At 45.2% G+C, this 71,887-nt stretch overlaps 3 protein-coding genes across 7 annotated transcripts; 2 read left to right on the top strand and 1 right to left on the bottom strand.

Moving 5' to 3' along the window:
• Nucleotides 1-17,801: 17,801 nt before the first annotated feature.
• LOC109743977 (uncharacterized) lies at nt 17,802-47,847 on the top strand. 5 transcript variants are annotated; one of them, XM_073508523.1, is made up of 27 exons: nt 17,802-18,071; nt 18,153-18,268; nt 18,396-18,531; nt 30,977-31,075; nt 31,163-31,231; nt 31,314-31,448; nt 31,548-31,616; nt 32,818-32,873; nt 33,022-33,181; nt 34,298-34,462; nt 35,899-35,983; nt 36,057-36,260; nt 36,424-36,515; nt 36,598-36,640; nt 37,663-37,820; nt 41,121-41,231; nt 41,561-41,629; nt 41,733-41,876; nt 41,974-42,048; nt 42,130-42,306; nt 42,398-42,483; nt 43,430-43,484; nt 45,372-45,497; nt 45,582-45,695; nt 47,129-47,265; nt 47,380-47,479; nt 47,558-47,847. In XM_073508523.1, the coding sequence occupies exons 1-26, from the start codon at nt 17,916-17,918 to the stop codon at nt 47,459-47,461; spliced, it is 2,919 nt and encodes a 972-aa protein (XP_073364624.1). In that variant the 5' UTR covers nt 17,802-17,915; the 3' UTR covers nt 47,462-47,479; nt 47,558-47,847. The 5 variants fall into 5 exon arrangements, 3 of the variants coding, with proteins under 3 accessions (XP_073364624.1, XP_020158660.3, XP_073364623.1); XR_012202631.1 differs by having other exon boundaries at nt 17,803-18,071; nt 47,184-47,265; XR_012202630.1 differs by having other exon boundaries at nt 17,803-18,071; nt 47,184-47,248.
• Nucleotides 47,848-49,568: 1,721 nt separating this feature from the next.
• Nucleotides 49,569-50,964, top strand: LOC109743982 (fasciclin-like arabinogalactan protein 14). The gene has a single exon (XM_020303076.3). The coding sequence runs from the start codon at nt 49,833-49,835 to the stop codon at nt 50,706-50,708; it is 876 nt and encodes a 291-aa protein (XP_020158665.1). The 5' UTR covers nt 49,569-49,832; the 3' UTR covers nt 50,709-50,964.
• A 198-nt stretch (nt 50,965-51,162) lies between these two features.
• LOC109743981 (triacylglycerol lipase 2-like) lies at nt 51,163-53,394 on the bottom strand. Its single transcript, XM_020303075.3, has 9 exons — nt 53,239-53,394; nt 52,930-53,049; nt 52,684-52,824; nt 52,466-52,579; nt 52,235-52,381; nt 52,114-52,154; nt 51,934-52,013; nt 51,752-51,847; nt 51,163-51,612 (listed from the first exon to the last, which is right to left on the bottom strand). Exons 1-9 carry the CDS (start codon nt 53,392-53,394, stop codon nt 51,287-51,289), a joined length of 1,221 nt encoding a protein of 406 aa, XP_020158664.1. The 3' UTR covers nt 51,163-51,286.
• Between the last annotated feature and the right edge of the window lie 18,493 nt (nt 53,395-71,887).

Consider the following 71,887-nt stretch of genomic DNA (forward strand, 5'->3'; position numbering starts at 1 on the left):
TTTCTTCCTGAATGGAGAAGGGACACATGCTTCTCCTTCGCCTTTGTCTTCGGGCGAAGAAATGTTGATTTCTCCGGACGCGGTATCTAATTTACCTCCGGAATGAAGGTCATCCCGGGTCTTCCCACTCTCCACCTTACTCTCCTCTACCGGCGCCTAGTACGGTGCCGGTGCCAGCATCCTTGTTAACACGGGGTCCGCTGAGTCTTCGGGAAGAGGGGCCGGACACCTAATCCATTCCGCTTTCTTTATCCAGCCCTGGAGAAAGATGGTTTGCTTAGTGTCTTACCACAGGATACCTGATTAGGAGGTGTTTGGCGGACGGATACTTACCATGGTGTCCGGATGGTTATAGTCAAGGCCGATGTCTTCCGTAGTATCTGGCCACTGTTTCCGTTTCCTGAAAAATAATTTCCACATCCCTTTGTGCGTAGTGCCGAAGAAGTGTTGAAGTGTCCGCGGCCCTTCGGGATTAAACTCCCACAGGCGGAGAGGTCGCCTTTGGCATGGCAAGGTCCGACGAACCAGCATTACCTGAATAATGTTGTCAAGATCGATATCCTTCTCAATGAGGCTTCGGATGCGACTCTGCAGAGTCCGCACTTCATCAACTGATCCCCAGTCCAACCCCTTATTAATCCATGATGCAAGCTGAATTGGTGGGCTGGATCGGAACGCAGGCGTAGTTGCCCACTTGGAACCACGGGGCTCGGTGATATAGAACCACTCCCGCTGCCATAAGTCGGAAGATTCTGTGAAGGATCCTTTTAGCCAACTAGCGCTGGTAAGCTTGCTCACTGAGGCACCACCGCACTCCGCCTGCTCCCCCTCTATCACTTGCGGCTTCACATTGAAGGTCTTGAGCCACAAGCCGAAGTGCGGAGGAGTTCAGAGGAAGGCTTCGCCCGTGACGATAAACGCTGAGATAAGAAGAACAGAGCTTGGAGCGAGATCATGAAAATCTAGTCCATAATAGAACATGAGCCCCGGACGAAGGGATTAAGGGCGAACCCTAATCCTCAAGGAAGTGGGAAACGAACACGACCCTCTCGCCGGATCTGGGGGTAGGGATAACCTGCCCCTCCGTGGGAAGCCGATGGAGGATTTCTGCGGTCAGATATCTTGCCGACCGAAGCCTCGCAATATCCTCCTCTGTGACAGAAGAAGCTACCCACCGGCCTTGACGGCTGGAACCGGACATGACTGAGGCTTGCGGCGATTAAAACCTGGGTGTTGGAACTCGAGATAGTAAGGGCTGAGGAAGAAGCAAGCGTGGAGAAGAAAGACGGGTCTGTACCCCTTTATAAAGGCCGTGAATATCGAACACCTCCTCCCAAGCCTTAAAACTTGCCTATTCCCAAGGAGTTGTACCCTAAAGGCGGTTGGGTTACCCACGTCTGTGCCGATAAAGAATCACTTAATAAGGGGACACGATCTCTCCTTGGATAAGACGTGCCAATGACAACCGCGTCTCAGAACGTGGAGCGGCAGACGAAAATGGTTCAAAATTATGACCAGGCAGGCGTGGTGTCATGTTACCAAAAGTTGTCAGCGGATTGGACTCGTGGAATATTATATTCTCTCTACGGTGGTGTGTGGTGTGTGTGTGTTACAGGTCCGTACACGTTCAATACGTCCGAAGACTATCTTGGAGTTCGGAAGGAGGAACCCGCCTTGCAATGCCGAAGACTGACCTACGCGCCGGATACCTTGTCATTGAAGCCAGGTTCAGGGGCTACTGAGGGAGTCCTGGACTAAGGGGTCCTCGGGCGTCCGGCCTATTAGCCATGGGCTGGACTGACGGGCTGTGAAGATACGAAGACCGAAGACTGCACCCGTGTCCGGATGGGACTCTCCTTAGCGTGGAAGGCAAGCTTGGCGACCAAATATGTAGATTCCCTTCCTTGTAACCGACCTTGTGTAACCCTAGATCCACCCAGTGTCTATATAAACCGGAGGACTTAGTCCGGAGGCATATACTCATTACCATAGTCATACACGCTAGACTTCTAGGGTTTAGCCATTACGATCTCGTGGTAGATCAACTCTTGTAATACTCATATTCATCAAGATCAATCAAGCAGGAACTAGGGTATTACCTCCATAGAGAGGGCCCGAACCTGGGTAAACATTGTGTCCCCTGTCTCCTGTTACCATCGACCTTAGACGCATAGTTCGGGACCCCCTACCCGAGATCCACCGGTTTTAACACCGACAGCGCCCCCCTCCACCATTTACACCCCCGATCATATTTTCGTAGTGCTTAGGCGAAGCCTTGTGAAGATCACTTCACCATCATCGTCACCACGCCGTCGTGCTGCCGGAACTCATCTACTACCTCGCTGTCTTGCTGGATCAAGAAGGCGTAGGACGTCACCGAGCTGAAAGTGTGCAGAACACGGAGGTGTCGTACGTTCGGTACTTGATCGGTTGGAGCGCGAAGAAGTTCGACTACATCAACCGCGTTGTAAAAACGCTTCCGCTTACGGTCTACGAGGGTACGTAGACACACTATCCCCCTCTCGTTGTTATGCATCTCCATGGATAGATCATTGCGTGTGCGTAGATTTTTTTTTTGTTTTCCATGCAACATTTTCCTACAGTGGCATCATGAGTCAGGTCTATGAGTAGATGATATGCATGAGTAGAACACAAAGAGTTGTGGGCGTTGATAGTCATACTGCTTACCACCAACGTCTTATTTTGATTCGGCGGTATTGTGGGATGAAGCGGCCCGGACCAACCTTACATGTCCACGCACATGAGACCAGTTCCACCGACAGACATGCTACTAGTTTTGCATAAAGGTGGCTGGCGGGTGTCTGTTTCTCCTACTTTAGGTGAATCGAATTTGACTGTGGCTGGTCCTTGAAGAAGGTTAAAACAACAAACTTGACGAAACACTGTTGTGGTTTTATGCATAGTTAAGAACGATTCTTGCTAGAAGCCCGTAGCAGCCACGTAAAACTTGCAACAACAAAGTAGAGAACGTCTAACTTGTTTTTGCAGGGCATGTTGTGATGTGATATGGTCAAGACATGATGTGATAAATGTTATTGTATGAGATGATTATGTTTTGTAAGTTATCGGCAACCGGCAGGAGCCTTATGGTTGTCTCTTTATTGTATGAAATGCAAACGCCATGTAATTGCTTTACTATGCGTTAGCGATAGTTGTAGAAGCAATAGTTGGTGAGTCGACCACGACGCTACGATGGAGATCAAGGTGTCGAGCCGGTGACGATGGAGATCATGATGATGCTTTGGAGATGGACATCAAAAGCACGGGATGATGATGGCCATATCATGTCACATATTTTAATTGCATGTGATGTTTATCTTTTATGCATCTTATTTTTCTTAGTACGGCGGTAGCACTATAAGATGATCCCTGCACTAAATTTGAAGGTAAAAATGTTCTCCCTGAGTATGCACCATTGCTACAGTTCGTCGTGTTGAGACACAACGTGATGATCGGGTGTGATAGACTCTATGTTCACATACAATGGGTGTAAGACAGTTTTGCACATGCAGAATACTTAGGTTAAACTTTACGAGCCTAGCATGTACATACATGGTCTCGGAACACTGGATACCGAAAGGTCGAACGTGAGTCATATAGTAGATATGATCAACATAGAGATGTTCACCACTGATGACTACCCCATCTCACGTGATGATCAGACATGGGTTAGTTGATTTGGATCATGTATCACTTAGACAACTTGAGGGATGTTGATTTAAGTGGGAGTTCATTAGTAATTTGATTAATTGAACTTAATTTATCATGAACTTAGTCCTCATAGTATTTCCAAATCTATGTTGTAGATCAATAGCTCACGATGTAGTTCCCCTATTTTTTGATATGTTCTTAGAGAAAAATAAGTTGAAAGAAGATAGTAGCAATGATGCGGACTGGTTTCGTGATTTGAGGATTATCCTCATTGCTGCACAGAAGAATTATGTCCTTGATGCACCGCTAGGTGACAGACCTATTGCAGGAGAAGATGCAGACGTTATGAACGTTTGACAAGCTCGGTATGATGATTACTTGATAGTTTAGTGCGCCATGCTTTACGGCTTAGAACCGGGACTTCAAAAATATTTTGAACGCCATAGAGCATATGAGATGTTCCAAGAGCTGAAATTGGTATTTTAGACTCATGCCCGTGTTAAGAGGTATGAGACCTCTGACAAGTACTTTTCCTACAAGATGGAGGAGAATAGCTCAGCCGGTGAGCATGTGCTCAGAATGCTTGGTTACTACAATCACTTGAATCAAGTGGGAGTTAATATTCTAGATAAAGATAGTGATTGACAGAGTTCTCTAGTCACTATCACCAAGCTACTAGAACTTTGTGATGAACTATAATATGCAAGGGATGACGAAAAACGATTCCCGAGCTCTTCGCGATGCTGAAATCGGCGAAGGTAGAAATCAAGAAAGAGCATCAAGTGTTGATGGTTAACAAGACCACTAGTTTCAAGAAAAAGGACAAAGGGAAAGAAATGGAACTTCAAGAAGAATGGCAAGCAAGTTTCCACTCCCGTGAAGAAGCCCAAACCTGGACCCAAGCCTAAAACTGAGTGCTTCTACTGTAAAGGAAATGGTCACCGGAAGCGGAACTGCCCAAAACATTTGGCGGATAAGAAGGATGGCAAAGTGAACAAAGGTATATTTGATATACAGGTTATTGATGTGTACCTTACTAGTGTTCATAGTAGCCCCTGGGTATTTGATACTGGTTCAATTGCTAAGATTTGTAACTCAAAACAGGAGTTGCAAAATGAACAGAGACTACTTAAGGGCGAGGTGACGATGTGTGTTGGAAGTGATTCCAAGGTTGATAAGATCACCATCGCATACTCCCTCTACCTTCGGGATTAGTGTTGAACCTAAATAAATGTTATTTGGTGTTTGCGTTGAGCATGAAAATGATTGGATCATGTTTATTGCAATACGATTATTCATTTAAGTCAGAGAATAATTGTTGTTTTGTTTACATGAATAAAACCTTCTATGGTCATACACCCAATGTAGATGGTTTATTGAATCTCGATCGTAGTGATACACATATTCATAATATTGATGCCAAAAGATGCAAAGTTGACAATGACAGTGCAACACATTTGTGGCACTGCTGTTTAGGTAATATTGGTGTAAAGCGCGGGAAGAAACTCCATGCAGATGGACTTTTGGAGTCACTTGATTATGAATCATTTGATACTTGCGAACCATGCCTGATGGGCAAGATAACTAGAACTCCGTTCTCCAGAACAATGGAGCGAGCTAATGACTTTGGAAATAATACATACCGATGTATGTGGTCCGATGAGTATTGAAGCACGCGGCGGGTATCGTTATTTTCTTACCTTCACAAATGATTTGAGCAGATATGGGTATATCTACTTGATGAAACACAAGTGTGAAACATTTGAAAAGTTCAAGGAATTTCAGAGTGAAGTGGAGAATCATTGTAACAAGAAAAATAAAGTTTCTACGATCTGATCGCGGAGGCAAACGTTTAAGTTATGAGTTTGGCCTTCATTTAAAACAATGTGGAATTGTTTCACAACTCACGCCACCTGGAACACCACATCGTAATGGTGTGTCCGAACGTCGTAACCATACTTTATTAGATATGGTGCGTTCTATGATGTCTCTTACCGATTTACCACTATTTTGGGGTTATGCATTAGAGACAGACACTTGATAAAACTTTCAATGAGTACATACCTTGACAATATTTTGAAGGAGTTCAAAATGGATCAATCAAAGAAGTAGTGCTTGCCTGTATTGCAAGGTGTAAAGTTGAGTAAGACTCAAAGCCTGACCACGGCAGAAGATATATATAGAGAGAATGAAAGTCACTCCCTATGCCTCTGCCATAGGTTCTATAAAGTATGCTATGTTGTGTACAAGACCTGTTGTGTGACTTGCCATGAGTTTGGCAAGGGGGTATAATAGTGATCCAGGTGTGGACACTGGACAACAGTCAAAATTATCCTTAGTTACTTAAGAGGACTAAGGAAATATTTCTTGATTATGGAGGTGATAAAGAGTTCGTCGTAAAGGGTTACGTCGATGCAAGCTTTGGCACTAATTCAGATGACTCAGAGTCTCAATCTGGATACGTATTGAAAGTGGGAGCAATTAGCTAGAGTAGCTTCGTGCAGAGCATTGTAGACAAAGAAAATTGCAAAATACATACACATCTGAATGTGGCAGACCCATTGACTAAACCTCTCTCACAAGCAAAACATGATCACACCTTAGTACTTTTTGGGTGTTAATCACATGGCAATGTGAACTAGATTATTTACTCTAGTAAACTCTTTGGGTGTTAGTCACATGGCGATGTGAACTATGGGTGTTAGTCTCATGATGATGTGAACCAGATTATTGACTCTAGTACAAGTGGGAGACTGAAGGAAATATGCCCTAGAGGCAATAATAAAGTTGTTATTTTATATTTCCTTATTCATGATAAAGGTTTATTATTCATGCTAGAATTGTATTGATCGGAAACTTAAATACATGTGTGAATACATAAACAAATACGGTGTCCCTAGTATGCCTCTACTAGACTAGCTCGTTGGTCGAAGATGGTTAATTTTTCCTAACCATAGACATGTGTTGTCATTTGATAACGGGATCACATCATTAGGAGAATGATGTGACAGACAAGACCCACTCGTTAGCTTAGCATAATGATCGTTCAGTTTATTGCTATTTCTTTCTTCATGTCAAATACATATTCCTTCAACTATGAGATTATGAAACTCCCGGATACCGGAGGAATAACTTGTGTGCCATCAAACGTCACAACATAACTGGGTGATCATAATGATGCTCTACAGGTATCTCCGAAGGTGTTTGTTGAGTTGGCATAGATCAATATAAGGATTTGTCACTCCGAGTTTCGGAGAGGTATCTCTCGGCCCTCTCGGTAATACACATCATAAGCTTGCAAGCAAACAACTAAGGAGTTGGTCACAAGGTGATGTATTACGGAACGAGTAAAGAGACTTGCCGGTAATGAGATTGAACCAGGTATGAAGATACCGACGATCGAATCTCGGGCAAGTAACATACCGATAGACAAAGGGAATTACGTATGTTGTCATAACGGTTTGACCGATAAAGATCTTCGTAGAATATGTAGGAGCCAATATGGGCATCCAGGTTCCGCTATTGGTTATTGACCGGAGAGGTGTCTCGGTCATGTCTACATAGTTCTCGAACCCGTAGGGTCCGCACGCTTAACGTTTGTTGACGATATAATGTTATATGATTTGGTGACCTAATGTTGTTTCGAGTCCCAGATGACATCACGGGCATGACGAGGAGTCCCGAAATGGTCGAGAGGTAAATATTGATATATAGGACGATGGTATTTGGACACCGGAAGTGTTTCGGAGGGTACCGGGTACTTATCGGGTCACCAGAAAGGAGTTTCGGGCACCCCCGGCAAAGATATGGGCCTTATGGGCCAAGTGAGGGAACACACTAGACCATAAGGGGCCGGTGCGCCCCTAAAGAGGTCAGCCCTATGAGGAGGTGAAGGAAAGAGGGGATGGAAAGGAAAGTGTGGAGTAGGACTCCCCTTCCTTCCCTCTCCCCCACTTTCCTTCCCCCTTGTTTATATATGGCAAGGGGGCGGCTTGGGAGGGACCCCAAGTAGGATCCCTCCTACTTGGACGCCTCTTTTGGCTGCTCCTTCCTCCCTCCCACCTATATATATATATGTGGGAGGGTGCGCCGAGCACACAACAGAAAATTGCCTAGCCATGTGCGGCGCCCCCCCCCCCACCGTTTACACCCCCGGTCATATTCTCGTAGTGCTTAGGCGAAGCCTTGCGAAGATCACTTCACCATCACCGTCACCACGCCATCGTGCTGCCGGAACTCATCTACTACCTCGCCGTCTTGCTGGATCAAGAAGACGGAGGATGTCACCGAGGTGAACGTGTGCAGAACACGGAGGTGTCGTACATTCGTTACTTGATCGGTTGGAGCGCGAAGAAGTTCGACTACATCAACCGCGTTGTTAAAATGCTTTCGCTTATGGTCTACGAGGGTACGTAGACACACTCTCCGCCTCTCGTTGCTATGCATCTCCATGGATAGATCATTGAGTGTGCGTAGATTTTGTTTTGTTTTCCATGCAACGTTTCCCAACAGCCGCACCCCCGCACCCCGACCGGGTGCGGTCATATTGAACCTGGTAGGAAACACGGCTGGCCACAACCCTGCCGGGTGCAGCCATATCCAACTTGGCAACTAAGAAACTTGAGCATTGCATATAAAATAGAACATAGCAAGATATAGGTTACACAAAAGCACCATCCATGAACCGACCCAAAAAAATATGGACATTTATAATGCCTCAGTTTTGATGGAAACTTAACCAAAAGAGCTATAGATAGTTATATAACAATAATGGTCTAGTACAAATAAGTTCAGTTACATGCCACATGCCAATCCTATCAGGACCAACCCCAGATAGCTCAGCAGTACACCATATAAATTTCAAGATAGAAAGGTATGAAGGCGGTGACAGATAAAAGGAACTCCATGGCCATTGATATATCTCAAAGAAAGCAATAACACATAATATGATCCCCATTTAGAAAGTTGAGAGGAAAGTGCAAAAGACTTCATGCGAGTCATTTTACAGAAGAATTTGCACTGAGGTTCAAATAGCTGTCGGTGGAGGACGTCATGGTAGCTCAATGTATAATACAACATGAGAGGGTCATCTGTGTATAGGCAAATGATTCCCAACATCAATCGGCATGGAGATCCTTCCATCAGTAATCAAGTCAACAGTGAGATGCATGTGGAAAAAGCATCCAAGTATAGATGTTCACTCTGCTGAATAAAAAAACATATGCTCAGGTATTTTTATGTGAAGTGCAGTATTTCAAAGTATCAAGAGATTGAAACTGATCTCAAAAGCTGAAACAGGTCATATGAACAAAACAAAACAAAACAAAACAAACCATTGTCTTCTATGAAAGCCGAGTGCAAAATGAATAATATGATAAAGACATGGGACTTCAAATTTCACAAAAGTGTGGATGATTATGTCATGGTACGCAATAACTACGCACACACCTACAACCTGATAATAATTAGATGATATACCCTCTTCTTTATGCATGAAAAGGCCTTTTGCTGAACCTGGGCATCACCCTAGTACATGTAGCAAGGGATTTGCTATCTCTTCAATGCATAGAAACTAAAAAAACTATTTCTAGACAAACAAAGGAATAGTTTATTTGTACCTCTTATAATTAGTAAGCATGGTACCATCAGAAGGACAAAAAAATGTACAACAAAGGGGAAGTGTCAAGTGATTCAAGGTGGAATCTACAAATCTCACTCTCATGATGACTAATATAGGTTTGGGCCATTACTTTAACAGAACCATTTCACTTCTCAAGCTCATCGTCTCCTACAGTCGAATGTCAAGATGTCCGTCTCCCTATTTGGTATTGGAGTTACAGGGAGTGCCTAGTTTTTATGTATCTAGCTTATTTCACTTTTCTTCAAGTTCTAGCTCACAACTAAGTAATCTAATGCAGAAAGTTGATTAGTGTGTTATCTCTGCTCATAGGATTTTGATAACCAGACTTTTACATAATGCTACTTTTTTGGAATACTGCATGAGATGATTCTTTTGAAGATGCAGGGCACACGAAGCACCTGTGCCTTGTCATGGTGCTCAAAAACTACCGATGGTGCTGTAATCTGCAACACCTCACTACTAACCTTGGAAACAATGCCTCTATTCCTCTACCTAGGAAAAAAAATCTTCCTAATTAAAATCCCAATCCAGATAAGAAAATAATATCGTTCTGGATTTGGGACGAAGGCAGGGTTCTTGGATCCAGGAGAACAAGAGGCAGACGAACCACATGTGTTCATTTAGCTGATGAGAAGATGAGATAAAGGGAGTAGTACCTACTAGGCAGAAGTGCGGCGGCCATCTGGACGATGGCTCGCTTAGGGACGGCGGTTCCACTAGCTGTGCCGCCAAGTCATGGTGGTATCCACCGCTCAAGTTCAAGGTCGGGGTAGGGGGGCAAGCTCGTTGCCATGGCGCTGGTCCGGGTCGCTAAGAAGTGCAAAGGAAAAAGTTAAAACCCTTGAAATTTATGCACTGAAAATTAATATACATACATACAACAGGGAGCTAAAGTCCAAAAAAGTGATCAAAAAAGATGTATCAAAAACTGCATAGTTGAACAGTTTCTGAAATCTCTAGTAGTTGATTTGTTTGGCCATATGAAAATACATGTTAGTATGAAAGCTGTGTTAGATGATATCCGCTGTAGATTAAAAAGGAGACGTGCTTAGTTGAAGCATCAGCCTAATATTTAAAGACCCTTTTTCATCTAGATAAACCTGCAAGTATACATCAGACCAAAGAGAATTGGGAAGATTCTAAAAAAAGTAAGATCTACCAAGCAACTTTGTGGAGATGAGATTAAACATTCACTTGCAGTAGTATTCCCAGAACTATTGTGCCTGCAAGTATATATCCGCCTATTAATCCATCTCTTGTGAATAAATGGAATTTTACGCTTAACACTGTCACAACACGCACAAAGTAGAGATGTATTCCGGCAAACACACTTCACTTTCATCCTACAGTCAGCACCGAAAAATAATTCCAACTGAAACTCACATCGGGAGGAGGCGCCCGGCGCTGGACAACGGGGTTTGGGTTGCCGGATCTCGGGACCGGTGGAAGGAGAGGCCCGGCCTGGCCGCCGCGGCCGATGGCAGTGAGTTGGGATCGTACCTGGGGGGCCGCCGGTGGTGCACGAGCGTGATGTGTGTTAGAATAAATCCGAGGCCACCGTCGATCATCCGAGGATCAAGCAATCACACGAGGCATGACACCGAGATTTGTTAACGAGGTTCACCGATATGGCTACATCCCCGGGGTCTGACTATGGACGCTCCTCCCCATGACACCGTTACAATACCGCACCCGGTCGCCCTGGACACCGGCACATGCCGCCGGCTTTCCCTGCGTTCCGGTGCTATTATGTTGGCATAGGTTACATCGTGTGTCTAGCCCCGCTATATATGAGAGGCCTAGGATACAAGTGTCCTACTAGGACACGACTCCATATCCTATCTAAACACAATACAACTACAAGTCCAACTGTAACCTAACTCGTACACTATATTCGTCACAACTCTAACAAACTCCACCTTGGCGAATATTCTCCATCACCTTGAATTCCTCAATGCGTCAAACTTCCATGTACATTGGACTTGAGCTTATCCCATGAGTACCGTTGCTACTCCAAAGACTCCATATGACTCCACCTGCAACTTGTAGTCCCTTCTTTTCTTGACCACAGTCATCACTCGAGCAAAATTAAGTTCCTTATTTCTCTAGTTTGTGCTCCCAACTTCCAGAGTATCAGTCCAACGCCATCACACACTGATCACTGACCTGCGTGAAAGTGAGCAACTCACATATTGGGTGTCACACATAAGAGTTACCTGAACTCAACATCACCGCTCTTCCTTGACCGTCTGTCTGAAACTTGAAAGAATTTCACTGTTGCTTGTAATCATCCCAAGTCAAATTCGCAGTTATCTCACCACATGTATGACCACCAGAGCCCTGGCCCGTCTCCATGCCCCGTGCATACCGCACGCCTCGCCGCTATTACCGCGTCGAGCCTCTGTTGTCCCGGTCGAGTCTTAAGGGTTGCGAACCCACACCACTCAACCCCCACTGCAGAGTACCACCGATCATCACCGACCGACGACGAGTTTCACACTTCCATCAGACCACTGGGCTCCAGTCCGAACTGCATGTCACTCGTTTTTCCCGCTGAATAGGCTTCGATTCTCTAGATCCTTACACCGTAGCCCCTCAATCCAGCTCCACCTTCAACATGACTCCATGGTAGATGATCAGTCCACCGTCGCGCCCCGTCGACTTCAAGCTCTCATGTGCGCACCGTCTTGAATCAACCCCGCGCCATAGTCTTGTCGAAGCCGCCAAGCCCTTGGGCCTGCGCCACGTGTTTCGAAGCCCAAAAGTTGGTCACCATCAGCATCACGCTCCTATGTCGCTGTCGCCGATCCCACCACCGTCTTCTGTTCCAACCGACATCCAAGTCGATCCGTCAGACTATCTAGTCCAACCCAGCCGATCTCGTTCGACTGTACGACACGCTCGAGGCTCGCAAATCATCTTCCGCAAATTTCCATCCATCCCATGATAATTCCATCTTAGCTGGCTTGACATCTTGCAACAACGCCTTCAAGCATCCCTGTTGTGCCAACAAATTTTTCACCCTTGTCTGCCATAACCCAAAGCTTTCAGTTCACTTGAACTTCTCCACCTCAAACCCGATACCCGTTGATGTCATGGTTCTTCGTATAGTTGACCCTGCGAAAAATTATCCGAACTTTCCACGCGATGCCCCAAGTACAGAATTTGTGTACTACTAGTAACAAATCAACCAGTTGACTGTACGTGAATTTGCTCTTGCCTTGGCCACTCCTGATGCTAGCTTGCTTTGCCTAAAGCTTTCCAATGTACTGCAGTATCACGTTGGATTTTTTCCGCTAGATGTGATCTGCCTCTCGTCGTGCCCACTTGAGGACTCGGTCCTCTTTTTTTTCACAAAACAAATCTCGCGTTATCCTTGGCAGCCCTGTCCGTCTTCGCGTCACGCTGGTCCTGGAACCCAGTGCACACTTAGGCAACCACGCCTTGGCCTGGCCCTTGTTGCGTCCGTACACGTCCGCACAAACCGACTGCTCCACGCCTAGGCCTAGCGGCCCATTGTCGCTGCCTGTTCGGTCCGGCTCGGCCAGAGCCACGCGCCTGCCCTAGTACAGCCGCTCCGAGACGCAAGACTCCTGCCGCCGCACGCGGGTTGCTTTTTTCGATCTCGTCGAGAGCGCACCCGACGACCTCCGCGGAACATCACTTCCGCACATCGTCTTTGTACCGAAACTTGACGATGATCCATCCTTCGGATCAACAATCCGCGACCTCCTCGAACCTTGCTCATAATATCACTTGTTAGAATAAATCTGAGGCCACCGTCGATCATCCGAGGATCAAACAATCACACGAGGCACGACACCGAGATTTGTTAATGAGGTTCACCGATATGCCTACATCCTCGGGGCCTGACTATGGGCGCTCCTCCCCATGACACCGTTACAATACCGCACCCGGTCGCCCTGGACACCGGTGATGCGGAGCATCCTATGAACATCACCATGTCAAGAGTCCATTCGGCGAGTGACACGTGCGACATCTACTTCACATACGCAAAGGTGAATCATCTTCTTTACACATGCTCACTTGACCCCTTCGAGGATGGTATGCTACTTGACACTCCACTCGTGTGCATGCATAGGTATTGTCGGAACACTACGGACGAGGAGGAGGAGTGCAAGCGCCAAGGTACAACTACACCATCCGCGAGGGAGGCCTGGAAGCGACGACGGAAGAAGACGGAGCTGCTGAAGCTACAGCGGTCGGACATCCGGGCCAAAGGCCGGACATCCGACGCCTGTGCAGCCGCCAAGGAGCTGCACCAACAGACGGCCAACAGCATCAGCGGCCGGACATCCGGCGCCAGCCCCGGACATCCGGCGCCTCGCCAAAGCCCGGACATCCGGCCCTTCCCCCGGAAATCCGGCATCGACGACAGAAGACATCCAGAAGTTTTACCCTCCAGCCCGGACATCTGGCCCCCAGCCCGGACATCCGGCCCCTCCTGAAGCCCCGGACATCCGGCCACCCCTGTCTGCGCACAGTAAGGGCCGAGGCCCGTGTACCCCTTCGACCCCCTAGACTATATATACTCTTTCTCCTCCATCTTTCTAGGGTTAGCAAAGGATTAGCTCATTTAGCAAAGGATTAGCTCATTTAGCAAAGTATACTCTTTCTCCTCCATCTTTCTAGCTTTGCTCATCCATATCGGATCTACTCCACGAGAGAGACTGCGGCCCCTCTACGGAGAAGATCCACCTTGGATTCAAGATCCCTCACGGGAAGATCCCCTCGTGGATTCAAGACCTCCTCACGGAGAAGAACCGGTTACCGTTTGTATCGTCCGTTGTTGACTTTGGATCTTGTATCTCACCTTTGTGTTCATCGATCTAGCGCATGTGTGATCTATTCTTGTTGGTTGAGTGATTTCTCTCGTGTTTCCCTCGTGTTTCCCCTCGTGTTCATCGCGTTCTTCGTAGGGATCCGCTCCTTTCGTGAAAGATCGGCCATCTAGGGTTCCACCCTACATCAACCGGCACATGCCGCCGGCTTTTCCTGCGTGCCGGTGCTATTATGTTGGCATAGGTTACATCGTGTGTCTAGCCCCGCTATATATGAGAGGCCTAGGATACAAGTGTCCTACTAGGACACGACTCCATATCCTATCTAAACACAATACAACTACAAGTCCAACTGTAACCTAACTCATACACTATATTCGACACAACTCTAACAATGTGGATGGCAGCGAGTTTGGAACCAAGACTTCTTCTTCTCACTGCAATAATTAGAAGCACATCGTGCCTAGTCCACTTTATGTACAACCAGCTGAAAGTGCAATCATGCCCTTACATCATGTTTTGATGTTGATGACAATATACATGTAGGGGACTAACAATGTTCATCAAGTGAATCTCAGGTGTTAGTCCCCGGTTCATCAAAAGTGTGTGGATCGTGAGCAGACGAAGTGGATTGTACTCAAGGAAGACGTGTCAAAATGAATACACATTTGTTTTCTTGAGTATAGGATCCCGCACTATTAAGAGGGGATCGATAGGGTTAGTAAAAGACTTGCTCTTGCCACAAATCTCCTTCCCAAAATTCATTAAGATCTATCACTATACTCTCTGGCTCATTCTGCCTATGGCCATGTCGGATGTCCGGGCCTCCTGCCGGATGTCCGGCCTGCACGCCGGATATCCGGACCTTGCTATCCAGAGAACAACATATGGAGGTGCTTTCTTCCGGATGTCCGGGCTGCCTGCCGGATGTCCGGGCCACCTGCCGGATATCCGGCCCGCATGCCGGATATCCGGGCCCTGCTATCCAGAATACAATATATAATGGTGTTTCCTTTCGGATGTCCGGCCCTCCATGCCGGATGTTCGGGCTCTCCATACACCCCGGATTTCTGGGCCTCCATGCCGGACGTCCGGCCCGAGCTATCCAGAGAGCGTCTTCAGTTGTGTGGGCCAGCCGGATGTTCGACCACCTTGCCGGATGTCCGGGTCTTCCAGTATCGTCGGATGTCCGGGTTGTGCCCCGGATGTCCGGGCCCTCTGCTCTATTCTCTGCTTTCTGCTTCTGTTCACATATGCTACACTAGGCCGGATGTCCGGCCCCGTGTCCCGGATGTCCGGCCTATCCTGTCACTTACACTACAACGGCCATATTTTCTCACACACTATATATAGCCCTCTTCCCCCACGGGAGAGGGTTGACCATTCACTTTGAACAAACCCTAGAACATATTTCACCCTCTCTCTCACTCTTCCACACCAAATCTTAGATCCCTAAGGGATTTGAGAGCATTTGAGAGAAGTTGTCCGACCAAGTGATAGATCCACTCCTTCCCCTTCTTTGCACCAAAGGAATTCATGATTTGAGCAAGTCTTGAGCTTTTCCCCATCGTTCTTGTTACTCTTGGAGGTTGGAGACTCCTAGGCGGTGGGAGTCTTTCGGAGAGGAATCGACCATTGTGGTTACCCCCATAAAAGTTTGTGAGGGTTTGGAGACCACCCCAAGGTCTACCACTAGTGGTTGAGAAACGCCTACGCGGTGTTGTCTCAAAGGGAGAATAGGGTGAGCCTTCGTGGCGTTGGTGTGCCTTTGTGGTAACATCCAGCTCTCTAACGGCGACGTAGCTTCCCTTAAAGGAAGTGAACATCGGCATACATCCTTGTCTCCCAGAGTTGCGGTTATTCCTAACCCTAACTCTCTACTTGTGGTTATTTGTCTCTTAGCACTTACTTATATCATATTGTGCTTGCTTACTCACATATTCGTGTTACTTGTTTATCTTGCTTCGCTCTTAGCATCATACTTGCAATTGTTAGGCTCACTTTCATATTTCGCATTATTGCCTAAAATTGCTTAGTAATAATTAAAATTTGTAATTGTACCTATTCACCCCCTCTAGGTCCATCTCGATCCTTTCACCACCGTCCCTAATCTTCAGCTCCAACGCTCTACTTTCATCTCTTCATTAACCTGAACTGCTCCCCCATAACTACACATGAAGCAACCTGCCAAATATAGAGATTGCTCCCCCCAATTTTACTCAAAAAAGTTGATGATGCAACCGTGGTCCAAACATCCAGTACTCCGGTCCACTTCTAGTCTACTTCGAGAACATTGGCATGCCTCTGGCCAGGATGTACTACTACAATATACTGCTACCAATGAAGAGTGTCTGTTCGTGGTGGTACCAGGAGGATGTGCAATGGGCTTCTTTGATGACGTGGGAGGGTGAAAGGATAGCTGCGAGGACCAGGAGTCGCCCGTAGTTTCTCAAGGATGGGAGTGACCTATCTGCATCAAACTGCTGTTGTAGTATTGGTAAATGGCCCATGCCGTCATATACCTAGCACTCTAACATAAGAGGACCAAAAATGGAGCCGGGGGGGGGGGGGGGTCCCAAGCAGGCCATGCCGTGGGCGCGGAGCAAGCAGGTCGTACCGTCATGCCCGCCGAGCAGAAGCACTCGGAGGCCGAGGTCGGACGACGGCGCCGACGGATCTGCAAGCGCCATGGCCGTCGTCTGACGTGCTCGCCTCCCCCTTCTCTTTTCCTTCCCTTCTGTTTATGGGAGGGAGAGGAAGTTGCGGGCGCCGTGGTGCGAGGAAGACGAGGAGAGAGGTCAGCACTCGGAGGCCGAGGTCGGATGACGGCGCCTGCAAATATGCGAGCGCCATGGCCGCCGTTTGGTGCGCTCATCCTCTCTCTTCTCTTTCCTTCCCTTCTGTTGACGGGAGGGAGGAGGTTGCGGGCGCCGTGGTGCGAGGAAGACGAGGAGAGAGGTCCGCTGTGGCGAGGTTTGAGAGGCGTCGGTGGCGATGATGTGGGTGGGGCGGCGAGGTCGGGGAGAGGGCTAGGCGAGCGAAGGTGTGTGTGGGGCGGCGAGGTCGGGGGGAGGGCTGGACGAGGGGAGGCGGCGCGCCTGCAGCCCCCACGTCGCCTAGCGACCGGAGGAGCGACGAGGGAGCACCGCATCGAGCGCCTCTAGGGTAAGTGCGGCTCGGATGCGGGGGGACGGGAGAAGGGGGCGCGACCGCGCAAGGGGAGGAAGCGGCTAGGTTTTCAGTCGCTAGTGCTTCGTTTTTATAGGGGTACGCGAAATGTCCAACATACCCTCGGCGGACATCCAGTTTTACAGGCGGTGGCACAAATACTTCTACACTAAGTAACATACATACCACGCTCGCAGGCACAGCGGCTGACCAGCGTGGCCCACCAGGGATGGACCCACACGTCAGCGAGGCAACAAAGTAATTCTGGAGTAAGAAAAGGCAGTAAGAAAAATCGAATGGAAGCTACTATTCATTGTAGCAGTGTCGCCTCTTGATCCGACGGCCGATATCATCTGAGGGCGTGATCGGACGGTCAAGAATGCATCAAAACACCGATCCAACGGCCAGGAGCGCCGAGCGGTGAGGAGGCTGGGTGGCTCATGCTATGCTTGTTTCTGGTAGGAGCAGATGATTGTTTTTCTTTTTAAAGAAGCTCCAACACCCTTTCTCCCTCTCTCTCAACAAAAATAAAAAAGAAAACAAAAAACTCGAGCTATCTGAAAAAAGAACTCAAGGAGGGAGAAGCATTTTTCTCCCCCTTCTTTCCTTCGTCCGCACTCCACCTCGTCGCCATGGATGCAGACCTCCTGCAGCGCTGCCTCGAGGCCGGCGGCCGCGACTTCCTGCTCCACCATCCTTCGTCCCCTCCCTCCCCCACATCCGCCTCTGCCGCCGCCGCCGCCTCCTCCTCCTCTTCTTCCATCCTCCAGTCCCTCCCCCTCCATGTGGTAAACCCTCTCCCCCTTCGCCCCCCTCTCTGTTCTCCTCCATTACTCCCCCCTTAATTCCACCCGCTGCGTTTGATGCAGTCATTCGACCGCGGCTACTACCTCCTCGTGAAGGCGATCCAGGAGCTGCGGGAGCGCAAGGATGGCCTTGTCGTCACCGTCGGCATCGGCGGGCCTACCGGCTCCGGCAAGACCAGGTAGATTAGAACCATATTCTCCCCCACCCCTGCGACCGTGTCGCGATGGCTGTTCGATGCTATCTATTTCGTTTGGTAAGGAGCTGATTGGTTGTTCATTTGGGGCTGGTGGTGCCGTGCTGCGCAGCTTGGCGGAGAAGGTGGCATCGGTGCTGGGGTGCGTCGTGATTGTGTCCATGGAGAACTACCGCACGGGGGCAGGGGCTGACGAGGGGAGCGACATCGACTCCATCGACTTCGACGCCCTCGCGTGCAACCTCCAGGTCCGTGTCCGCTTCTCTCGGAGCCGTTCAACATGCGGATGGGATTGGATGCGTGCAGCTTGTTTGCTTTAATGACGGGTCAGAGTGCAGCCAGAAATGGTGGGCGTGGATTCCCTGCTTGATCGTATTCTGAAGGCGTGTGTACTGTGTACTGGTTGTTGCTGTTGAAGGAGAATACCAGTACTAGTACAATTTATGCCTTCATGGGTGGCTGCATACGGGTAAAGCGGAGTTGTTTCCAGAAAGAGGAGTGCCCAGTTTCTAGTGTTAGTGACACTTTCTGTTATAGTCCTCTATGCAAGCAAATAATAGAACAGAGTCCAAAGACGCATATGCTCCGTGAAATTTGGCCGAACCACGAACTTCCGTATTGTGATTATTATTTGAAAATAGTAACCGTCCCATGCTAATTATCTTTTAGTCACCTCAGGAGTAAGGTCCAAGCCTAACTGTATGACTTATGATTCACATGTCCGACCTAACTGTATGACTTAGGATGCACATGCCCGAGAAGTCGACGGAAGATATGATCATGCCTAGCGGTCTTATACTATGTATGTAGTTGAATTAGAGAAGTTGCCATATAAATTTGGCAAGCAGAATATATGGGGGTAGCTAACATGGGAAAAGGGTTTAATACTTTAATTTGTATCTTTGTTGCACTATTGCTTTCCACCGCAACCCTCATACATCTGGATGCTGCAGAATATTTATACTCATACCAGCAGGGGTTATTAGAATGTTTGATTGTTTATGTATTTATTGTCTTGGCTCTGGAAGTAAGCACATGTTAGAAAAGAACCAAAATCTGTCTTAGGACTGTTTTCCGGCAAATGGTTCGGAGTGCTTCTTTCTGACTCTTGATTGTCTCTCAGAAGGAATCAGAATCATGTCAGCAGTGACCAAAATGCTACCAAAATATTAATAGAGGCAGAAAAATATATTTGATGGAACTGGATAATGCTTTTATCAGATAAATATGTTAATAATCTATCTCATGAGAGCAAGCATGATCACCTGCATCAATTATTATTTCAATGTTGTGCCTCCTAGGTATGCGATTTGACAGATATTTTTATTTTGACCTTGAAGACTGCAGGGCTTACACCCCACAGCATTTTATTAAAAAACAGAGCACAAATACAATGGTTCCTCAAGATGAGGAAAAGGAAAAACAGAAAGGAAAACTAGAGAAAGCTATACAAGGGGGGCGAAGAGACTATACCTAAGAATTACAAAACTAGAAACAAAAGACCTCCTCAAGGAGGTAGGAAATCAATCCACTTAAGCAAGGCATCTCTATGCTTCTTTTTGATTCTGTGGGAGAGGAGCGTTATATCATGAATGAAACCATTCCTCCATGCCCTGAAAGAAGGCCGAATATGCCTGAAAGCTCTGTCATTCCTCACTTTCCAAATATTCCACCAAGCAAGGAAGACCACTTCTACAAAAAAAGGCTTGCTGAAATCCTTTCTGGCATGCAAAGCCATTTCCACCATGTCATTGCAATCCTTCCAAACGATCTGCAGATAATTCCACACACGGACACTGAAATTGCACTGGAAAAAGAGGTGGTTTCTGTCCTCAAGTGCCCCAGTCGGACAGAGAACGCATTCAGGCCCATCATTAATCCTCCAATGCCTGCGTTGAATCATGTTCTTGGTGTTAACCCTGTCCATTATGACCAGCCAGGCAAACATTTTGATTGACATGGTGCAGCAGCTCTTCCAGACCCACCCCAAAATGGGATTTGCCACCACTGGCTGGTACACAAAGTCATAGAACTTCTTTGCAGTATAGTCTGACTTTTTACCATGTCTCCACACCCAGGAATCAGGGCAGCCACTGTCCAACTGGAATGTTCCCATCAATGAAGAAAGTTGTTGGAGCTCTTGGAAGGCTAGCTCAGACAGAGGCAAGGAGACCCTATTTCTCCTCTGTGAACATTAACAGAAGTAACTGCCCTAAATTTATCCATGAGTTTGCAGACATCTCTCCACCAAAAAGAACCACGTAGTGTTGTATCATGGGGGACTCTTTGGAAATAGTAAGAATCCCAAACCAAATGAACCATGGCACATCCAGTCTATTATAGAATTTATTAAGATGCTTTAGAAAAAGAGCTTCATTCTGCAAACCAAGGTTTAGGATTCCAAGACCACCCTTGGACTCGGGTCTGCAAACAAGTGGCCAGACAGCCAGGGAATGGCCCTTCTCCTGACCATATTTCCTCCATAAACATTGTCTCTGAATTCTTTCCAACTGCTTGAGAATACCCTGAGGAATTGACAAGCTGCAAAGGAAGTAGATAGGCAGGGAAGAAATTACTGAGTTTACCAATTGCAATCTACTCCCTTGAGGCAAAAACCATGAACTAGCTGTCAATCTTCTCTCCATGCAGTCCACCAGGGGGAGAAGGTCGTTAATTTTAGGTCTGGTAGTCCCCACTGGCAAGCCCAGATATGTAAAAGGCATTGTGCCTAATTGACAGCCAAAGAGGGCAGCTAAACATGTGGCATCAGATGCATTCACATTGATAGGATACATGGAAGATTTATGAAAGTTGATCTGGAGACCAGTTGCCTTTGAGAAAGAGCAGAGCACTGATTTCAGTGCCTCTAACTGGCACCTTTCAGCATTTAAAAAGAGCAATGTATCATCAGCATACTGTACTACAGGGAAATCTGGGTCATGAGTTAGCAATGGCAGACTTAACAAACCCTGCTGCAGTAGATCATTAATCATTGTTTGCAAGAGATCTGCAGCAATAACAAAAAGGAAAGGAGAAATAGGGTCTCCTTGCTTTACTCCACACTTGCATTTGAAATGGTTGCCAGGTACACCATTAAGCAGTACAGAGGAAGTTCCAGAAGACAACAACTGTTTAATCCATGTAATCCATGTATTGTCAAAACCTTTTGCCAAAAGGATCCTCAAAATTGCCTCATGCTGGATAGAATCAAAAGCCTTTTCAAAATCTAGCTTAAGCAGAAGAATGGGCTTTTTAGACTGATTGCACTGGTGGATGTACTCAAATGTCCAAGCAAGACAATCCTGTATTGTTCTTGATTTTATGAAACCATACTGGTTCTTATGCACACATTTGGTGATCTCCTCTTGAAATCTGTTTGCAGCTAGCTTGGTGAGAAATTTTAGACCAACACTAGTGAGTGATTTTGGTCTAAAGTCCCCCACACTCTCCGGAGTCTGCTTCTTTGGGACCAGTGTAATGAAAGCATCATTGAGATTTTCCAACTGAGCAGTTCCAGCATGAAACTCATGTACCAGCCTACTAAAATCAGCAGAGATGATGTGCCAACACTTCTTTAGGAAGAGTCCATTGAAACCATCAGGCCCAAGAGCCTTATCAATGGACATCTCCTTAATTACCTGTTCAATTTCCTTCAGTTCAAAAGGTTTGGTGAGCACTTCCAAGCCCTGTACTCTTGGGATTAAAGACAAGATATCCTCCTGTAAAGATATTGGCAAAACAGTACCCATTCTGCCCTTAAAGGAAATCAAGAACTCCTTGGCCATTTCCTCATGATCTGATGCAACAGAGCCATCAGACAACAACAGGCTAGCAATAGAATTCTTTCTATATCTCTCAGTTGCCATGGCCTGAAAAAACTTGGAATTTTCCTCTCCCACTTTGATATACCTGATGGTACATCTCTTCCTCCAATATAAATATTGCAGGTGTAAAAGGTGTTCATGGTGAAGTTTTTGTAACTTTTCTGAAGTTGGCCTCAGGTCTGGAGAGAGGTCTCATGTCCTCAAGATTATCCAACCAAAGAATCACCCAGTTGCACTTCTCAATCAACCCCTTGATATGGGATAAACCTTTTTGCCATTTCTTTAAAGCAACCGCAAGGCCTTTAATTTATCAACAATGATTGCTGAAATATGGGCCTTGTGAGAGGGCCTAGCCCAAACCTCCTGCACACAATCCAGGAAACCTGGCTGATGAACCCAATAGTTTTCAAACCTGAAAATATGTGCCTTTGGTATGGAAGTGCTGATATAAATTAAACATGGAACATGATCAGACACCGTTTTCGCAAGAGGAGTCACTTGTGTCCTAGGGTAGATGCTGATCCAACTAGCAGAAGTAAAAACCCAGTCAAGTTATTCCAGAAGAGGCATGTCTTGCATATTTGACCAGGTAAATTTTCTTCCCTTTAAGGGAAGTTCCAAAAGACCCAAGTGACCTATGATTTCATTGAAAATAAACATATCATTGACATCTCCACCAGGGAGATTCCTATTCTCAAGAGGTCGAATAAAGTTGAAATCCCCCATCAAAATCCATTTCTGTTCTGGTTCAATATCCAAATTATAAATCCAGTTAACAAACTCATCCCTCAATTCACCCTGACAAGGGCCATAAACATTCACTAGAAACCATTGCTCATTATTATGTACTGAGGTGAAGTGTATGACAATAGCATAGGGTTTCACATCCACCAGAGTACCATGAAACATGTCTGAGCGCCAAGCAGTTAAAAGCCCACCAGAAGCACCTCTCGAGGGGGACTCAACAATCAAAGCCAGAAGGACAGATGCTTCTAATATTTGCACGGGAGCAAATAGAAAGCTTTGTTTCTTGAAGACAAACCACAGCACATTGACTCTCAGTCACTTTTTCTCTGATAGAACGCTGTCTAGCATCAGAATTCAGACCTCGAACATTCCAACAGAAGATTTTCCAGTTACGCGTTGTCACACGATTCATTAACAACCGAATAAGAGTAATGTAAAAGAAGCATGACACACAATGTAATCCAACCCAAAAGATAACAAAGTTCAGTATCGCAGTCTGCAACATCCATAACAAGACCCAAAGCGACAATAAAAGTAGCAAATATAAGAGGCTCTCCAGGCCTAAACAAAGTAGCTAGCAGATTCATTTAAGCCGAAGATGAAGAAGAATCCTCCTTTGGATCAACCATAAGCTTGTCCGTCGATAGGAGGGAGGGATCAATCTCCAGCTCTGCTCCCCCAGCCTGCAAAACATGGATTGGAGTGTGTGGGGGAGCATTAGGCTGCTTGTCTTGGCCAGGGAGACCTGCAGAAATGGGCTGGGCCTCGTCATCCATGGGCTTGGAGCGAGGGCGTTTCTTCGTGGGCTGAAGAGAGAGCTGCTCAAAAACAACATGTTTGAAACCATCCAGTTTTGCCGCGCTTCTAGTGCAACGTCTGAGTGGCGTGTCCACAATAGGTGCCGGTACCTTCTTCCTTCCTCTCTGCTTTCTCTCCGCTGTTTGCTTCTGCACAGAAAAAACTACTGGTGAGGAGGAAATATCAGCAGGGACAGAATCAGCAGAATCAACAGACATGATCTCTTCAGGAGCCGGATCAGAATCCACAGGCAACTCCTCAAACAATGCCCTTGCCACTGGGCGCTTGACCACCACAGACTTTCTAGCAGGAGCAATAATGGGCAAAGATGCCACTCTTCCTGGATTCATCAAAAGCTATTGACCAGGAGCGCTTGGAGTAGATGATTGAGCCCATTAGCTTGAAGAAAATTGACCTTGGCACCTCTTTAACAGAAAAGTCAAACATCAGGTTCTGAAAAGACCTCTTCCAAATCATCTCCGGAGGGAGAGGAGGTCCTGCCACAATATGTGCCATGCCAATAAAAATCTCGTGGTGCTGAACGACAGGTGGCTGATAAGGCACAATTGCCAGCGGGTTCTCCATTAAGACAGGTTGCTGCAGAGGTTGAAGTTGTTGGTCAGGCAGAGGAGGAACATCTTGCTGCTGCAAATCATTACCCTGATCTTGCTGTTCCACAGAAACCGATCCATCCGGTTGATCAATCACAATGGAGACCTGATCTTGCTCTGGAGCTGCAGGCTGCGGGGGCTGCTCCACCTCGGCATCATCTCCCCACAAGGCATTGCCCCAACCTTTGAGCTACATCATTCACAGGCGGAGGAGATTGAACAACAGGTGCATCATTCCATCCCAACATTGGGTATGGAGGCAGAATGAAAGGCAGATTATCCGGAACCAGATTGCCAGGCAACGGATGAGGATTCCCATCCAAGGGCATTGGGTCCTCATTGTTCGGCATTTGATCAGCAAAGTCTGCACCCAAAACATAACATGCAGCAGTCCACGATACTTGAGCACCACCCCATTCCGCATGGTCTCCAAAAACCACATCTCGTGGAACCAGAGGCGTATCTGGAAAGCTAGCTTAAACCAAAGTTCTGACAAGATAAGGATCTTCACTGTCCCAAGAGATAAACTTCCCAAAAGTGCCTACAGCTTGTGAGATGAACTCTGGAGTGCGGTAATCTAGGGGAATACCAATGAACATTAACCAGCCCTTACGAAAACCATGCGTCCCCTTGAAATTTTCCCCCTCATCATGCTTCATAAATCTAACAAATCGATCGTTGCCCAGCGGGAAAGGAGCATGCTGAATCAAGGTATATCTGACTGACGGATCCCTAACTTGGAACAGACCGACCCCACGAAACCACGGCTGAGCAGAGCGAACCAAAATACCTCTATCCTGCAAGAACTGCACAACTTCCTCACGCACCGGACCGAGTGGCCCCTCCGGGGCGGGCATCACCTCAGCGACCATGTAGTCCTCATGGCGACGGGGCGGGTGAGCTGCAGGCGTGAAGAAGGTGCGAGGAAGGCGACGGTCACCGCCGTTGATGATGTGGTGACCAGCAGGCACAAAGCGCTGAGGATCGAGCTCGTAGTTCACCATGGATGAGCTAGGAGCTTGTCTGGGGTTTTCTTTGGGTTGAGGAGAGGGAAGATGCAATGTGGGCGGCGGCGATGGGACTGGACAGTCTATCCCAATAACTCCGGCTCCCTTCCCATGACAAGCAGAGGATTCCAAGAAAATCGTATTTTGTTGCACAGAAATTGGCTTCCAAACCAATCCATTGGAGCGCGCGAAATCATTACAGTCCTGCCTAGAGTGACTCGGACGGGAGCAAGCCGCACAGACCACTCGCATTCCACAAGCAGCTTGGAGAAATCCAAGCCAAGGGTAGATCCACCAGATGAACCCATAGATGATGGGTATTGGCTTGATCCAGAGAAGACGCCGGAGAAGATCGCCAGAAGGGATCCACAGATTAGTGGATGAGAAGGGAGATCGCCGGGGAGGAGGTCAGGGCCGTGGTGGGTGGTGGGAGGGCCATCGCTCGCCGAGGAGTTTTCCTCGATTTGACAGATATTGTGAAATGGACTAGTAAAAGATATTAGCTTATGGCACGAAGACATGTATACATGAGCTACCTACCATCCTTAAGTTCCGTGCATATGTTCCTACTTGATTATGTAACTTGATCAACATGGCCACTGGCACAAAGCATATCTCACCTGTTGAGCATGCTCTTGGTATTGACTGGGCTCGGTCTTGTTCTTATGCATTTGTGTATGGGCTGCGTGATCTTGTTTTTCCTCTATACTTTTCATTTTGTGGTGTTTTACATACAAAATGTAGTGCATGATCTTTGTGGAGCACGCATTTGCATGATTAGAATATAGCTCAAATAATCCGGGGACCCAACAATCCAAATTTGCATTGGTTCTGATCTGCTTATTTGCAAATATATAATAAACCAAATTTCATTTCATTGGGTGAAATTTCAAAACATGCCTTTTGTGAATGAGTTTGCAATTCTGATCTTAAAAGATCAATCTCTCTGGTGTACCATTACTTATTAATTGAGCATCTAGCAGCCGATTGATTTGGTCTTGTTGGGCCATGCTTTACCAGCTGGAATACACAAATTGGAATTTCTGCTTTGTCCATGTTTCCAATGTTAGAGTTATAATATAAGTCATGTATACCCCTTTGTATTTATCCCGTAGTATAAGGGGTTTCCTGCATATGTACCACACCTGTACATGTATATATATCGGCCTATGGCCTCATGGGAATATAAGTTGCTTATTCCTAACATGGTATTAGAGCTTTAGGTCTCTTTTTCGCACGTGCAACTCGTGCTCGATCCCGTCCCTGCCGCCGCCGCGATTTTTCGTCGCCTCCGCCGGTCGCCTGGTGCCTCTCCAGCCCGTCCCCGCCGGCCGCCAGGCGCTCCCCCACGCTAGGCGCCGCTCCCGCCGCCCGCTGGGTGCCGCCGATCCCGCCTGGCGCTGCTTCTCCCGCTCGATCTCCAGGCGCCCGCTGGTCCTGCTCGGCGCCGAACTCCCGCTCGCCGTGCTCCCGCCTCGCTCGGCCCTTGCTCCCGCCTCGCTCGGCCTGCTCCCGCCCCGCCGATCTCCAGGGGCCCAGCCCGTCCCGCTTGGCGCAGCTCCCAGCTGCCCCTGATCGACGCAGCCAGCCGCTGGTTTCGTCCGGTTTCGATCTGCTGCTTTCGATCTTTGCAAAAAAAAAAGTCTGCTGCATCGGGCTTTGTTGCTGTTCCTCGCTGTCCGGTGATCTTCGATGGTACCAACTACACCGAGTTCGCTGGCTTCATGCGCATTCACATGCGTGGCATCCGTCTCTGGGGTGTTCTTTCTGGCGAGGTCTGCTGTCCGCCACGTCCGGTTCCTCCGGTGGCCCCTACTCCGCCGACTCCATTGGTTCTTCCTCCGGATGCTAATCAGGCCGCCAAGGATGCGGCTAAGGTTGCTGATGAGGCTGCTGATCGTGCCTATGATGAGAGGGCTTTGGCTTATGAGGAGGCTCTTCAGACGTATCATGGTGCTTTGTCTGTTTACACCCAGTGGCTTGATGATGATGCTGGTGCTGCAGCTGTTCTCACTGCTAGTGTTCTGCCTCAGTTTGCTTCTGAGTTTCTGGGTTTTCCTACTGTCTTCCAGATGTGGACCTGTCTTCGTCAGCGCTATGAGCCCTCTGGTGATGCCTTATACCTTTCTGTGGTTCGTCAGGAGCATGCTCTTCAGCAGGGTGACTCTACTGTTGACGACTTTTATGCACAGAGTTCTGCTATCTGGCGCCAGCTTGATTCTCTCCGCAGTGCTGGTTGTCGTACTTGCCCCTGCTGCCAGGCTGTCCAGGCCGATTTGGAGTTTCATCGCGTCTACGAGTTCTTGTCTCGGCTCCGTAAGGAGTTTGAGCCCCGGCGTGCTCAGTTGCTTGCTCGTGGCCGTATTTCTCTCATGGAGGCGCTTTCAGAGATTCGTGCTGAGGAGACTCGCCTACGTGGTGCTGGTTTGCTGGAGGTTCCCTCTGTGCTCGCTACTCGGGTTTCTTCCACTCCACCTGCTGCACCGCCCCATTCTCGCTCGAGTGCTCCGCCGCTCTTGCCCACTCCTTCTGGAGGCTCAGGTCGCCCCCGTTCACATTGTGACTACTGCAAGAATGATGGTCATATTGAGTCCCAGTGCTACACCAAGCGGAAACACCTGCGCAAGGCGCGATCATCAGGGACTGCGTCATCTCCCTCGCCAGCTTCAGCCATTGCTTTGACCGAGCAGGATATTCTGAGACTTAAGAGTCTGCTCGCGGCTTCAGGTTCTTCCTCGACGGGTACTGCTGGTTCTGTGACTGATGCTTCCCGCACTGAGCACCCGCCCTCTACACAGTCAGGTACATCCCCATGGGTTCTGGATTCTGGAGCTTCTTTTCATATGTCTTCTCATTCTTCCGCTTTGTCTTCTCTTCGCTCGCTGGATTCTCCTGTTCATGTCCTTACTGCTGATGGTACTCCACTTTCTGTTGCCAGTAGAGGCCATCTTTCTACTCCTTCTTATTCTGTTCCTGATGTTGCTCATGTTCCTCGACTTACCATGAATCTGTTTTCTGCCGGTCAACTTACTGATTCTGGTTGTCGTGTCATCCTTGATGTTGACTCTTGTTCTGTCCAGGATCGTCGCACGCACACTCTGGTTGGGGCTGGCCCTCGCCGCCGTGATTCTCAGGGTCTTTGGGAGTTGGACTGGCTTCATGTTCCTTCCGCTGCCACCACCATCGCCAGTTCCTCCGCTGCTGTCGCTTCTTTGGTTCCTTCCAGCAGTGGCATCATCAACTTGGTCATCTGTGTGGTTCTCGATTATCGTCTTTAGTTCGTCGAGGCCTTCTGGGGTCTGTCTCAGGAGATGTCTCTTTAGAGTGTCAGGGTTGTCGTCTTGGCAAGCAGATTCAGCTACCATATTCTCATAGTGAGTCAGTGTCTCAGCGTCCTTTCGATTTAGTCCATTCTGATGTATGGGGTCCGGCTCCTTTCACTTCGAAAGGTGGTCATAAATACTATATTATTTTCATTGATGATTTTTCTCGTTACACATGGCTTTATTTCATGACTTCACGTAGTGAGGTGTTGTCTATTTATAAGCGTTTTGCTGCCATGGTTCATACTCAGTTCTCTTCACCCATTCGTGTTTTTCGTGCTGACTCCGCTGGTGAGTATATCTCTAAGATGTTGAGTGGTGTCCTTGCTGAGCAGGGTACTCTTGCCCAGTTCTCTTGTCCTGGTGCTCATGCTCAGAATGGTGTGTCTGAGCGCAAGCATCGTCACCTTCTTGAGACGGCTCGTGCTATGATGATCGCCGCCTCTCTTCCGCCTCATTTTTGGGCCGAGGCTATCTCCACTTCTGTCTATCTCATCAACCTTCAGCCATCTGCTGCTTTGCAGGGTGGTGTTCCTTTTGAGCGTCTGTTTGATCGCTCTCCCGATTATTCGATGCTTCGCTTGTTTGGTTGTGTTTGCTATGTTCTTCTTGCCCCTCGCGAACGCACCAAACTAACCGCTCAGTCTGTTGAGTGTGTCTTCTTAGGCTACAGTGATGAGCATAAGGGCTATCGTTGTTGGGATCCTGTCGGTCGTCGGATGCGTATCTCTCGAGATGTGACTTTTGATGAGTCTCGTCCTTTTTACCCACGCCCATCTTCCTCGGTCTTTTCCGTGGAGGATATCTCTTTTCTCACTTTTCCTGACTCCCCTATCACTCCCGTCGCGCCTGGTCTATATCTCAGCTTGATGTTAAGAATGCCTTTCTTAATGGTGAGCTGCGTGAGGAGGTGTACATGCAGCCACCACCTGGGTATTCTGTTCCTGATGGCATGGTGTGTCGTCTTCGTCGCTCTCTCTATGGCCTTAAGCAAGCCCCTCGCGCCTGGTTTGAGCGTTTTGCTTCTGTGGTCACTACTGCTGGTTTTTCAGCAAGTGTTCACGATCCCGCATTGTTTATTCACCTTTCTCCTCGTGGCCGGACTCTTCTTCTTCTCTATGTTGATGATATGGTCATCACTGGGGATGATCCCGAGTATATTGCCTTTGTAAAGGCCCGTCTTAGTGAGCAGTTTCTTATGTCTGATCTTGGACCTCTTCGCTATTTTCTTGGGATTGAAGTCTCTTCTACCTCTGATGGCTTTTTTATATCCCAGGAAAAGTATATCCAGGATCTTCTTGCTCGTGCTGCACTTTCTGACGAGCGCACTGTTGAGACTCCTATGGAGCTCAATGTTCACCTTCGTGCTACTGATGGTGATCCTCTCCCTGACCCGACGCGTTATCGTCATCTCGTTGGCAGTCTTGTCTATCTAGCTGTCACTCGTCCGGACATCTCTTATCCGGTTCATATCCTGAGTCAGTTTGTTTCTGCTCCCACATCGGTTCATTATAGTCATCTCCTTCGTGTTCTCCGATATCTTCGGGGTACGATCTCTCACCGTCTCTTCTTTCCTAGCTCCAGTTCTTTACAGCTTCAGGCCTATGCGGATGCTACGTGGGCTAGTGATCCTTCTGATCGCCGTTCGCTTTCTGCTTACTGTGTTTTTCTTGGCGGTTCTCTCATTGCCTGGAAGACGAAGAAACAGATTGCAGTTTCCCGTTCGAGTGCTGAGGCTGAGTTGCGAGCTATGGCTCTTTTGACGGCAGAGGTGACTTGGTTACTTCAGGACTTTGGTGTTTCTGTCACTACACCGACTATGCTCTTATCTGACAGTACAGGTGCTATCAGCATTGCGCGCGATCCTGTGAAGCATGAGCTCACCAAGCATATTGGTGTTGATGCTTTCTATGTGCGCGCTGCTGTGCAGGATCAGGTCGTTGCTCTTCAGTATGTGCCTTCCGAGTTACAGTTGGCGGATTTCCTGACAAAGGCCCAGACTAGAGCACAACATGGCTTTTATCTCTCCAAACTCAGTGTTGTTCCTCCACCATGAGTTTGAGGGGGGGTGTTAGAGTTATAATATAAGTCATGTATACCCCTTTGTATTTATCCCGTAGTATAAGGGGTTTCCTGCATATGTACCACACCTGTACATGTATATATATCGGCCTATGGCCTCATGGGAATATAAGTTGCTTATTCCTAACATCCAAAAGTAATGATTGCTCTTTTTATCTACACTTGATGTTCTTATCAAATCAATATTCCGTTTGTAACCACTGTTAGGTAATGGTTAATATTCTTGCTTGCTTGCTATATTGACAATTTTCTGCTTATTTAGGTGTATGACAAGTATCCTTACAATCATGTTTCTGAGCAGGATCTAGTGAAGGGCAAAGATACGTTGATGCCACTGGTTGATTTTCAAGAGAAGAAACGGACAGGATGGAGACAACTGAAGATTTCATCATCTGGAGTGGTGTGATATCTCAGACTACATGCTAGACATTATTCACAACCTTAGGATCAGATAATCTTGCTATATTGATACAAGTTATCCTTGTAGGTGATTGTTGATGGTGCTTATGCTCTGCATTCAACACTAAGGTCACTGCTCGATATTCGTGTTGCTGTGGTAAAACATTGGTTTGAAATCTTTTTGTTACATGACAATAGCAATGGCCCAAGTTAATGTTTAATCTTTTACACAATTTCAGGTTGGTGGTGTTCATTTTAGCCTGCTTTCTAAAGTTCAGCATGATATTGGAGATTCTTGTTCATTGGACTATCTGATTGATAGCATATTTCCGCTGTTCAGAAAGCACATTGAGCCAGACCTGCATCATGCTCAAGTATAAATATAATTTCTGTAATTCTCTGTTTTTCCTTTAGTTTGTAGCTACCATTTATACATTCAGTCTGGACATAACCTATTTGAGTTGCTGGTGCAGATTAGAATTGATAATAGCTTTGTCTGCTCATTCCGTGAACCGTACTACAAACTGAAATGCAAAAATGAGGTCAGCAATGGTTTACAGTTGATTAATAACATTGTGTATGCAGTTTTTTGTAATATAATGCAGCAGCTTTTGTTTACGCACTAGTTATGTAAACTACCTTTGATCGGAAGGTCTTAGGCTGAAAACCCCAAGCTGTTGAGCAAAGCCTGTTCTTTGCTAGTGGGTGTCAGAGCACCGAAACTGAAACATGGTGTTGCGCTGTTTACCTTAACAGCCCACCAGCATAGCTTGTCATCTTTGTTTACATTGACAATATTCCGTTCCTCTTCAGTTTCAAATGACTACTATGTGACAGTGCAAATCTACTTCTCTGTGGAATAGTAGATTGAGGTGTATAACATCATTGCTAGGACTTTAGTTGCTTATCGCTAGGTTTTTATGCAGTCAGAGCACTTTAACTTTGGTCATTAATGTCTTTATGAATGTTCCGATCAGATGTATGAAATTGTGAGTATAAGCCTTAAAAAAATGCATGTAATAATAAATTTATTGGGTTCTATAGATATATTTTAGTGGAAATTGTGGTTAAATTTGTACTTTGGAGACTGTATCAGTTTTTGAATTGTCATTTATTTGCATTTTGATGTAGGATAGTATTATTTAATTAAAATGCTCATTGCCTCATTGGTCAAACATTGATATATTGTCTGATGATGGATACAACCATATATTTTCATCCAGTCAGCATTAATTGCAACCATACTACTTCATCGTACTCTTACCTGATGTCCTAAAATGCATGGAATAAATAAACCTTTCAAAACTTTGACCACCAATATAACCATCTTGATTTGTCACATGAAAATGGTAATATTATATTTGTCATCAGAAGTAGTAGTTTCATATTATTAGAACTAGTAATAATCAAGGATGTGTGTGGAGACTGTCATTGGTCCAAAATTACAAGAAAAGGAAATGGAGGTGTACATATTGACACGGAACCTACAACCAGAATGTGCAGTTACTGTTGCTTAGGCCCCACTTGGATTGTCGGTTGCTTCCCAAATACCTCCGTAATTGATACAGACCTCCGGCCGTCGTTTTTATTCCAGACGGAAAACACACTGTGGCCCGTAATTTACACCTGTAAATTAAATCCGGGTGTATAAACTTACACCGAATCCAAGCGGGGCCTTAATTGTTGTTATGCCTACTGTTTTCTGGTATTTTGATTCTTTAACTTTGCCTATTGTCTTTGTAGTTACCAGATGGCCAGAAATTCTATTCTTTTGATAAAAGTAAATCAGAAACTGAGAAGTGCGTATCCTTTCTTCCTTCCTTTCTGAATTCATATTTACATTCATCCAGAGTTGTTCTGTTGATATCAAGTTCTCTGGTAGATTTATCATGCTTATGCCTGTTCATCATTTCAGTTTGTGACAATTGTTTGCTTAAACTATTTCAGCTTTATTGAGATGTACCTTAGGCCACCTTTTGCTTCTGAAGAAATTAAAATTGATGATTGGATTAAAGTTATGCAATGTGGTATAAGATACTACCTCTCTCTCGGGGACCAGAGGATTGTTGACAAGTTCTTTATTATCCGTCCAAAAGCTGAGTTTGAGGTAATGATCTTATCATCCTAAACTTCTGAAATTGTTAAATCGTATAATAACAACATGATATCTTCATTGAATATTCAAATTAGCCCCAACTACCAGGAAGAAAATTGGCGTTGACTTAGTGAGACCATCCACACTGTATGTGAGAGATAGAGGGCGTATGAGGGAGAGGCGCACGAAGGATTGTGGACGTGGGATTTTTTTCCCCCTTCGATCCGATCTGAAACATTGTGCAAAACAGGCTGATTCAAAGTAGGTCCCATTTTGTATGTTGACCAATTCACCGGAGATGGTCTAAGGTCAAATACTATGTGTTTGGCTGTTTACCAATGTTTGGAAGAGGCCAGACACAACTAAAGGTGTTTAGGCTATTGCATTATTGCATATTCACTTGCAGTTTCTTCTGCATGGCTTCCATCACTGATGAAAGCGGAAGAAAAAGAGAAGGATATTTGTTCTTCATTGATTTTATCCATTATAAATAACAAATACAACAGAGAAAGTGATATGTGTTAAAGTGGGTATTATTTATTGCTGGTTACTACCATAAATGTTTTTGTGAACTGTTATGCTGTTGTGCATAAACAAAATCAAAGTTGACATGGCTATTGATTTGTAAGAATGTCTGGCATAAATCAATTGAATTATGTGCCTTTGGTTCCATTTATTTCTGATGGATGTCTTACCTCAGAACTTCAGATTTCTCCAGTGTATATGAAATATGTAGGATTAAATAATTTGTTTTCAGTATTATCTTGCAAGATTTTCTAGTAACAGGCAACTGGAATAGAACAATTTTTTCTTTCTTTAGAACACATTACCAGATATATAACTGGAAGCTCTAGCTTCAAGCCTTCAACTTCATTTGTTTGGACAAAATTAAAAATAACCCAATAGTTAGGAATACTCTGTCTGTTCATGAATAGATGCCATTCCAGCATTCAAAAAATTGTTCTTAGATACATGTCGGTGTATCATTTCGAGATAACTTCACACCAATTTTTGCTTGGCATACCCCTCCTTTTGGCTATCTCTAATGCTTAGTATGTACTAGAGTTACAGGAATTACAACTGGATTTGACTCTCTTATGTGTTTGCCATTTTTTGAATGTGTCTCAGGTTGGACGGACAACTCTTGGAGGATTGTTGGCCTTGGGATATAGTGTTGTTGTTAGCTTTAAACGTACGTCCAGAACTGTCAAGAGAGATCAGTTATTAATCGCAGCAGAGACTATTGATAGCCTGAACGAGTCCTTTTTGGTATTAAAAGGGCCAAGTAGGAAGGTATGAACTCCTGCATACAGTTTTTTTTTTTACATGATACTTGTATGGAACAACAATTACTTGGAAACCGTGATCACCCTTAACAACTAGTCTCTGTCATCTCTGGTACTTGCATGCCTATATCCTCATCCTGGTACTCTAAATAATTTTGAAAGTTCTTGTGCTAAAACTGGAACCTTGACTCTTGCAGTACATGCTTGTGGACACCCTAGAAAAGCCTGATGTTTGTTTGCTTCTGGCTTGTAACAAATTTGGTCCTTTAAATGATCAATGGATCCAGTCTCCTCTTATCTGGAACATACTATATATTTATATGACTGAGTTGTATACTACATCCTCCTGCATCATCAATGATGCGGTGGATTCGTTCAGGGGAAACTATTGCGACACAGCCCGATTTTCCTCCAGTGCAAGCCGAATTGAGTTCAGCTAAGGTGCACCCATCCTGAGTCCAGCTATACGTCCGGAGTGACCCTAGACCAAGTTGAATATGTCACTTGTATGTTTAGCAGTCGTATTAGGGCAGGGTTCGTATTAAGAATCCCTTCCTGCGAATTTGAATCGCCATGGTTGGCTGATCTAAGCAAAAGATGGCGGCAGCAGCAGTAGAGTCAAGGATGAGTGGTGATCCTAGCGAAGGGAATGTGTCATGCATCAGCAAGAGCTAGGAATGCTAAGCGAGTCCTCCAGAAATGTGTAAGGCAGAGGAGGCGACGGTCTGTTGGTGGTAGTGGATGGTGTCACGCTGCTCAGAGAAGAGATCGATCGTGAGAGCGGCTAAAAGAATGATCTGAGAGGCCAAGGCCTTAATTGGCTCTCGTTACCATGTTAGAAGGATAGCAACTTGTACTACCATGATTCCCTAGGTTACATGTACAAGGTATTTGTACAGCAAACCTTTTACAACAGGGTGATACATGTAATGTCACGAAACTGTAATTGTCCATGGAGCTGAAGTTCTACGATTCCCCCCTTCTAGTTGAGCTATAAGGCTGTCTTGAACTTGTAGATGGCTGTAATTTCTAATTATGTTCTCAATTGATAAGCTTAGGGCTTTAACAGTGCTTTATTATTGCTTTTCTAGTGAAGGAAGGGTGCTTTTGAATTCTTAATTATTCGAATTTCCTTCAAGTCCTACATGTTAGAACCTTTAGGTGTCTTTCTAATTATGTTCTCAATTGATAAGATTAGCGTTTTAACAGTGTTTAATATTTCTTTTCAAATGAAGGAAGGGTGCCTTTTAATTCTAAATTATTCAAATTTCCTTCAAGTTGCTTTATTATTGCTTTTAAAGTGAATGAGGGGTGCTTTTGAATTCTAAATTATTCGAATTAACTTCCAAGTCCTACATGTTAGAACCTTTAGGTGTCTTTTGATGTTCGTTATCATTGAACTTCAGATGCATTTGGAAAATGTTACTTACTTGCATAATTTAGATTGTTGCAGCAGAAGCTTCTAATCTAGGCATAAAGGGTCCGTGGATAACAAAGTCCTACTTGGAAATGATCCTGGAGAGCAAAGGTAGAAGTCTTGTTTAACTATTTTGTATTTCCAGTAAAAGCTGTCTGCTAATATGTATCTTGTTTGTTTTTAGGAGTTCCACGAGTTAATACACCCCCACCAGTCTCCAGCACACTACTGACTGACAGTCAAGAAAAGAAAATTGCTGTGCCTAAACCAATTCGTGTTCTTACCGATAGAGTTGCAAATCTTGATGACTTTGTGCAACCATGGACTAGGTCTCCACCCAAAAAGTTTGACCAGGAACCTTCTCTGGGAAAATGGCAGTTTATTCCAGGTTTTCAACTTTTCACTTCAGACCAGAAATCTGTGATGCATTTTTCCACACGTTATCTATATGGAAAAGGAGAAGCCCGTCTTTCCGTTTCTTCTCGTTGGAGTACCAACTCCAGGGTTTTCCTCTGTACAATATCTCATGATTATCTCTAACGCGTTCTCAGATTCTTCTTCAAGAGGTAACATCCAGCTAGCACCCCTGCCAGATTCTTATGACTTAGATAGGGGTCTTCTTCTATCAGTTCAAGCAATTCAGGTAAGGTACCACACATATTTTTTCGGGCAGTAGTTTATGCATACGCAGATCTAAGAATGTTCCATTAATCGTTGTCTTTCAGGCAGTGTTGGAGACCAAAGGATTTCCTGTCATTGTTGGGATTGGTAATGGATGTCCCTTTTGGCCTTACCTTATCTAGCGGACTGATGTAGTATTTTAAGTAAAATTTATAGGCCAAGTATCTCCTTTAGGATTGTTGACAAGTACTTAAGACCCATACCACTTTGCTGGCACAACTCAAAATGTTAAGCCCTTTGCCTCAGATATTCTTGGTAGCAATTTCACATTCCCGTGTTCACTTTATGGTGTCACCATCACTCAAGTGTTTTTGAAACCTAAGTTACTCCCAAGTTTCACCTCATCATAATTGAATCGATATCTTTTACACGTACTGTACTGCATGACTGCCGCAATAAGGGAAATTCTAATAGTTTTTAAGAAAAAACATGTGATAGTTATGCCATTTGCTTACAAGTCATGTCAACTGTGCTGGATTCATGGCGCATTACAGTCCATGCCTGTACAGTTTTTCTTTTAGGAATAACTGGTGTTCAAGTGTCTCTTCTTGCTTGTGTTTTGATACCAGTACTGGCTGCTTGTACCTTTCTGGTAATCGAATAAACATACATGTGTACTGGAAAAACTGTCTGCTAAACAGAGGCAGCCTTTCTATTTACTAAATCTAACTACTATACCTGTCAAAAGATAAGTTAAAAGGAATTAGATAACAGTTAGAAGGTCAGAATTCATATCGCACAATTTGTAAATCGTACCAGTCAAAATAAATTCAGTATGTATTTATTTGGTAATAACCAAATCAATCGAGGTGGAAAACAAATGCAAATTAATAATAATCTTAGTTTAGTGTAATTGAAAATAATAGCCTTAAAGAAAGTTACTCTTTATTTTAGCCTGTGGGACTGCACCGGTTTATGACTAGTTTATTACTCCTTCCGTCCCATAATATAAGAGGGTTTTTGACACTACACTAGTGTAAAAAACGCTCTTATATTATGGGACGGAGGGAGTAGAACTTTATAGCAAAGATCTATGTTTCTCTCCCTCTCATTGAAAGTTTCTTCTCTAGGTGTTTAAGTTGTCAATATTTACCTGCCCTTATTTGTAGGTGGTCCTAGTGGATCGGGAAAAACAAGTTTAGCTCAGAAGATGGCCAATATAATTGGTTGTGAAGTTATAAGCTTGGAAAGCTATTACAAGCCTGAGCAAGTGAGGGATTATAAATATGATGAGTATAGCTCATTGGATATTGCTTTGCTGACTAAGGTGATGCCATATTCGTGAATTAAATCCACAGATTTTTTGGGTGCGAATTGACAAAATTGACCCTCTATTGAAAGTTCCAGCCAAAAATGACCCTAGTCTGAAACTTTAACCAAATCTGACTCTTTTGCTCAGCGCCAGCCACCCTGGCTCTCAACTTCACTGGGTCAGCACCATGCTTCTCGGTGCTGAGAAAAACCTAGCATTTTTTGCGAGCCAAACGATGATACGCATGTCAGCGTCACGGTTGCCGGAGCTAAGCTTTGAGTGCTCAGCGCCATTCTCTTTGGCGCTGAACAGGTAGTGAGAGCAAGCATGCAGAGCAAAGCAAGTGAGCAACACAAAAAGGCATTTCCTAATATTTATCACTAGGTTGTGACTATTGTTGACTTGTTCCTGCCCCCCTAGTACTAGTACTACCATGCAGGCAGCAGCTTTACATATTTTTATGTACCTGCTGAAACATGGCTCCTGATCCTGCTACCCTGAGTTAGCATTACCTTCTTTATTCGCCATGCTTTGCCCCGCACGATTGTTTCTGCCCGGAAGCTGCACTCCTGCCTTGAGTCAGTATTCTTTTTTAATTCGCCATGCATTTCTTCTGCATGATTTGCTCACTACCTGCGCAGCTCCAGTGTGAATGGTGACAGTGCCTCTGGCCTACAAAACGCCTTTTGGGTCAGAAAAAAGCCAAGTTTTTCTCAATGGCAAGATGTAAAGTGCTGACCTAGCCAAGACCATCATCGGAATGGTTGGTGCTGAACAAGAGGGTTGGATTTGGTTAAAAGTTTTGGACTACGGTCACTTTTTACCGATATTTCCACAAGAGAGTCAATTTTGTCAAAAACACCACTTATTGTGTATTGTCAAGTGAATTTCGAGTTCCTGTGCCAGAAGATATAGGATTGCTTAATCTTAAATTTCTTAACATGCTTCCAAATTTCCGGCCATGCAAACTTAGTTGAAGAGCTGGGATTCCGTTAATTTGTCGTAATCAGCGGATTTACCAGATTTGTTGCCTACAAAACTGAACAGAGCTCGTGCCCAGTCGCACCATGACTGCTGCCCCAAACACAGGTCTGACTGCCTCAACTGGTGGTTCAAGTGGTCGCTCCCTTGGAATCATCTCTAGCTCTATCCCAGCCTATTGCCCCTAATATAGCCTATGCCGCCTTTACACAGGCTGCCGTAGTTGTGATATCAAATCTGGTCGCCGCTCCCTTGGAACGTGTTCGTGCTGCCACCATGGGGCATCCACCCAGGGGTGGGCATTCACCATTCGGTTTAAACTGAAATTTAGTCAGGTTAATTTGGTCTATTCTAATATATTTTCAGCAAATTCCAACAGAAATAGCTGCCAAAATCAGATACTCCGAAAACAGAAAGGCCGATCCTTTTTTTGGTTTGTTGGTTCAGTTTACTGGTCAACCGAACAATATCAGATCAGCCGTCCTCGCCACTAAGGTTGCAAAAAATATCACTTCCAAGACCATGCCTCCGTGGAGTGACCGCCTTCATCCTTGTTGATGTTATCTGTGATGCTCCCGACGGCCCTACCATGCCCATTTACCCACCAAGGTGCAGCACTGGGTGGCTTTGTGACTAGTGTGGCTGCATGGGGAACAAGGGGGGGATGCCACCGCTAGCTGGAGCGTGGCCACCGGCAACTAGAGTGGAGCCGTGTTGCTAAGGTGTGGGACTTTGGGGTATGCCAGGACTCAGAAGCTTGGTGGCGGCACGATGAGTGTCTCAGACTGATGGGCATACGACTTTAGGAGGGCGATGGGCTTAGGCTAGCAAAATGCTGATTGATGGCTATTGGGCTGCCCAGTAGTAGCCTTTTAGTAGGTTCGGCAGTAAAGCTGTTGGAGCTATGTTGGTTGGATCAGCGAAGTTCGTTTCCAAGACACAAAAACCAAATTAAGTGAAATAAATTTGCTTCATCATAAATGCAAAACTGAAAACCGAATCAACAGCAAACTTGGTTTCGGTTTAATGGTTATTTTTCCCACCCCTGTATATCTACCAAGATCAGATGTCTTCCTCTACATTGTGCTGGTAATACCAATTGGCCACCGGGTCCTCTCCAAGTCACGCCACTGCCACTGGGGCTACTCTAACGTCAGCTCCGCCTCGGCTCTTCTCCTGCCTTGGGCAGCACTTAGCAGGTTGGTGATCGCCACCAGTTGGTCTGGTTTAGGTGATGCTGGCATTGTTGTTGTGGGTCCATTTGAGGGTTGCCATGGCTTCACCTCCTCGAGGAATGCCGCCATTGCCTCTCTACAGGGCATACTTGGCAACTGTTATCAACTACCACAATGGCTCTTGCTGTAACACTACCGACGGTATTAGGTAATGTGTGTTGTCTCCCGCTCCAGTACTTGCTCCACCATCTTTGCTCGCTTGGCCTCATCGAGTCATAAGACTTACTGTATTTTGGATCATGGTGCCTCCTCCTGGATGGCATGAGACACTTCTCTGGGTCATACTAATCTTCTAGCTATTTACTTGTCTTTTTCAGACATGTGATCGTACAATCGATGCCTGCACCTGCCAGAACTCTTTTGTCTCATTTCCCTACCTGTGCAGTTCCCCATATTCCTCAGCTTGCTATGCAGCTTATCTCTATCGACCATCTTTCTGATCTTGGTTTGGCAGCTCCTGCTTTCTTCTGTCAAACAGCAGCACTAGTTGGTAGTGGTTGGTGGTCGCTGCTGTCGAGATCCGTGATAACACTACATCATTGGCTGACTTCACATTCTTTCGCTTCCGGTACATCGCATACCATTGCTTCTTCCTTGCACACTGTCACTGCTTTTGATACCACCACCATGTGAAGCTTTGCTCATTGGCACAAACGTTTTGGTCACCTGTGTGGATCACGTCTTGTGTCTGGCTACGACCTACAAACTTGGTGAGCAGGCACAACTCCCCTGCCTTTCCAGGCACAATGTTTCCACTCCCCTCTTTGGATCTTCTTCACTCAGATGTCTGGGGTCTGGCCCCTTTCATTTCAAATTGGGCCATTGCTATGTGATCTTCATCAGATTTTTGTGCCTATTGTCAGGCTCCTTCGTACAAATACAATGAACTTCATTGTTTTGGCGGTGTTCGTAGCAAAAGGGAGAAAATAATGTTCTTTTAGTCAACATAGGTATCAAGGATCACATCATTCTGTTTGCAGCCGTTTCGCATTTTGTTTTTGACTTATGCTGTTTAGATTCTTTGTACACATGGTTTGAGTAAGTATGTAGTATGTTCTCCCTTCCTGCCCGTTAAATGAATCCTTTCTTTGCACTGCAGAATATTAAGGAGATTAGAAATACTCATAAAGCAAAAGTCCCTTGCTTTGACTTTGAGAAGTTCAAAAGAAATGGATTCAAGGAGTTCCAAGTGTCCGAGGAATGTGGAGTGGTAAACTAACTCATCTAACACTTCTGTAGTTCATTTGAGTACCTTTTGTTATGGTTCATTTTGCTCAGCAGGGAGTGCCTTGCCGCCTTGGTGAATAATGAGTTCAGCAGGGAGCAATTTTTCCAGTTCTTATTTCTTAATAACTGTCTCTGTAGCTTGGTACTTGTTAAGATCCCAATGCTTTGCCACAGATAAAAATCGATGATAAAAAATCACTGTAGTGCTATGTTTCAGACTTCCAGCCCAACATTATTTGTTCATGCCCTTAGATTTTTACACATTACAGCTTAGCCTAAATTGTTTCTTGCCTTGCTTTTTTCGACTACCAGGTAATCTTTGAAGGTGTCTATACTTTGCATCCTGCCATAAGGAAATCACTGGATTTGTGGATTGCAGTTGTAAGACTCCGTGTTTTAAATATTGAAGAATTGTTGGCCTAGTCACATTATCTGCTACTTCATTATATTTATATCTGGAGATTAACTATATTCCTTGTACTAGGTTGGGGGAGTTCATTCTCATCTTATTGCAAGAATACAGAGAGACAAGAATCGTGCTGGCTTTTCTATTTCCCAGAATGAAATTATGACCACTGTGTTTCCGCTGTTTCAGCAATACATAGAACCACATCTTGTCGATGCTCATGTTGGTACAAGAGACATGAGTGTTAACTTATTTGATTTATGCCATATGTGAAAGTGGTCTGGACTCATGAAATATTTCTTCTTTATGTACTTTGCAGCTTAAGATTCAAAATGATTTTGATCCTGTGCTTTCTCCTGAAAGCTCGCCTTTTGTATTAAAAAGCACAAAACAGGTAAGTTATGCAGCTCTATTTGTCACTCTTCATGTTTCCATTGGTTTGAGTTTTTTTCCCTTTTATTTATTTTAAAAATAGGTATCCTACCAAGACATACTAAAAGTGCTTGATGGTAGTAAGGTCTGCAGCTCTGTCCAGAATTTTACTGATGTGTACTTAAGACTTCCTGGCATACCATCAAATGGACAGCTGACAGAAGGTGAGTGTATTAGGGTCAGAATATGTGAAGGAAGATTTGCAGTGTTAATACGAGAGGTTTGTCTACCTTCCACATTTCCATTTTTCATTCTGTTTTATTGACTCAGTTCAATGGCATGTTACCATCTCATCTCTTCTATTTATCCAGCCTATAAGGGAAGGGAATTTCATTATCCAGCCAAAGGTTGATTTTGATATTAGTGCCAGTACTGTGGCAGGACTGCTTAAGCTTGGGTACGTTGTGTGTTGTATGGCATTTTCCTTCACCTGTCATACTTTCATAAGAAATTCGTGAAGTCCATGTGATACTTGAGCAGATTGTCTTGGAAAGTTCCTATACTTGTCTAATGGGCCAGTGAGATCATTTCTAATATAATTAATGTTACAGATGGATTAGTAATAAGATGCTATATCATATAACGACAATATGATCTCTTCCCTCTAAAATTCCACATCGACTTGCCATCACTAGACCCTTCAACCACATCATTCAAACATATAGCTAAATGCATGCAAATAACAAAAGCAGAACATTGTTCAAAAGTGGCCTGAGTTGTGACTTTTGATGCATCGAGATCTATGTGTAGTTTAGGGACCCACTGTACAATTTTACCTTCATTAATTTTGTAACCAAGTGCATTTTCCTATCTTCTTGAAATATGCTCCAGTATCCAACATGAGGATGATCCGTCCAGTGGTCCTTATGCCGCCGGCTTGGTAGTTTGTAGATCTGCAATAGTTAGTGTTGTTTTTTGAGGAGGGATGTTAATAGTATTATGTTTTTTTTTTCTAGACTAGTGTCAAAAACGCTCTTATATTATGGGACAGAGGGAGTACGTAGTAGTCATGAGTCATTGTAGCATTGACTACATCTTTTTTCCTTTGTGCTGTGCAATACAACAAACCCGTTCATAACAGTTCAGTAGTTGATCAGTCGGGAACTGATTTGTTGCATATGGTTGCTGGAAATTTTAGGAGATATTAGTTGGTAAAAGAATGTTGTGGCAATATATCTAGAAATCTAAAACTTCTGCTGTGTGATCACTCACGAAAATGTGTGATTCTAGGCAATTAAATTCTCAGTTGATACACCAAAAGCTTACTATCTGCATGCTAAATTATTTCCAGCTCTTTGGGAAGTGAAGTAGTATGACTTATTATTTTGCTTCCCACTTTGTAGCTACCAAGCTGTTGCATACATTGAAGCTTCTGCCGTGATTTACCAAGATGGAAAGGTTATTATTTTCCTTCAGAGTTATACTCATTTTCCTTTCTTGGAAAGAAATTTACTGGAATATGCATGCCCCATGATCTCTGGTTGATGGTTCTTCTATAAGCTTATGACTATTGCTGAGTTGTGGTTAAGGACCAAAGGGGATAGCAATTGTAGCACATTGAAGGCGTATTTGCCTAGAACGCCATTAGCAAGTTGGCAGAAAGATGTCCACATTGACATTCTGAACCCTGGGGCTTTCTACAACATATTTCTCGCGCGATGTCACTGCAGAGCCAACAGCCTTTTGGAATGCATCTCTCATATTATAACATTGTATACCTAGGAGTTTTCTTATAACTCAAAAGGTGTGCATTTCTTATGAACGGCTAGTGCTGTTCGTCAACGGGCAACCTGCGGTGCAATAATCACCATGTTTGAGCCGTTGATGTATAGTTAAGTGGTCTATAATTAAGGACAGACACATTGAACACATTTTTAGCATTGAGTTAACACTTACACACGATTTGAAATATGCTGAATAGGGTATTTTTTTAATGTGGTAGTTTAGTGTTGTAACCTGAAGAAGATTTCTCACAGATGTAACTGCAGTGTTCTCAGTCGGAACATCCCACTTGCTAAAAATGTCCCCATAAAGCTATGTATCCTCATATTAAACTAAGAATTGGAGTATAAATTTCTGGGCCTGGTTCCCATTAAACTAAAAATGTCTCCATAAAGCTATGTATCCTCATATCCACATCTATGCCAAATTGCTGGGCCTGGTTCTCCGTTGACGAGCACCCTGGTGCTTGCCGAGGAGAACAAGATGGCCAGCCAATCTAGGAACCTGGTGCCAAAGCCGTATCGGCGAAGGGCATCGAACAGGAATGGCCACCTGACCGAGTCGAAGGCGTGTGCCAGGTCCAGCTTCAGAAGTACGCGTGGGGCGCCAAGCTGATGTAGCAGACGGGCAGACTGGCGCACGAGAATGAAATTGTCGTGTAGGCTGCGTCCTGGGATGAAGGCGTTCTGGCTCGTGCTGACGAGGGAGTTGAGCTTGGGCGCAAGGCGCAGCGACAGTACTTTGGCTAAAATCTTGGTGACCAAGTGGATGTGGCTTATGGGCCTGAAGTCACCGAGGGCATGGGCGTCCGCGCGCTTGGGGAGCAGGGTGAGCAGCGCCTGGTTAAGGCAGCTGAAGCCGCGGCCTCGCAACGCGTAGAGCTGGCTGAAGACGTCGACGAAATCCTGCCGGACGATGGACCAGCACGCGCGTAGGAATTCGGCCGTGAAGCCGTCGGGGCCAGGGGCTTTGCACGCGGGGAGCCGTTTAACCGCCTGCCAGATCTCCTCAGCGTCGAAGGGGGTGTCCAGGTCCTCCAGGCTGGTGGGAGTGATGAGCTCTGAGAGGTCGAGGGCGCAGTCTCGGGGCGCCTCCGGGCCCAGGAGCGCGTTGAAGTGAGCATAGGCCGCGGCAGCCATCTCCGAGGGGTCGGTTATCACGTCCTCGCCGACAAGGATGCTGTGGATCCTGTTCTTTGGCGCCGATACGTGCATTGTTGATGAAAGAACGATGTGACAGTGCTTTTCTGAACTGGTAGTTATACTGATTCATATTTAAGGTCATATACCATGCTGGCACTCCCTGTGACAGTGCTTTTCTGAACATGACGATTCCAATCGCATACAATTTGGAAAAAAAAGTATGATTTAGCTCGTTCCTCACATTTATCTGATTTAGGACTGATTTGCGCATTGTGTTACCATTTACCTTTTTCTCCACATCAATTTTGATTTCTGCAATTTTTATCAACAATGCCTGTGACAATAGATTCATTCTTTCTGCCTTAATCATCATTGGCTCTGCAAGAGCTATCTACTAACACATTATCTTATTCAAATGAAGATTCTTATAGAAGTTGACCATTTACAAGGCGTGACAAACCCATATATTCAAATTAAAGGAACAAATAAGGAGATAGTTTCCTCTGCTGCCTCTTCTCTCAGCCTAGATGGTTCATATACAACAAAGGTCTTAAAAATCTTTAGCTTGTTCATCTTAATCGTATATGTACATTCTGCGTATATTTTTCATGGTTTTATTGGTGCTTTGCAGAGCTATCTTCAAATTATTCTGGAGAGTTTACCAGTGGATGATAATGTTACTGCTGGTATTCATAACCAACAAGCTGCTAGGCTACAGGAACTAGTTGAGTTCATCCAGTCACAAGTATGTTAACTTGGAAGACAACACTTTGCATCTTATTTGTACATTATATTCCTGTTGCATATTTTTGAGGAACCTGTCTTGATAGCTACTCCCTCCGTCCGAAAATACTTGTCATCAAAATGAACAAAAAAGGATGTATCTAGAACTAAAATATGTCTAGATACATCCCCTTTTATCCATTTTGATGACAAGTATTTCAGGACGGAGGGAGTATTTTTCAAGGTAAACCAAAGCATCAGTACCTACTTGTATCTTTAATCTCCAATATTACATTATTAGTGTTCCATGGATGATTTGTTAACTTCTGTTTTCGAGTCACATGAGAATGACTTGTAGACTAATGAATATAAATTCTGGTTAAACTTGTTGGCAGAGGAGATATGAAGATATGATTGTGAGCCGACCTTTACCTTATGGCTGACAGTTAGATTGCTTAGCACGTGCACTTCGTGGTTTAAATCTATGTAGCATCATATCTGCCAGTTACTTTTGTCTGAAAACGGACAAGAAGAAAAGAGAAATACCTAACTCCCCAATTGCCAAACCCCCAATTGTCCAACCCCATTGGTAGGCTTGAATGCCAACAGGGTGCAGGCCAGCAGTGGAGCAGATTGCATTGCAACAAATCTTGTTTGCCCGTTTCATACTCTATTGTAGAAAAGCTTGGTACTTGAATTGTCTTCTGTGGAAGCGTAGGTATTTTTTGTGGTTATTTGGATCATATAGAGAAAGGACATTGTAAGATGGCCCTTTCTCTGGATACTGGTGGCGAATTTGTTCCAGTATCTGGTAGCCTGCAGTTTCTGCTTGAATTTACCAGCATGGCAGCATCACGTTTGCCCTCTTGAACATCAAATTCCTCAGGATGTTTTTATTTTCTGCATATGTGTTGGACTTTGCTCGGGTCCCAAGAATTCCTTGCTCTGCCACTTCCTGAACGTCATCAAATTAACAGTTCACTGCATCACCCTGATAATGCTTTTATAATCGAGAATTATAATGGTTTTAATAGAGGTGTTCATCACTGTTCCCAGTGGGTTGGCTAAACCGTTGTTGAAGCATGAGTAGTAATTTTGTATTTTCAGATGCATGTGTGATTTAGTTCTATTTTGTCGGTTTGAACGGCTTGGGAAAATCGCGCTTGAACGCCCCTAATCATAGATCATGTAGCTCCTGGAATTCCCCCAAAGAAAGTGTTGGTTTGGCTGATCAGCTGGTATTATGAACAATTTCATCACTTGAAATAATTAATACTGTACATAGTAGATTAGTTGTAAATTGGATTTAAAATTAAATGACGATTTAATATCAAAGTAATCAGGTTTTGTGGCTGCTGTATTTTTTCCTCAATTTATGCTCGGCTCTTTCTATTCTTATATATATATATATATATATATATATATATATATATATTAAAATACCCCCTGATGCAGGGAGGGAGCTTCAATTCTGATTTATCTTCACCTATAAGAGAAAATTCTTCAACAGATGGTGTGCTTGATGATCTGCAATCCAGAATAAAGAGGCTTGAGAGATGGAATACAATAAATATGGTGATTGTTATGCATCTGTTAGCTCTTAGATCCATCAACTTTGTCGACATCAGTTTAATTCAATTTACATTATAAGGATATTTGAATAATTGAACAGATAATCTATTTAACCAATATTTGTTCTTCTGCAGGTTTTATGGACTATACTACTGTCTGCTCTTGTTGGGTATTCACTATACCAGAAAAGACGTCATTAACAAGTCACAAGATTGACTCAAGCAAACCACGCCAGTATGTAGTGCTGCTTTGAGAGTGCTCTCAGAAAGGTCACAACATTAACTCTGACATCATCTTTTATCCTTTTTGCAGGGATTTTTCTTTATTTCCAGATGTTTTGGCATGGTTGATGAACCGAATCATTTGACAGTTTATTGATAGGTTAGTGCATATAAAATCATGGTGTTAGTTTCGGAGTTGACATGCAAAGTCATGCATACCACAGGTATACTGTACTTTAGTTGCGAGTGCTAACTGAAAATAAAGAGGATGTACGTTATACATAGTGCTGTCAGAGTTTATTCTTGACATAGCCTTTCTACAAAGGGACAGATGAACTGTGATTGTTTTCATGAAGAAAAGGGGGGCATTATTTGGCATTATTTGAAACGGACCTCCATTTTCGAACTAGTAAAGCAAAGGAACGGAAAAAGAGCAAGAAGAAAAAGATAAGCTGGACCCTTTGGACTCATGTAAATAAAGATGATAATAGATTTTTTTTTTAGAAAAGGAGGATGTATCCCGGGCCTTTGCATCTAGACGATGCATGCAACCATATTATTAATTATTCTCAAAGACCTTACAAGGTAATACAACAATAAGCCTGAAGCCATCATTTTGGTAACGCTTGTTGCTACTCTTATCCCTTAATGAAGGGGTGCCGACTGTCCGAGCCTAATACTAAACAGGCATCGCACAAAAGTCTAAAATTTAAAGCCGGATGCCCCATCCAAGCCACTACCTAGACTGGGTCACACACTGGTCTGGCACACTTCCAGTGAGCACCGCATACTGCAAGGGCCGTCACCTCCATCTTCCATCAATCCATCCTCAGAGCAGAACTGATGCATCGACCTTACTAGGCCTCGTTGCCATCGATGACACCACGACGCTAAACAGCATCGCCCTCCTGCGCGGGTCCGTCAACCCGCATCGGACGCCGAGCCTCCGCTGCACCACGCCGTCGAGACCCACCCGACATTGATGCAGAAGATGAAACCCCACTCCGCCTCTGGGCCCTTCCAATGAGCACCTGCTCCAAAACGATACCCTCAAGAGGGGGAACAACACCATAGTTTCCGTCATCATCTGACCTGGCAGAACCAGATCCAGGGTTCCCGCCGAAGCAAATGCCTCCCGGAGGACGAGGGGCACACCAACTGCAACTGCACACGAACACGAGCCGTGCCCACGACCACTTAGCTCTCCCAACGGCGCCTTCAAGAAGGACATGGCGCCATGAGCGCCGTCGCCGCCCTAGAGTTTTCACCCGAGAAATCGTGGAGTGGGAAAAGGTGGGGCGGACCTGAACGACGTCTCCAGGAAGAGAAATGGCATCCTCGGGCGTCGTCGCTGTCGCGGCCGGTAGGAGCCGACTAGGGAATTATCCCAATCCGAATCCCCACCTCCCGCTCCGCCCCATCCGGTGACCGGCAAGCAACGCAGCCATGTCCGTTATGACGGAGTGCACGATGCAAGTATTGGAGGAAGAAGCAGCTCGACGTCGTTGGCCGCCGAGGCAACAAGCCACCAACCCGCCGGTGGATCGCGGCCATCCGACCCGATCCCTGACAGCCCGCCCGCCACCGGACAGGGAGGCCCACCTCGGGGTCGCCGCCCGGGATCCAAGGCCTTCCGCCCTAGATCGGGAGGAGCAGCGCCAACACTGCCACCACAACTGCCGATAGGACGCCGGCCAGCCGCCACACCGCCGAAGTCCAGATCTGGGCCGTCATGAACCAGATTGGTGCCGCCACAGCCCAGATCTGGATCACACCCTCGAGCCAGGGAGCCCGGTGTCGCCCTTCGACCCGCGAGAGGGAGGAGTGCGTCCGCCGGCGCACGCACAAGCTAAGCCTGGCGCCTACCACCGGCGGCGATGGAGGGGAGGGAGAGGGAGGGGCGGTGACCCGGTGACCGGGCGGATAGGGGTGGAGCCCCTCGGTCGCCCGCGCGGGGGGGGGGGGGGGGGGGGGTTGGGGGTGGGTGGGTGGGAGTAGATATCATTCAGAATGCAGATAACACCGTGGATGGTGTTTTCCTGCTAGAGCTCCCAAAAGGCCAGCCTGAGTCGAGCTTCTCTGCCAGAGCACCATGGGCACCGTCGAGAACACATGAATTCTGAATCGAAAATCGACACACAGTGATCGGATGTGAGCCTACTCGCAGACAGACTGTCGCGCCAAACCATGCAGATGCAGATGTCCAGGTTTAGCATCACCATGTCCAGCCATTGACGTCTAAGTTTAGGATCGCCGTGTCCAGCCATGGACGTCCAAGTTTAGCATCCTAACCACACCTCAATGACAATTGTCTTCCTTAACCAGCGACAAGTCGCTCAATCTCCGGCGAAGCAAATTGCACCACCATGGCTCCGATCGTCTCCTCCTTTGCCGCAGCGGTGCTTCTACTCCTCGCACTGGCGTCACCGGCGGCAGCCTTCAACATCACCAGAATCCTTGGCGAGTTTCCCGACTTCTCCACGTTTAACGGCCTCCTCAGTCAGACGAAGCTCGCCGACGAGATCAACCGCCGGCAGACTATTACGGTGCTGGCAGTCAACAATGGAGGGATGGGCGCCATCACCCCGCTCCCCTCAGACGTCCAGCGGAAGGTGCTCGCCGTGCACGTGGTCCTGGACTACTACGACACGGAGAAGCTGGGCAGCATGAAGAACCGCTCGGCCGTGCTCACGACGCTCTTCCAGTCCACCGGCCAGGCCACCAACCGGATGGGCTTTATCAACTACACCAGGCGCGCCGCCGACGGCGTCATGATGTTCGGCTCCGCCGAGCCCGGCGCCCCGTTGACGTCCCAGATGGTGAAGCCCGTCATGTCCCGCCCCTACAACATCTCCGTGCTGGAGGTCAGCTCTGCCATCGTGCCGCCCAGCATCGGCTCCGTCGACAACAGCAGAGCTCGCGCTCCGGTGCCTGCCCATACTAAGACTCCTGCGCCAGTACCGGCGCCGTCCAATAGCAAGAAGCCAAAGACGGAGGGAGCCCCCACCCCTGCTCCTGCCCCGTCCGACGACGATTCTAGCGCTGACGCACCTGCCGACGCGGACGGGCCCGACGCGGATGGCCCGGCGGCGGATGGGCCCGACGCGGACGGCCCCGATGCGGATGCGCCGGCAGATGATGACGACAAGAGCAGCGACGACACCGGGGACGCTGCGGGCAGGGTGGTTGCCCGTGCAAGTCTCGGTATCGTGGCGCTTCTGGCGATTGTTGTTTCGCTCTGATTTATGCCCGTACAAGTAGGTTAGATACGGTTCAAAGCAGCACTATGATGGTGTGTAGGCAAAACGTGATCGGAATGGCTGTCAAATCGAAATTACCAAGAGAAGGCACACTGTCAGGATGTGCGAGATAGGAGGGACGCCGTAGGCGATTTACTGCTCAGTATCGTTTGGTGCCTAGTCGAGTGTGTGTCACCTATTTAGTTCTGTAGGATTTAGCCTGCCACGCAGAGTTCGATAGAAGCTTATGCTGATTGGGATCTTGATGAAAAGCAAAGTATGCCTCACTTAGAGAACAATTTCAAAGGCCACCACATTTCGTATCCAGATGTACTCTTCTCAAGTTGCAGAGTCCAGTATGCAGTTTACGCGTCACGTATCATTTTCTAAGGGAGCCGGCTATGGTGCCACTGCGAAAACATGGAAAACTTGATAATTTCTGTCGTTTCTATATATACATAAACATAAGTGAGAAGAACAAATTTAGTTATTTGCTAGTATCACATGATTTACAAGTATGACCACTTCCTATCCTAAATGAATGAATTACACATAAAGTGCAATCACGTGGTGGGTCCATGTCATTTGTCCTGGAGCCTGAAGAAGGCCATGAGAGGCCCGTAGACTCTCTCCTTGGCGTTCCCAGCCAGGACGAAGTCGGCGTGCGCGTAGTCCGCGAGGTACTGGACAGTGAGCGTGTCGCTGTCGTGCGACTTGAGCGCCTGCTCGAGGCGCCGCACGTCCTGCACGTCCGAGAGGCTGTCCCTGCCGCCGCTGCTGAGGAAGAGAGGGAAGCCGTCGGGGATGGCCGACACGTTGTACGCGGGCGGCGTCGCCTGGCCGTAGTACTTGATGTTGTCGCTCGCGTCGCCGTAGTCGTACTTGGCGATTATACCTCTTCTGATCACTGTTGGGTCAAATTACATGTGCCACGTTAATTATTTTTTTCATTTCTTTCTCTTTTTCGACGGGAAAAAAGGTGTATGGACTGTGGCCGGGGGAACTCACTTTTTTTTTGAAACTGAAAAGAGATAGAGCGTACTCACTTTGAGCCAAATGGACCATGTTCTTGGTTGAAGAAGCTTGTGGCTCATGAGCAAGGAAGGTCTGGACAGAGGAGTTGTCGAGGCAGCAATTATCGCCTGTTGGTCGACCAATAGTTTCTTTCAGTTCGCCGACCAGTTACTCAGTTAGTGATAATAACAAACGGAGAGATAGAAGCAGATACCTGTAAACGATGACATGAGATCGTAGCAGTTCACCCCTGGTAGCTTGCATATGTCAGTGAGCAGACCATGAACAGCAGTCCTGCATAGAGATCATTCATTAATTCCCAGCCATCGTCAGTTGAGTTGCAAAACAAACGAAACCTCAGAAGAAGAGAATGAATCGAGAATGCTTAAATTACCCTGTTGGATCGAACTCATCGATTCCCAGCCAGTAGAGAGCCTGCCATCAGAAACATGAGTGTTATTTTTTATTCATGTCGTGTGATGTGATACCCTCGGAATCGGATCAAACATAATTACCTCGGCGAGGAAGACGTCGGCCGCCGCCAGCGTCAAGGGCGACGACACCTTGTTGAGGAAGGCGATGGGGCTGAGCAGGCCAGCCGAGCGCAGCATCGATACGTGCTGTTGCTGGTCGCTCAGGGCAGCTAGCGCGATCAACGTCCCCTGCATTCACACACAATGCCACAGGTTTCTTAATCTACTCGGGATGCCCTGAGATCATTGTGAGTATTTTGTTTTGTGACTTACCAGCGAGTGGCCCACATAATGCACCTTCTGCTGGCCTGACTGGTCGTACGCGTACTGCAGCATCGCCGAGAGATCGTTGCTGGCTAGCTCGTCCCATGACCAGTTCCAGTAGGCCTGTGGGGGTTCTCATCCAGCATCAGTATTAATATAGTATAACAAAGAAGAGAGTGCACATCACATCATATTCTAATGAGAGGATGTACGTGCACGGAACGCACCGGATCACTGGAAGAAAGCGATGTGTGGCCGAGGCTGTAGACAGTGCCGCGCGTGTTGGCAATCCAGACGTCGTATCCGTTGTCCGCTAGGATGTAACCCAGGGACTCGTTGGGCGAGTTCATCAGCCATGTCATCCCGTCCTGCATTCCAACAAAACAAATATCATCACTTGCACTTGCTATCGCAAGCATAATTAACATCCAACAGTTGCTTTTTACTGTAGTGCTGTAGTATATGTATCATACCATCATGAGGCCGTGCTGCAGCAGGACCGGCACTTTCCCGCCGCCGCCCGTCGCCGACTCGCCGCGGCGGCCGCTCGTGATTCGCTGCAGGCTTAGGATGTATCCGTCTTGGGTCGTCACCTGCATGTACGCGACCACCAAATTAATCTTCCGTCAGTTAATCAAACATGATGAGATGAACGCACGCGCCTGGTTACTGAAGCGGTAGTAATTAGCGTTTTTGACACTATACTAGTGTAAAAAAACTCTTATATTGACACTATACTAGTGTAAAAAAACTCTTATATTATAAGACGGAGGGAGTAGTACCATGTGTTCCTCGCATCCGTAGCCGAAGGGCTCCACCCTGGACCGGCACGTGCCGTTCGCCGCCGCCAGCGATTCCTCCGGATCCGGTCGTGCTGCCGAGGCCCCAACGCACATCACAACCAACAGGCTAAGGACGCAGCTGCTGCCTCTCGACATTGTTAATCTGGCCATACGCACAAGTTTTTTCTTCTACCGATCGGCTTAGTCGACGTGAAATCTACATTCTTCTCTCCCCGATCCATCTTCCTTTTATACTAGTTGGAACGATCGGGTCATTTTCGACGCAGGTTAATTAACCAGAGGGCTGCAAGCAGTATTGTATTGAGCTATCAAGTAGACATCACCTTGCTAATTCACGGCGTTGTGGCGCACTTAACATAGTTTAATCAACCCTTGTTGCACGCAGGCTCCTTAAGCACGTCGAATATTTCTTCTTGTAATAAAAAGCAAGCGTGCATTTTACTTCAGTTCCTGCCGATTCTCGATCAAACTTTTTTTAAACCAAAAATAATACGCCCCTCCCTCACAAACCGCATAAGGGTAATATGGTCATTTAACCATAATGTATACCCACCAGGGCACAACCCCTCTGTCTTGGGCCGGCCCATTTTTCTTTCTTTTTTTAACCTTCAAAAAATAGGTGCATGAGGTAGGATTCAAACTCCCAAGCTCTCAATTTACTTCCACACGCTGTAGCTAACTAGGACAACTAACTTGCTGTGCCTAGTAACTCCTTTTATTCTTCTTGTTGTGCATCTTCTCAGTTTTGTTTTGTTTGGCCCTTTTATTCTTCGATTTTGTTCTATTTTTGTTTTTCTTCATAAAACATGTTCTAGTCCCTGTGATAACAAAACGAGTCGCACACGTGGTGTTAAACACATATAGTTAACGCAAACAAAATATATATATTAAATACAACATGTGAGCGTGTTTCAGTAAATAAATGAAGGAAACGTCCGTATGCACAAGATGGATGGACATTTCATTCCGCGTACTCTGTACGCATGACGTACAGGTTCTCGTCGCATGAGTCACCATGTCGGTCCTCAATTTTTTTAAATTAAATGCAAAACAAAAAATGAGTCGCATTTCAAGGAACGAAGGAAACGCACGCCGTCCGGTCCACGCGTCGTTTCAGTGACTAGCTACCTACACTCTTTTCTTTTAATAATAATCCATAGAAAAAACTATGTACACTCTTTTCTTTTTCATTTGCTTAAATTCCTGAACATTTTCTTAAACTCATGAACTTTTTCAAATCCGTGAACTTATTTTTTGAATCCGCGAATTTTTTTGAAATGAATGAATGTTTTTATTTTGTAAAACTTTTATCAATTTCACGACCCTTTTTTTTCAAATTTGTGAAGCTTTTCTCAAATCGATGAACTTTTTCTGATTTCACAAACTTTTTTCAAATTGGTATTTTTTGTCAAATTCATGAACTTTTTCAATTTCGTGAACTTTTTTGTCACATTCATTTACTTTTTTTTTCAAATCGACGGACATTTTTTAAACTTGTGAACTTTTCTTTAATCTGTGAACATTTTTTTAATTTTAAAAACTAGCAACTCAGGCTGACATTTTTTAAAATTTTAATTACCGGCAACTCAAGCTGGCAATCGGGTCGGGTTTGGTCGGGTCGACCTCTCCCGGACTCATGCCTGAATCCCTTGTCGGGTCCATCGCTCGCCGAGGACCCTACACATGGGTGACCCATGCCTGAACCCATCGAGTAGCCCGACCAACTCGGGCACCCATTGGTTCTAGCATTTTATTACGTTTTCATTTTACTCGTTCAATGCATGTCATGGTTGATGCATTTCCTCTTAACCAGCACCCTCGTAGTCTCCTTTATATAGTAGAGCTCCACCGACTAGACGCTAGAGCAAGCGAGGTGGTACTAAACAACCTGCTCTCGTGATCAATTCACTGACATGCATGCAATAGACTTTTTTTAGGGTAGCATGCATTTTTCTAGACAATGTGTGTTGCACCTTCAACCTTTGGAGGTCCAATAAGCTGAAATATTGCATCGTTGCGATGTTATTTAGGGTGAAGATGTTGACCCATACCCAACCCGTTTGGGTTGGGTGTCCATGAGCTCGGCCACCCATGGGGGGGATTGTTTGGTTGACCGGCAATTGTGTAACTAGACTGCCCTATTATATAGCCTAGATTCATGCCTCATGCCGTGTAACCAGATGAAATGGAACTAAAACCATGAACGGAACAGTATGCTGCCTACAGATAAGCCAGAAAAACACCATGTTCAATGAAGAGTGTTCGAGTAGACCAGAAGGCTCCGTCTGAGAGCACAATATTGTCTGATATTGTTGAAATGGCCTCAATATTTTTTCGATGGCCTTGTACGATCAATTCAAGGCACCATACCAAGTTGTTTGAGTTTTCAACAATTCTTGCATTTTTTGTAGTTTTTTTGGGTGAAAAATGGTCGATAAATGGCCAAACCTGACTCAACTTGCAGTGTTGGAAGTCGTTCAAACCTGGTGTTGATGCCTCGTATGTTTGTGCCAAGACTACTGCAAGAAGTTGGGGTCATTTATATATAGTCCCAAAAACTATTAGTTGAAAGGGGTGTGCTAGACTAGGCAACATGGGTGTATCTGTGAGCATGTAGTCTTTCCTAATTTACATGCTTCAGTTATTTGCAATTTTCGTCATTAACAATCAACATGAACATTTTCTTATATCCTAACCATTTCTTGAAATTTGTCGGCGATTTTAGAATTTTAAATCGTGTATGAAAATTATATAAACTTGAACACTTTCTGCAAAATTGTTATCAAATTCGCAACAATTGATGTTGAACACAAATTGTTATCAATCCACATGCTCGCAAAATTTGGTGTCATTTCGTGTATCACAACAAATACACCATGTTCAACCGGGACCATTCGGGTATGCCGATAGGGCAAGTTTCGAAGCACTTTTTTTCACATCCACCAAACGTAGCCAAAAAAATCCACACAATGGCAACACCTTGGCAAGCATGCATGCCAAGTTCCATTGGTTTCCGACATTTCATGCATTGTCTAGGGTTTTCCCGGTGAAAAAACATAAAATACAGGCCAGACATGATGCAACGTGCATTCCGTGTCCGAATTCGCTCAAATTTTGTGTGGGGGCTATCATGGGCATGCCCACCCGCTGGCAAAATTTGATGTCATTTCATGCATGACACCAAACAGACCATGTACAACATGGACCTTTCGGCTATGCCGGTAGGGCAAGTCTCGAAGCACCTTTTCTTTCACCTCCACCAAACGGACCCAAAATTTTCCACACAACGGAAACATCATGGCAAGCATGCATGCCAAGTTACGTTGGTTTCCGACATTTCATGCATTTTCTAGGGTTTTTCCAGTGAAAAAATTCTAAAACACAGGCCAGACGTGACACAACATGCGTTCGGTGTCCGAATTTGTTCAAATTTTGCATGTGGGGCTACCATGAGCATGCCCACCCGTTGGCAAAATTCGGTGTCATTTTAGGCATGGCAGCAAACACACCATGTCCAACCTGGACCTTTTGGGTATGCCGGTAGGGCAAGTCTCGAAGCACTTTTTTCTCACCTCCACCAAACGGGCCCAATTTGTCCCACACAATGGAAACATCATGGCAAGCATGCATGCCAAGTCTCATTGGTTTCTGACATTTTATGCATTTTCTAGGGTTTTTCCGGTGAACAAACCCTAAAACACAGGCCAGACATGATGAAATGTGCGTTCGGTGTTCGAATTCGTTCAAATTTTATGTGAGGACTGTCATGAGTATGCCCACATGCAAGCAAAATTTGGTGTCATTTCGTGCATGGCAACAAATACACCATGTTCAACTAGGCCGTTCGGGTCCATCGGTAGGGCAATTCTCGAAGCACTTTTTTCACCTCCACCAAACGTACCCAATTTTCCCCCACAATGGCATCACCATGGCCAGCATGCATGCCAAGTTTTGTTCTTTTCTGGCATTCTATGCATTTTCTATGGTTTACCCGGTGAAAAAACCCTAAAACACAGGCCGGACGTGGCACAACGTGCGTTCAGTGTCTGAATTTGTTCAATTTTTGCATGGGAACTGCCATGGGCATGCCCACATGCTGAAAAAATTGGAATCATTTCATGCATGGCAACGAATACACCATGTTCAACCGGGACCGTTCGGGTCTGCCGGTAGGGCAAGTCTCAAAGCACTTTTTTTTCACCTCCACCAAACATACCCAAATTTTTCCACACTATGGCCAAGCTGCATGCCAAGTTTCATTCATTTTTGGCTATGCATTTTCTACGGTTTTCCCATGAAAAACCCCTAAAACACAGGGTGGACATGACACAACATGTGTTCGGTGTCCGAATTCGTTCAATTTTTGTGTGGGGGACTACCATTGGCATGCCCACATGTTGGAAAAATTTGGTGTCATTTCGTGCATGGCAACAAATACACCATGTTCAACCGGGACCGTTTGGGTCTGCCGGTAGGGCAACTCTCTATGCACTTTTTTTCACCTCCACCAAACATACCCAATAGTTTTCCACATAATGACATCACCATGGCCAAATGCATGCCAAGTTTTGTTCATTTCTGGCATTCTATGCATTTTCTATGGGTTTCTCGGTGAAAAAGCCCTAAAACACAGGCCGAACGTGACGCAATGTGTTCGGTGTCCGAATTTGCTTATTTTTGCGTGGGAGCTTCAACTGCTCTGGTGTTGCGTCGGGCCCCAACGTCGTGTATCCGTCGACGGCAACGTGCCACTCCTTCAGCAGCCGCGCGGACATCGTAACGAGCAGCGCGAAGCGGCTCAACTCCGCCGGCGGCCACGAGAGAGTCGACGGCCAAGATCGACCATCGCCCCTTTTGGATTCGGAGCTCGCCATCGAGTAGAGTAGGGGCGAGAGGGGAGAAACGGGCCAATGGGGGTCTGAGGAGGAGGAAGAGGGGCGACATGCGCTAGCTGGCCGGCCCTGGCTTTTTATAGCCAAGGCTGCGGGCGCGGGGGGGGGGGGGGGGGTTGGGGTCGGGTGGAAGACCCTGCATCGGTGTGAATGCGGAGGCAGGCGGTACGACACGATGGCTTAATGGTAGGGCGGGGCGAGGCGCATGCGGCGCTGATAACCCACAAGTATAGGGGATCACAATAGTTTTCGAGGGTAGAGTATTCAACCCAAATTTATTGATTTGACACAAGGGGAGCCAAAGAATATTCACGAGTATTAGCAGTTGAGTTGTCAATTCAACCACACCTGAAAGACTTAATATCTGTAGAGAAGTTTTTAGTAGCAAAGTAGTATGGAAGTAACGGTAACAGTGGTAATAGTAACAATAGCAGTTTTGTAGTGATTGTAACAGCAACACGACGAAAGTAACTTAGCAAAGATCAATATGCGAAAAGCTCGTAGGCATTGGATCAGCGATGGATAATTGTGTTGGATAAGATTCATCAGGCCTTGTTTGGTAGAGGGGTATTTCCAGCCCCAACAAGGGTGGGGATTTCAGGGGATTTGGTGAATCCCTCTCTTCCACCCAATCCCCTTGAATCCCCAATCCCCCTCTACCCACAATCCTCTTTGTATAGAAATATTGTTTGGTAGGCAGGGTTTGCATATGATATAAGATGGTGCAAAACATGCAAAAGTCCAATCTTTACAAGCAAAACAACATCATAGCATAAAAAACTTGCTACGAGTAGAATCCACACACGAAACTAATCATGTTGCTACAGAACTATAGAAGCACTGTGATGATCGTCAAGCTCGTGTTAGGTGACGTCGCTCTGGTAGCCATCGTAGGATCACTTTATCCTTGCCGAGAGACAATATCGTCCACTGCAAGGTAGCAGACAAAGCCTCCGTCGTGCTTGCAAGTCAGGCACTATCTGCCGGGGAGCTCGACAAGGCATGTGCCATGAGCTAAATGTCCGCCATTGCACTGCACAAGTTCAAGATCATATCAATAGGTTAGTATTAGTGTTGCCTTTCTTAGGTGAATGGAAAAAAGAATTGGTCGAGCATTTGCCTGGAAGATAGGAGGCAGCTACTTATCAAATCTTAATTGAGGATGGTATAAGGAGGGTTTATGCACTGGCAAAAGTTGCGCGGTACTAGAGAGGCTAGCAATGGTGGAAGGGTGAGAATGCGTATAATCCATGGACTCAACATTAGTCATAAAGAACTCATATACCTATTGTGAAACTTTTATTAGCCTTCAAAGCAAAGTACTACTCTCATGACCCTAGGGGGGAGGTTGGTAGGAGTTAACCATTGCACACCCCAATTCAAACATCACAGAAGGATTTCAATCAAGGATAAATTATGCTCCGACCTCACCGGTAATGTCAGCGGCCACCACTTTACATGCGTGTGGATTTTTTTGCAAATGTACATGCGTGAGGATTAACACCATTATTAATACTCAACTTTAATTCTTTTACTAGCATTCCCCCATATTACCACCTCAATATCGCAAAACTATTGCAAGGAATCAAACATATCATATCAGTGATCTGCAAGTTTTATGTAGGATTTTATGACTAACCATGTGAATGACCAATTCCTGTTAACTCTCTAAATAGATATAAGTGAAGCAAGAGAGTTTAATTCTTTTCTACAAAAGACTTTCCCAAGCTCTAACAAATACTCCCTCCGTCCGGTGAAGAGTGTATGTTTGGCTTTAAAATTTGTCCATAAGAGTGTACAATGCACATTGAATTATAAAAAAATGCTTCTCTCTTATCACACGGTAATCAAGATCAATAGCATCCTACACATGGTCTTCTTATTTTTTACATGCACTTAGGTCATTGGGGGTTGGATAATTAAATAGGAGAGAGATGGTGGCTTGTACCTTTCCAATGCATTTTTTACTCCACTCCATAATTTGTCCTAAAATTTCTATATGTACACTTTTCACCGGATGGAGGGAGTATAAGTGAAGCAAAAGAGCATTCTACAAATAACAATTTTCTATGTGTAGAGAAAAAGGCATCCAAACTTCAAATGGTATAAGTGAAGCATATGAAGCATTCTACGAAGCCATACTCAAAAGATATAGGTGAAGTGCAAAGAGCATTCTATAAATCAACCAAGGACTATCTCATACCAGCATGGTGCATAAAATAAAAGGGAAAAATAAACACAAAAGACGCTCCAAGAATTTACGCATATCATGTGAATAGAACGAAAACCAAAACATACCGATAGGTGTTGAAGAAAGATGGGATGCCTTCCGGGGCATCCCCAACCTTAGACGCTTAAGTCTCCTTGAATATTTACTTGGGGTGCCTTGGGCATCCCCAAGCTTGAACTCTTGCCTCTTCTCATTCTCCTCATATCGATACCTCCTCGATCTTCCAACACTTCATCCACGCAAAACTTAACCAAACTTTTTTATTAGCGGGGTTAGTACACATAAGATCAAATACCCATCATGTACTGCTGCAAAATTATTGTATAATTATAATAAATCATTACCCACTGTATGCTATCACAAGGACTCAACAATATTTCAAACATACGCGAATAATAAAACTATAATAGCAATCTGTGAAAACAGGACAATCTATAAAGATGCAGATGGTACATATACTTCTGTAACTCAAAGAATTCTGAAAAAATTTAGGAAAAAATAAAGAATTTGCATAGCACTACTGTGTAAAAATTTCAGAATTTTTTCATGTTCTAGTAAAAACATGTAAATTCACGCACTACAGCAAAAGTTTCTATTTTTGCACCACACATACCAAACAAGCAATCTAATCATCCTAAAGGAAAATCTTGGCACATTATTTTTATAATACAATGGATTTGTACAAGGGGGTAATTATTTTTGTTGAAAAGTTTCTGCAATTCAAGATTTGCAAAGTTTACATGGGCATGAACAGAGTTCAAGGAGCTCCCCCACTTCAACGGTGCTCGTCTTTCTTACTTTCACTTTCCTTTTTGATTTTTTTTGGTTCCCCTCTATGTTTTTTGTTTTTAAACTTTTTAAAAGCACACAACAGAATAAAATGACTCTCTAAGACTTCCGGGTTGTCTCCCTAGCATCACTTCCTCTAAAGCCATTAAGCTAGGCATAAAGTGCTCAAGTAATTGATCCACACGGATCCCAAGGTATATGAAAGCCAATTTTAATTAACAATGATTTGTATTTTAGTATTGAGCACAAAGCAACATATATCATGCAACAACAAAGTCTAAATCTCTTCCTATGCATCGGCATGTCATAAAAGAACAATTCATTCACATATAGTAAAGGCCGATATATAGCATAAACAGTTTTTTGCAATTTCATCATATTGGAAACATAGAGAGGTGGAGATGTGGTTCCTCTCTCAGAATAATTGCAATTAGGTGCAGCAAGCACATGCATATTATATTTATCAGAATCATCATGTGTAGTAGTAAAATGCAATCCATTAATATAATCCTTAATAAGCGCAAACTTCTCCGATATAGTGTAGTTGGGAGAATTAAAAAAGATAATAGGATTATCGTGTGTGGGTGCAATAGCAACAATTTCATGTTTAACATAAGGAACTATAGCAAGTTCATCCCCATAAGCATAACTCATATTGGCATCATGGCCACAAGCATAGCAAGCATCAATTTCATCAAAAATGGATATTTCAAAAGAATCCAAGGGATCATTGCAATTATCATTGCATTCATCCTTTGGTAAGCACGAAGGGAAATTAAACAATGTATGGGATAAAGATTTACTCACATTAGAAGGTGGGCATGGGTGATCAATCCGCTCTTTCTCCTTTTGTTCTTCGCTCTCCTCCTCATCTTTTTCATCCAATGAGCTAACAGTGTCATCAATTTCGTCTTCCATAGATTCCTGCAAAATATTAGTTTCTTCTTGGACATCGGATACTTTCTCAATAAATTCATCAATATCGGCATTATATTCATAATTCTCATAGCAATATTTAAGTATAGCACAATTTTCAGGTCTGTAAACAGCATCATCATAATTTTCACACTTTTCAAACAAAGATTCAATTGTATAAGCACCCCTAAAAGTGACAAATTCTTCTATTCGTTCCACATCATATTAATCATATATACCATTAGCATAAGAAGCCAAGGTTTCATTATCATTAAAGTCACATGAAAAGGGAAGGTGATGAGCCTTCATCCTAGAGCAGCAAGTATAATCATATCTCAAGCATAGATCCCAAGCATACCAATGCAACATTTCAATTTGATCCCATAAGAGTTTCGCTTTTTGAGTCAAGCAATAATCCCTAAAGTATTCACACTGATCCAACGTATCTCCCATTATCAAGTTGAATGGGGTTTTCTCAGGATTATCAAAGTAGTTTTTAATATTTTGCACACAACGAGCATCGAGGGTTTTAGGAGGTTCCCCATCTCCATGAGTAGCAAGTACAACTATTTTTTTGGCATTTCGTGTTCCATATCCATAACTACAGATGGAGAACAACTTAAAACAGAAAATAAAAACTACTTAGTGGTAAAGCAAACAAGCACACACGAGAATATTCACCCCACGCTATTGCTCCCCGGCAACGGCGCCAGAAAAAGGTCTTGATAACCCACAAATATAGGGGATCAATTGTAGCTTTTTTGATAAATAAGAGTGTTGAACCCAACGAGGAGGTAAAGGTAGATTTATATTCCCTTCAAGTTCTATCGACCACCGATACAACTCTACACACACTTAACATTCACTTTACCTAGAACAAGTATGAAACTATTTTGTAGGTGATAGGATAGGTTTGCAAGGATAAAACTAGGAGTACTTAGCGGAAATAAAACTACGAGTAATGTGCAAGGTAATAAAATTAGTTGTTTAGTAGAGAGCTTTTTGTTACACAAGAGAATGATTTGTCCATAGGCAATCGATAACTAGACCGGTAATCATTATTGCAATTTTATATGAGGGAGAGACATCACTACTGGAATCAGCTTCTTTGCCGTCCGCCATGGCGGACGGCAAAGGCATGGATCACGGACGGCAAACGTCTTTGCCGTCCGCCAGCAGACGGCAAACTATCCGTCTGAACACGTGCCAGCAAAGGCCTTCTTTGCCGTCCGCTTCCAGTAAGCGGACGACAAAGGATTTTGCCGTCCGCCATCCTAGGCCAGCAAACGGCAAAGATAACGGACGGCAGTGCGGTGGCGTGAGAGCCGTCAGGGGGTTAACAACGCTCTTTGTCGTCTGCCAGCGGACGGCAATTCTTCTTCTTCTTCTTCTTCTTCTTCTTCTTCTTCTTCTTCCTCCTCCTCCTCCTCCTCCTCCTCCTCCCCCCTCCACCTCCTCCTCCTCCTCCTCCTCCTCCTCCTCTCCTCCTATTCCTCCTCCTCCTCCTCCTCCCCCCTCCGCCTCTTCCTCCTCCTCCTCCTCCTCCTCCTCCTCCTCCTTCTTCTTCTTCTCCCTCCTCCTGTTCCTCCCTCCTCCTTCTACTTCTTCTTCTAAACTAAAACTAAAACTAATCTAAAATAAAGTAAACTAAAATAAACTAAAACTAATCTAAAATAAACTAAGCTAAAATAAACTAAAACTAAACTAAAATAAACTAAAACTAAAACTAATCTAAAATAAACTAAACTAAAACTAAACTAAAACTATAACTAAAACAGAAACTAAACTAAAAGAAACAAAAAGGAACTAATTAAACAAAAAAAGGGGGAGGAGCTTACCTGGTGGAGGGGGAGGCCGAACGGCTGTGGCGGCCGCTGGAGGAGGCGGCGACCCGGTGGAGGGGGAGGCCGGACGGCCGCGGTGGGACGGGGCGGGGATGGCCGCGGCGCGGCTGCCCGACGTGGAAGAGGCGGCGGGGCCGCGGTGGAGGTCGGGGAGGGGTGCAGGGCGGCGGGGTGGCCGGCGACGCCGCACGGGGTCGGCGGCGCGGGCCGGTGTGGGTGGGGGATGGCGATGGAGGGGAGGGGGTGGGGGGGGGGAACATGGAAGGGGCGGCGAAGGTGCGGTGGAGGTCGGGGGCACAGGGGAGGGGTGCGAAGCGGCGGGCCGGCCGGCTACGGCATATGGGGTCGGCGGCGCAGGTGTGGGTGGGGAGGAATGAGAGAGTGGAGAGAAGAGAGGGGGGCGGGACGGCCGTTAACGTACCCGCCTCTTTGCCGTTTGCCGTCAGCCTACGGTCGGCAAAGTTTCTTTGCCATCCGCTTGCGAACGGCAAAGAGGTGGGGCCGGTGGGCTTGAGTTGGTTAAACAATAACTGGACCCACTCACCTCTTTGTAGTCTGCTAGTGGACGGCAAAGAACTGACTGATGACAAAGACTTTGTTTGCCATCAACCACATCTTTGCCGTCCGTTTTCTTGTGGCTGACGGCAAAGACCTTCTTTCCCGTCAGCAAGCAGACGGCAAAGAAGTGGCAGACGGCAAAGAAGTGGATTCCAGTAGTGCATGAGCTATCATACTTTCCATACTTGGATCATATGCACTTATGATTGGAACTCTAGCAAGCATCTGCAACTATCAAAGATCATTAAGGTAAAACCCAACCACAACATTAAGTATCAAGTCCTCTTTACTCCCATACGAAACAACCCCCTTACTTGGGTATAAGCTTCTGTCACTCTCGCCACCCACTATAAGCGGATTATGAACGTATTCTAACACCCTACAGCGGTAATCCCACATGCTTGCACGACATGCAGGGCACCATAGGACAACACCAAAATAAAACATACAACTCAAACCAATCACGATCATCAATCAACCCATAGGACAAAACGAATCTACTCAAACTGTTGGGGAACGTAGTTTTTCAAAAAAAATCCTACGATCACGCAAGATCTATCTAGGAGAAGCATAGCAACGAGCGGTGAGAGTGTGTCCACGTACCCTCGTAGACCAAAAGCGGAAGCGTTTAGTAACGCGGTTGATGTAGTCGTACGTCTTCGCGATCCAACCGATCCAAGTACCGAAAGTACGACACCTCCGTGTTCAGCACACGTTCAACACGATGATGTCCCTCGAGCTCTTGATCCAGTTGAGGACGAGGGAGAGTTCCGTCAGCACGATAGCATGGCGACGGTGATGATGATGTTACCGGCACAGGGCTTCGCCTAAGAACTACGATGATATGACCGAGGTGTGTAACTATGGAGGGGGGCACCACACACGGCTAAGAGAAGACTTGGTGTGCCTTTGGGGTGCCCCCTGCCCACGTATATAAAGGAGGGAGGGAGAGAGGGTGCCCCCCTAGGGGCGCGCCAAGAGTATGGAGTCCTACTAGGACTTCGAAGTCCTAATAGGAATCCCTTTCCTTTTCGGAGTAGGAGAGAAGGAAAGAGGAAAAGAGAGAGGGAGTGGGAAAAGGCAAGGGGGGTGCTACCTCTGGAGCACTGCTTTGGTTTTCCCTTGTAGAGGAAAGGGTGATGCAGCAAAGTAGCGTAAGTATTTCCCTCAGTTTTTGAGAACCAAGGTATCAATCCAGTAGGAGGTTACACGGAAGTCGCCTTGTACCTACACAAAGAAATAAGAACCTTGCAACCAACGCGATAAAGGGGTTGTCAATCCCTTCACGGCCACTTGCAAAAGTGAGATCTGATAGAGATAATAAGATAAATATTTTTGGTATTTTTATGATCTAGATTGGAAAGTAAAGATTGCAAAATAAAATAGATTGGAAACTTATATGATGAAAAATAGACCCCGGGGGCATAGGTTTCACTAGTGGCTTCTCTCAAGATAGCATATTCTACGGTGGGTGAACAAATTACTGTCGAGCAATTGATAGAAAAGCGCATAGTTATGAGAATATCTAGGCATGATAATGTATATAGGCATCACGTCCGTGACAAGTAGACCAAAACGATTCTGCATCTACTACTATTACTCCACACATCGACCGCTATCCAGCATGCATCTAGAGTATTCGGTTCATAAGAACAGAGTAACGCATTAGGCAAGATTGCATGATGTAGAGGGATAAACTCAAGCAATATGATATAAACCCCATCTTTTTATCCTCGATGGAAACAATACAATACGTGTCGTTTCCCTTTCTGTCACTGGGATCGAGCAACGCAAGATTGAACCCAAAGCTAAGCACTTCTCCCATTGCAAGAAAGATCAATCTAGTAGGCCAAACCAAACTGATAATTCGAAGAGACTTGCAAAGATATCAAATCATACATAAAAGAATTCAGAGAAGATTCAAATATTGTTCATAGATAATCTTGATCATAAACCCACAATTCATCAGATCTCGACAAACACACCGCAAAAAGAATTACATCAAATAGATCTCCAAGAGAATCAAGGAGAACTTTGTATTGAGATCCAAAGAGAGAGAAGAAGCCATCTAGCTAATAACTATGGACCCGAGGTCTGTGGTAAACTACTCACACATCATCGCAGAGGCTATGGTGTTGATGTAGAAGCCCTCCGAGATCGATTCCCCCTCTGGCGGAGCGCCAGAAAAGGCCCCAAGATGGGATCTCACGGGTACAGAAGGTTGCGGCGGTGGAAATAGGGTTTCGTGGTGCTCCTGGATGTTTTCGGGTATATGAGTATATATAGGCGAAAGAAGTCGGTCAGGTGAGCCACGAGGGTGGGGGGCGCGCCTACCCCCCTGGGCGCGCCTCCCTGCCTTGTGGCTTCCTCACTGCTTCCTTGACGTCCACTCCAAGTCTCCTGGATTGCGTTTGTTCCAAAAATAACTCTCCCGAAGGTTTCATTCCGTTTGGATTCCATTTGATATTCCTTTTCTGCGAAACACTGAAATAGGCAAAAAAAAAAACAGCAATTTGCACTGGGCCTTTGGTTAGTAGGTTAGTCCCAAAAAATAATATAAAAGTGCATAATAAAGCCCATTAAACATCCAAAACAGATAATATAATAGCATGGAACAATCAAAAATTATAGATACGTTGGAGACATATCAGGGGGCGCCGCCCCCTTCCCCTAGTCCAATTCGGACCCAAGGGGGGGGCACCACCTCCCCTTGGCATGCCTCCTCTTTTCCCGTATGGCCCAATAAGGCCCATTACTTCTCCCGGTGAATTCCCGTAACTCCCCGGTACTTCGAAAAATACCTGAATCACTCGAAACCTTTCCGATGTCCGAATATAGCCTTCCAATATATGAATCTTTACCTCTCGACCATTTCGAGACTACTCGTCATGTCCGTGATCTCATCCGGGACTCCAAACAAACTTCGATCATCAAATCACATAACTCATAATACAAATCGTCATCGAACGTTAAGCGTGCGGACCCTATGGGTTCGAGAACTATGTAGACATGACCGAGACACATCTCCGGTCAATAACCAATAGCAGAACCTGGATGCTCATATTGGCTCCTACATATTCTACAAAGATCTTTATCGGTCAAACCGCATAACAACATACGTTGTTCCCTTTGTCATCGGTATGTTACTTGCCCGAGATTCGATAGTCGGTATCATCATACCTAGTTCAATCTCGTTACCGACAAGTCTCTTTACTCGTTCCGTAATGCATCATCCCACAACTAACTCACTAGTCACATTTCTTGCAAGGCTTATAGTGATGTGCATTACCGAGAGGGCCCAGAGATACCTATCCGATACACGAAGTGACAAATCCTAATCTCGATCTATGCCAACTCAACAAACACCTTTAGAGACACCTGTAGAGCATCTTTATAATCACCCAGGTACGTTGTGACGTTTGATAGCACACAAGGTGTTCCTCCGGTATTCGGGATTTGCATAATCTCATAGTCAGAGGAACATGTATAAGTCATGAAGAAAGCAATAGCAATAAAACTAAACGATCATTATGCTAAGCTAACAGATGGGTCTTGTCCATCACATCATTCTCCTAATGATGTGATCCCGTTCATCAAATGACAACACATGTCCATGGTTAGGAAACTTAACCATCTTTGATGAATGAGCTAGTCAAGTAGAGGCGTGCTACCTCTTGAGCACTGCGTTGGTTTTCCCTTGAAGAGGAAAGGGTGATGCAGCAAAGTAGCGTAAGTATTTCCCTCAGTTTTTGAGAACCAAGGTATCAATCCAGTAGGAGGCTACGCGCGAGTCCCTCGCACCTACACAAACAAATAAATCCTCGCAACCAACGTGATAAGGGGTTGTCAATCCCTACACGGTCACTTACGAGAGTGAGATCTGATAGATATGATAAGATAATATTTTTGGTATTTTTATGATAAAGATGCAAAGTAAAATAAAAGCAAAGTAAAAATCAAAGGAAATAGCTAAGTGTTGAAAGATAAATATGATGAAGATAGACCCGGGGGCCATAGGTTTCACTAGTGGCTTCTCTCAAGAGCATAAGTATTTTACGATGGGTGAACAAATTACTGTTGAGCAATTGACAGAATTGAGCATAGTTATGAGAATATCTAGGTATGATCATGTATATAGGCATCACGTCCGAGACAAGTAGACCGACTCCTGCCTGCATCTACTACTATTACTCCACACATCGACCGCTATCCAGCATGCATCTAGAGTATTAAGTTCATAAGAACAGAGTAACGCCTTAAGCAAGATGACATGATGTAGAGGGATAAATTCATGCAATATGATAAAAACCCCATCTTGTTATCCTCGATGGCAACAATACAATACGTGCCTTGCTGCCCCTACTGTCACTGGGAAAGGACACCGCAAGATTGAACCCAAAGCTAAGCACTTCTCCCATTGCAAGAAAGATCAATCTAGTAGGCCAAACCAAACTGATAATTCAAAGAGACTTGCAAAGAAAACCAATCATACATAAAAGAATTCAGAGAAGATTCAAATATTGTTCATAGATAAACTTGATCATAAACCCACAATTCATCGGTCTCAACAAACACACCGCAAAAGAAGATTACATCGAATAGATCTCCACGAGAGAGGGGGAGAACATTGTATTGAGATCCAAAAAGAGAGAAGAAGCCATCTAGCTAATAACTATGGACCCGAAGGTCTGAGGTAAACTACTCACACTTCATCGGAGGGGCTATGGTGTTGATGTACAAGCCCTCCATGATCGATGCCCCCTCCGGCGGAGCTCCGGAACAGGCCCCAAGATGGGATCTCGTGGGTACAGAAGGTTGCGGCGGTGGAATTAGGTTTTTGGCTTCGTCTCTGATCGTTTGGGGGTACGTAGGTATATATAGGAGGAAGGAGTACGTCGGCGGAGCAACAGGGGCCCCACGAGGGTGGAGGGCGCGCCTGGGGGGGGGGGGGGGGGTAGGCGCGCCCCCTACCTCGTGGCCTCCTCCTTTGTTTCTTGACGTAGGGTCCAAGTCTTGTGGATCTTGTTCGTTCCAAAAATCACGTTCCCGAAGGTTTCATTCCGTTTGGACTCCGTTTGATACTTTTTTGTGCAAAACTCTAAAATAGGCAAAAAACAGCAATTCTGGGCTGGGCCTCCGGTTAATAGGTTAGTCCCAAAAATAATATAAAAGTGAATAATAAAGCCCAATAATGCCCAAAATAGAAGATAATATAGCATGGAGCAATAAAAAATTATAGATACGTTGGAGACGTATCAAGCATCCCCAAGCTTAATTCCTGCTCGTCCTCGAGTAGGTAAATGATAAAAACAGAATTTTTGATGCGGAATGCTACTTGTCATAATTTCTATGTAATTCTTCTCATTGTGGCATGAATGTTCAGATTCGATATGATTCCAGATAAAAGTTTAATGTTGACATAAAAACAATAATATTTCAAGCATACTAACTAAGCAATTATGTCTTATCACAATAACATAGCCAAAGCAAGTTATCCCTACAAAATCATATAGTCTGGCTATGCTCCATCTTCCCCACACAAAATATTCATATCATGTTCGACCCCGGTTTTGGCCAAGCAATTGGTTCATACTTTTAACGCGCTTCAGCCTTTTCAATTCTTACGCAATACATGAGCGCAAGCCATGGATATAGCACTATGGTGGAATAAGGTATAATGGTAGGGGTTATGTGGGAAGACAAAAAAGAAGAAAGTCTCACATCAACGAGGCTAATCAACGGGCTATGGAGATGCCCATCAATTGATGTTAATGCGAGGAGTAGGGATTGCCATGCAACAGATGCACTATAGCTATAAGTGTATGAAAGCTCAAAAAGAAACTAAGTGGGTGTGCATCCAACTTGCTTGCTCACGAAGACCTCGGGTATTTGAGGAAGCCCATCATTGGAATATACAAGCCAAGTTCTATAATGAAATTTCCCACTAGTATATGAAAGTGACAAAATGAGAGACTCTCTATCATGAAGATCACGGTGCTACTTTGAAGCACAAGTGTGGTAAAAGGATAGTAACATTGTCCCTTCTCTCTTTTTCTCTCATTTTTTTATTTGGGCCTTTTCTCTTTTTTTATGGCCTCTTTTTTTGTTTTTAGTCCGGAGTCTCATCCGACTTGTGGGGGAATCATAGTCTCCATCATCCTTTCCTCACTTGGGACAATGCTCTAATAATGATGATCATCACACTTTTATTTACTTACAACTCATGAATTACAACTCAATACTTAGAACAAAATATGACTCTATATGAATGCCTCCGGCGGTGTACCGGGATATGCGATGAATCAAGAGCGACATGTATGAAAGAATTATGAACGGTGGCTTTGCCACAAATACAATGTCAACTACATGATCATGCAAAGCAATATGACAATGATGAACGTCTCATGATAAATGAAACGGTGGAAAGTTGCATGGCAATATATCTCGGAATGGCTATGGAAATGCCATGATAGGTAGGTATGGTGGCTGTTTTGAGGAAGATATAAGGAGGTTTATATGTGATAGAGCATATCAGATCACGGGGTTTGGATGCACCGGCGAAGTTTGCACCAACTCTCAAGGTGAGAAAGGGCAATGTGCGGTACCGAAGAGGCTAGAAAATTGTGGAAGGGTAAGTGTGCATATAATCCATGGACTGACATTGGTCATAAAGAACTCATATACTTATTGCAAAAATTTATTAGCCCTCGAAGCAAAGTACTACTACGCATGCTCCTAGGGGAAGGGTTGGTAGGAGTTAACCATCGCGCGATCCCGACCGCCACACAAAGGAAGACAATCAACAAATACTTCATGCTCCGACTTCGTTACATAACGGTTCACCATACGTGCATGCTACGGGAATCACAAACTCCAACACATGTATTTTTCAATTCCACAATTACTCAACTAGCACAACTATGATATTACCGCCTTTATATCTCAAAACAATTATCAAGCATCAAATTTCTCATGATATTAATTAAAGCAAATTTCCATGCTATTTTAATACTCTCAAAATAATATAAGTGAAGCATGAGAGATTAATAGTTTCTATAAAACAAATCCACCACCGTGCTCTAAAAGATATAAGTGAAGCACTAGAGCAAAACTATATAGCTCAAAAGATATAAGTGAAGCACATAGAGTATTCGAATAAATTCCGAATCATGTGTGACTTCTCTCAAAAGGTGTGTATAAGGATGATTGTGGTAAACTAACAAATAAAGACTCAAATAATACAAGGTGCTCCAAGCAAAACACATATCATGTGGTGAATAAAAATATAGCTCCAAGTAAAGTTACCGATGGAAGTAGACGAAAGAGGGGATGCCTTCCGGGGCATCCCCAAGCTTTGGCCTTTTGGTGTCCTTAGATTATCTTGGGGGTGCCATGGGCAT

Source organism: Aegilops tauschii, chromosome 2 (genome assembly GCF_002575655.3).
Source record: "Aegilops tauschii subsp. strangulata cultivar AL8/78 chromosome 2, Aet v6.0, whole genome shotgun sequence".
NCBI classification, from domain to species: domain Eukaryota; kingdom Viridiplantae; phylum Streptophyta; class Magnoliopsida; order Poales; family Poaceae; genus Aegilops; species Aegilops tauschii.

Bases quoted from the DNA above. Each gene is read 5' to 3' on its own strand.
- LOC109743982 (XM_020303076.3), top strand. From the start codon at position 49,833: ATGGCTCCGATCGTCTCCTCCTTTGCCGCAGCGGTGCTTCTACTCCTC.
- LOC109743981 (XM_020303075.3), bottom strand. From the start codon at position 53,394: ATGTCGAGAGGCAGCAGCTGCGTCCTTAGCCTGTTGGTTGTGATGTGC. The intron at 51,848-51,933 runs GTATCTGCTTCT...GTCGACCAACAG, and splicing joins TCTCATGTCATCGTTTACAG to GCGATAATTGCTGCCTCGAC. The intron at 51,613-51,751 runs GTGAGTACGCTC...TTGACCCAACAG, and splicing joins CATGGTCCATTTGGCTCAAA to TGATCAGAAGAGGTATAATC.
- LOC109743977 (XM_073508523.1), top strand. From the start codon at position 17,916: ATGGATGCAGACCTCCTGCAGCGCTGCCTCGAGGCCGGCGGCCGCGAC. The intron at 41,877-41,973 runs GTTGGTACAAGA...TGTACTTTGCAG, and splicing joins CACATCTTGTCGATGCTCAT to CTTAAGATTCAAAATGATTT. The intron at 45,696-47,128 runs GTATGTTAACTT...CCCCTGATGCAG, and splicing joins TTGAGTTCATCCAGTCACAA to GGAGGGAGCTTCAATTCTGA.